Genomic DNA, 72,089 nt, shown 5'->3' on the forward strand with positions numbered 1-72,089 from the left:
TTAGTTTTCAATTGGATTATGCCTCACATGATAATTATTATGTTGAGTTTGCTCCCACTATTATTCATGAGAAGAATTTTGCTTGTGTGGAGAGCAATAAAATTTCTATGCTTGTAGATCATGAAAATAATGCTTTAGGTGCTGGTTATATTGTTGAATTAATTCATGATGCTACTGAAAATTATTATGAGGGAGGAATATATGCTTGTAGGAATTACAATAATACAAAGTTTCCTCTCTATGTGCTTAAAGTTTTAAATTTATGCTTGTTTTGCCTCCCTATGCTAGTTGATTATTGCTCCCATAAATTGTTTGTTCACAAAATACCTATGCATATGAAGAGGGTTAGACTTAAATGTGCTAGTTATATTCTTCATGATGCTCTCTTTATGTTACAATTCTTATCTTTTATGTGAGCATCATTGAAATCATCATGCCTAGCTAGGGGCGTTAAACGATAGCGCTTGTTGGGAGGCAACCCAATTTTATTTTTATTCCTTTATTTTTGCTCCTATTTAGTAATAAATAATTTATCTAGCCTCTGTTTTGGTTGTTTTTTGTGTTTAATTAGTGTTTGTGCCAAGTAGAACCGTTGGGAAGACTTGGGGAAAGTCTTTTTAATCTTGATGTAAAAAACAGAAACTTTAGCATTCACGAGAACTGCTGCCATTTTTATTTGGATAGTGATGTTTAGTTAATTATTTTTTCAGATGATTAATAGATAAATTCCTCAAGTCCAGAAATTTATTTGAGAATTTTATGAGTTCCAGAAGTATACGTTTGATCCAGATTACTACAGACTATTCAGTTTTTGACAGATTCTGTTTTTGATGTGTTGTTTGCTTATTTTGATGAATCTATGAGTAGTATTGGAGGGTATGAACCATAGATGAGTTATAATACAGTAGATATTACACCAATATGAATTTATAATGAGTTCACAACAGTACCTAAGTGGTGTTTTGTTTTCTTTCTCTAACGGAGCTTACGAGTTTTCTGTTAAGTTTTGTGTTGTGAAGTTTTCAAGTTTTGGGTAAAGATTCAATGGACTATGGAATAAGGAGTGGCAAAAGCCTAAGCTTGGGGATTCCCAAGGCACCCCAAGGTAATATTCAAGGACAACCAAAATCCTAAGCTTGGGGATGCCCCAGAAGGCATCCCCTCTTTCGTCCTCATTCATCGGTAACTTTACTTGGAGCTATATTTTTATTTACCACATGATATGTGTTTTGCTTGGAGCATCATTTTATTTTATTTTATTTTGCTTGATATTTGAATAAAATACCAAGATCTGAAATTCTTAAATGTTAGAGAGTCTTCACATAGTTGCATAATTATTCAACTACTCATTGATCTTCACTTATATCCTTCGGAGTAGTTTGTTGTTGCTCTAGTGCTTCACTTATATCTTTTTAGAGCACGGTGGTGGTTTTATTTTATAGAAATAGATGAACTCTCATGCTTCACTTATATTATTTTGAGAGTCCTAAACAGCATGGTAATTTGCTTTGGTTATGAATTTAGTCCTAATATGATAGGCATCCAAGTGGGATATAATAAAAACTTTCATATAAAGTGCATTGAATACTATGAGAAGTTTGATACTTGATGATTGTTTTGAGATATGGAGATGGTAATATTAGAGTAAAGCTAGTGAGTAGTTGTGTGAATTTGAGAAATACTTGTGTTGAAGTTTGTGATTCCCGTAGCATGCACGCAAGGTTGTCAGAATCGCGATTCTGTTATACGATTCTACGACTTTACGATCCAAGCTAACATCTATGATTCTACGATTTTAGTTCTTAGAATCTACGTTTCTATGATCCTGATAGTGAAGATTCTACGATTTGCGATCCTGCCATCGAAGCTCCGATTCAATTCAAAATCACGATTCTGACAACCTTGCACATATGGTGAACCGTTATGTGATGAAGTCGGAGCATGATTTATTTATTTATTGCCTTCCTTATGAGTGGCGGTCGGGGACGAGCGATGGTCTTTTCCTACCAATCTATCCCCCTAGGAGCATGCACGTAATACTTTGTTTCGATAACTAATAAATTTTTGCAATAAGTATGTGAGTTCTTTATGACTAATGTTGAGTCCATGGATTATACGCACTCTCACCCTTCCACCATTGCTAGCCTCTCTAGTACCGTACAACTTTCGTCGGTACCATAAACCCACCATATACCCTCCTCAAAACAGCCACCATACCTACCTATTATGGCATTTCCATAGCCATTCCGAGATATATCTCCATGCAACTTTCCACCATTCCGTTATTATGACAAGCTTCATCATTGTCATATTGCTTTGCATGATCATGTAGTTGACATCGTATTTGTGGCAAAGCAACGTTCATAATTCTTCCATACATGTCACTCTTGAGTCATTGCACATCCCGGTACACCGCTGAAGGCATTCATATAGAGTCATATTTTGTTCTAAGTATCGAGTTGTAATTCTTGAGTTGTAAGTAAATAAAAGTGTGATGATCATCATTATTAGAGCATTGTCACAGTGAGGAAAGGATGATGGAGACTATGATTCCCCCATAAGTCGTGACGAGACTTCGAACAAAAAAAAGAGAAAAAAAGAGGCCATAAAAAAAGAGAAAAGTCCAATAAAAATAAAAAATAAAAAATGAGAGAAAAAGAGAGAAGGGGCAATACTACTATCCTTTTACCACACTTGTGCTTCAAAGTAGCACCATGATCTTCATGATAGAGAGTCTCCTATGTTGTCACTTTCATATACTAGTGGGAATCTTTCATTATATAACTTGGCTTGTATATTCCAATGATGGGATTCCTGAAAATGCCCTAGGTCTTCGTGAGCAAGCGAGTTGGATGCACACACGCTAGTTTCTTTTGTTGAGCTTTCATACATTTATAGCTCTAGTGCATCCGTTGCATGGCAATCCCTACTCACTCACATTGATATCTATTGATGGGCATCTCCATAGCCCGTTGATACACCTAGTTGATGTGAGACTATCTTCTCCTTTTTGTCTTCTCCACAACCACCATTCTATTCCACCTATAGTGCTATGTCCGTGGCTCACGCTCATGTCTTGCATGAAGATTGAAAAAGTTTGAGAACATCAAAAGTATGAAACAATTGCTTGGCTTGGCATCGGAGTTGTGCATGATTTAAATATTTTGTGTGGTGAAGATAGAGCATAGCCAGACTATATGATTTTGTAGGGATAGCTTTCTTTGGCCATGTTATTTTGAGAAGACATGATTACTTGGTTAGTATGCTTGAAGTATTATTATTATTTTTATGTCAATATTAAACTTTTGTCTTGAATCTTATGGATCTGAATATTCTTGCCACAATAAAGAAGAATACATTGATAAATATGTTAGGTAGCATTTCACATCAAAAAATCTGTTTTTACCATTTACCTACTCGAGGACGAGCAGGAATCAAGCTTGGGGATGCTGATACATCTCCAACGTATCTATAATTTTTTATTGTTCCATGCTATTATATTATCAACCTGGGATGTTTTAAATGCATTTATATGCTATTTTATATGATTTTTGGGACTAACCTATTAACCTAGAGCCCAGTGCCAGTTTCTATTTTTTCCTTGTTTTAGAGTATCGCAGAAAAGGAAAATCAAACGAGTCCAATTGAGCTGAAACTTCACGGAACTTATTTTTGGACCAGAAAAATCCCACGGAGTATCTGAGTTGGACCAAGAGAGTCCCGGGCTGCCCACAAGGGTGGGGGGTGCGCCCACCCCCTTGGCGCGCCCCCTGCCTCGTGGATAGCCCGGAGGTCCACCAACGTACTTCTTCCTCACGCATATACCCATATACCCTAAAAACATCGGGGAGCACAATAGATCGGGAGTTCTGCCGCCAGAAGCCTCCGTAGCCACCAAAAACCAATCTAGACCCGTTCCGGCACCCTGCCGGATGGGGAATCCCTCTCTGGTGGCCATCTTCATCATCCCGACACTCTCCATGACGAGGAGGGAGTAGTTCTCCCTCGGGGCTGAGGGTATGTACCAGTAGCTATGTGTTTGATCTCTCTCTCTCTCTCTCGTGTACTTGAGGTGATACGATCTTGATGTATCGCGAGCTTTGCTATTATAGTTCGATCTTATGATGTTTCTCCCCCCTGTACTCTCTTGTAATGGATTGAGTTTTCCCTTTCAAGTTATCTTATCGGATTGAGTCTTTAAGGATTTGAGAACACTTGATGTATGTCTTGTGTGGGATACCCGTGGTGACAATGGGGTATTCTATTGATCCACTTGATGTATGTTTTGGTGATCAACTTGCGGGTTCCGCCCATGAACCTATGCATAGGGGTTGGCACACCTTTTCGCCTTGACTCTCCGGTAGAAACTTTGGGGCACTCTTTGAAGTACTTTGTGTTGGTTTGAATAGATGAATCTGAGATTGTGTGATGCATATCCTATAATCATACCCACGGATATTTGAGGTGACATCGGAGTATCTAGGTGACATTAGGGTCTTGGTTGATTTGTGTCTTAAGGTGTTATTCTAGTACGAACTCGATGATAGATTGAACGGAAAGAATAGCTTCATGTTATCTTACTACGGACTCTTGAATAGATCGATCAGAAAGGATAACTTTGAGGTGAATTCGTACCCTACCATAATCTCTTCGTTTGTTCTCCGCTATTAGTGACTTTGGAGTGACTCTTTGTTGCATGTTGAGGTATATTTATATGATCCAATTATGTTATTAGTGACTTTGGAGTGACTCTTTGAACCCTAGGCCTTGTTTCAACGCATTGCAATACCGTTTACGCTCACTTTTATCATTAGTTACCTTGCTGTTTTTATATTTTCAGATTACAAAAACTTTTTTCTACTATCCATATTGCACTTGTATCACCATCTCTTCGCCGAACTAGTGCACCTATACAATTTACCATTGTATTGGGTGTGTTGGGGACACAAGAGACTCTTTGTTATTTGGTTGTAGGGTTGTTTGAGAGAGACCATCTTCATCCTACGCCTCCTACGGATTGATAAGCCTTAGGTCATTCACTTGAGGGAAATTTTCTACTGTCCTACAAACCTCTGCACTTGGAGGCCCAACAACGTCTACAAGAAGAAGGTTGTGTACTAGACATCAGTAACTAAGCCTCTTGGCCGATGACTTCATCTCCTTGCCTTTGACTGGGCATCCCCGACGCCCTACATGTTTTCGAGGGCGCCGCCGACGTTCCATGCACTCTCTTGCACTTCGTGGACGGCGAGTTGATCGATGTCGCCAAGGCCAAAATCATTCAACTGGGCAATTGCAACCTCCTGTTCCACGGTAATCCGATGCCACCCACCGTGTATAGGGTTCAACTGGTTTGGGTGCTGCGGGGCTGCGATGACTTGTTACCTCCTATCGACCCCCTGGGGCCGACGAAGATGATGTGACGACCCTCAGCGCCTGCATAAGCTGGTCCATGCTTTGGCCAAAGAGTCAGATTCGTTTGGGGCGGGGGACACCACCCCACAGACAACACCGCCAGTCGTGCCGGCGCCAAGTCACGGCAAGACCGCCGCAACGCTACTGGTGTCAGCTGATCCGGACATGCATATGGCACAGGATCCGGACGACGACAACGGTACATTTACCAGGGTCGATAAGTACTTCAACGAACATGGGTACGGTGACGAATTCTTGGGGCCTCCTTCTCAAGAACCCAACCCTGCAAAAGACGATTGTGATCTAGCTGGTACCGCGGAGAAACCCAATTGCAACAGGCGTCGTCTAGCGTTTAGTTCTCAGGAGACACCTCCAGCTGCCGCCTTCACCGAGCCTCAGATAGCCAAGGTGCGAAATATTATCAGCCCCAACACACTCAAGAAGGTGGTCTCTGAGCAGAACTCGATCCCATTACAACAGAAGATGCAGAAGGGACGGAAAAGAAAGAATAACAAGGGTGCGAGCCAGCCGGCACCGAGTACGATCCATGCTCAGGACGGGCCACCTTCACCTAAGGATATCTCGAGGAGGGTGCATGTGGCGGGTAGGCCGATGTGAAGAAAATATGCCCTAGAGGCAATAATAAAGTTATTATTTATTTCCTTATACCATGATAAATGTTTATTATTCATGCTAGAATTGTATTAACCGGAAACATAATACATGTGTGAATACATAGACAAACAGAGTGTCACTAGTATGCCTCTACTTGACTAGCTCGTTGATCGAACATGGTTATATTTCCTAACCATAGACATGAGTTGTCATCTGATTAACAGGATCACATCATTAGGAGAATGATATGATTGACTTGACCCATTCCGTTAGCTTAGCACTTGATCATTTAGTTTGTTGCTATTGCTTTCTTCATAACTTATACATGTTCCTATGACTATGAGATTATGCAACTCCCGTTTACTGGAGGAACACTTTGTGTGCTACCAAACGTCACAACGTAACTGGGTGATTATAAAGGTGCTCTACAGGTGTCTCCGAAGGTATTTGTTGGGTTGGCGTATTTCGAGATTAGGATTTGTCACTCCGATTGTCGGAGAGGTATCTCTGGGCCCTCTCGGTAATACACATCACTCAAGCCTTGCAAGCATTGCAACTAATAAGCTGGTTGAGGGATGATGTATTACGAAACGAGTAAAGAGACTTGCCGGTAACGAGATTGAATTAGGTATTGAGATACCGACAATCGAATCTCGGGCAAGTAAAATACCGATGACAAAGGGAACAACGTATATTGTTATGTGGCTTGACCGATAAAGATCTTCGTAGAATATGTAGGAACCAATATGAGCATCCAGGTTCCGCTATTGGTTATTGACCGGAGACGTGTCTCGGTCATGTCTACATAGTTCTCGAACCCATAGGGTCCGCACGCTTAAAGTTCGGTGACGATCGTAATTAGGGTTTTTGTGTTTTGATGTACCAAAGGTTGTTCGGAGTCCCGGATATGATTGCGGACATTACGAGGAGTCTCGAAATGGTCGAGACATAAAGATTGATATATTGGAAGCCTATATTTGGATACCGGAAACATTCCGGGTGAAATCGGGATTTTACCGGAGTATCGGGGGGTTACTGGAACCCCCCAGGGGGGGGGGGGTTAATGGGCCTACATGGGCCCTAAGGGAGAAGAGGAGGGCCGGCCAGGGCAGGCCGCGCGCCCCCTCCCCTCCTAGTCCGAATAGGACAAGGAAGGGGGGCAGCGCCCCCCTTTCCTCTTTCCCCCTTCCCCTTTCCTTCTCCAACAAGGCAAGAGGGGGGAGTCCTACTCCCGGTGGGAGTAGGACTCCTCCAAGAGCACCCCTAGGGCCGGCCGCACCTCCCCCTCTTCCTCCTTTATATACGGGGGCAAGGGGCACCCCATGACACACAAGTTGATCTTCGTGATCGTTCCTTAGCCGTGTGCGGTGCCCCCTTCCACCATATTCCACCTCGGTCATATCGTAGCGGTGCTTAGGCGAAGCCCTGCATCGGTAGAACATCATCACCGTCATCACGCCGTCGTGCTGACGAAACTCTCCCACAACGCTCGGCTGGATCAGAGCTCGAGGGACGTCACCGAGTTGAACGTGTGCAGAACTCGGATGTGCCGCAGGTTCGGTGCTTGGATCGGTCGGATCGGGAAGACGTACGACTGCTTCCTCTACATTGTGTCAACGCTTCCGTTGCCGGTCTACGAGGGTACGTAGACAACACTCTCCCCTCTCGTTGCTATGCATCACCATGATCTTGCATGTGCGTAGGAATTTTTTTGAAATTACTACGTTCCCCAACAGTGGCATCCGAGCCAGGTTTTATGCGTTGATGTTATGCACGAGTAGAACACAAGTGAGTTATGGGCGATATAAGTCATACTGCTTACCAGCATGTCATACTTTGGTTCGGCGGTATTGTTGGATGAAGCGGCCCAGACTGACATTACGCATACGCTTACGCGAGACTGGTTCTACCGACGTGCTTTGCACACAGGTGGCTGGCGGGTGTCAGTTTCTCCAACTTTAGTTGAACCGAGTGTGGCAACGCCCAGTCCTTGCGAAGGTTAAAACAACACCAATTTGACAAACTATCGTTGTGGTTTTGATGCGTAGGTAAAAACGGTTCTTGCTAAGCCCGCAGCAGCCACGTAAAACTTGCAACAACAAAGTAGAGGACGTCTAACTTGTTTTTGTAGGGCATGTTGTGATGTGATATGGTCAAGACATGATGCTAAATTTTATTGTATGAGATGATCATGTTTTGTAACCGAGTTATCGGCAACTGGCAGGAGCCATATGGTTGTCGCTTTATTGTATGCAATGCAATCGCGATGTAATGCTTTACTTTATCACTAAGTGGCAGCGATAGTAGTGGAAGCATAAGAATGGCGAGACGACAACGATGCTACGATGGAGATCAAGGTGTCGCGCCGGTGACGATGGTGATCATGACGGTACTTCGGAGATGGAGATCACAAGTACAAGATGATGATGGCCATATCATATCAGTTATATTGATTGCATGTGATGTTTATCTTTTATGCATCTTATCTTGCTTTGATTGATGGTAGCATTATAAGATGATCTCTCACTAAATTTCAAGATAAAAGTGTTCTCCCTGAGTATGCACCGTTACCAAAGTTCGTTGTGCCCAGACACCACATGATGATCAGGTGTGATAAGCTCTACGTCCATCTACAACGGATGCAAGCCAGTTTTTGCACACGCAGAATACTCAGGTTAAACTTGACGAGCCTACCATATGCAGATATGGCCTCGAAACACTGAGACCGAAAGGTCGAGCATGAATCATATAGTAGATATGATCAACATATTGATGTTCACCATTGAAAGCTACTCCATTTCACGTGATGATCGGCTATGGTTTAGTTGATTTGGATCACGTGATCACTTAGAAGACTAGAGGGATGTATTTCTAAGTGGGAGTTCTTAAGTAATATGATTAATTGAACTTAAATTTATCATGAACTTAGTACCTGATACTATCTTGCTTGTTTATGTTTGGTTGTAGATAGATGACCCGTGTTGTTGTTCCGTTGAATTTTAATGCGTTCCTTGAGAAAGCAAAGTTGAAAGATGATGGTAGCATACGAACTGGGTCCGTAACTTGAGGATTATCCTCATTGCTACACAGAAGAATTACGTCCGAGAAGCACCGCTGGGTGCCAGGCCTGCTGCTGGAGCAACACTAGATGTTATGAACGTCTGGCAGAGCAAAGCTGATGACTACTCGATAGTTCAGTGTGCCATGCTTTACGGCTTAGAATCGGGACTTCAACGATGTTTCGACCGTCATAGAGCATATGAGATGTTCCAAGAGTTGAAGTTAATATTTCAAGCAAATGCCCGGATTGAGAGATATGAAGTCTCCAATAAAGTTCTATAGCTGCAAGATGGAGGAGAATAGTTCTATCAGTAAACATATACTCAAAATGTCTGGGTATCATAATCACTTGACTCAACTGGGAGTTAATCTTCTTGTTGATAGTGTCATTGACAGAGTTCTTCAATCACTGCCACCAAGCTACAAGAGCTTCGTGATGAACTATAACATGCAAGGGATGGATAAGACGATTCCCGGGCTCTTCGCAATGCTAAAGGCTGCGGAGGTAGAAATCAAGAAGGAGCATCAAGTGTTGATGGTCAACAAGACCGCCAGTTTCAAGAAAAAGGGCAAAGGGAAGAAGGGGAACTTCAAGAAGAACAGCAAGCAAGTTGCTGCTCAGGAGAAGAAACCCAAATCTGGACCTAAGCCTGAAACTGAGTGCTTCTACTGCAAGCAGACTAGACACTGGAAGCAGAACTGCCCCAAGTATTTGGCGGATAAGAAGGATGGCAAGGTGAACAAAGGTATATGTGATATACATGTTATCGATGTGTACCTTACTAGAGCTTGCAGTAGCACCTGGGTATTTGGTACTGGTTCTGTTGCTAATATTTGCAACTCGAAACAGGGACTACGGATTAAGCGAACACTGGCGAAGGACGAGGTGACGATGCGCGTGGGAAATGGTTCCAAAGTCGATGTGATCGCAGTCGGCACGCTACCTCTACATCTACCTTCGGGATTAGTATTAGACCTAAATAATTGTTATTTGGTGCCAGCATTAAGCATGAACATTATATCTGGATCTTGTTTGATGCGAGACGGTTATTCATTTAAATCAGAGAATAATGGTTGTTCTATTTATATGAGTAATATCTTTTATGGTCATGCACCCTTGAAGAGTGGTCTATTTTTGATGAATCTCGATAGTAGTGATACACATATTCATAATGTTGAAGCCAAAAGATGCAGAGTTGATAATGATAGTGCAACTTATTTATGGCACTGCCGTTTAGGTCATATCAGTGTAAAGCGCATGAAGAAACTCCATACTGATGGACTTTTGGAATCACTTGATTATGAATCACTTGGTACTTGCGAACCATGCCTCATGGGCAAGATGACTAAAACACCGTTCTCCGGTACTATGGAGAGAGCAACAGATTTGTTGGAAATCATACATACAGATGTATGTGGTCCGATGAATGTTGATGCTCGTGGCGGATATCATTATTTTCTCACTTTCACAGATGATTTAAGCAGATATGGGTATATCTACTTAATGAAGCATAATTCTGAAACATGTGAAAAGTTCAAAGAATTTCAGAGTGAAGTTGAAAATCATCGTAACAAGAAAATAAAGTTTCTACGATCTGATCGTGGAGGAAAATATTTGAGTTACGAGTTTGGTCTACATTTGAAACAATGCGGAATAGTTTCGCAACTCACGCCACCCAGAACACCACAGCGTAATGGTGTGTCCGAACGTCGTAATCGTACTTTACTAGATATGGTGCGATCTATGATGTCTCTTACTGATTTACTGCTATCGTTTTGGGGTTATGCTTTAGAGATGGCTACATTCACGTTAAATAGGGCACCATCGAAATCCGTTGAAACGACGCCTTATCAACTGTGGTTTGGCAAGAAACCGAAGTTGTTGTTTCTAAAAGTTTGGGGCTGCGATGCTTATGTGAAAAAACTTCAACCTGATAAGCTCGAACCCAAATCGGAGAAATGTGTCTTCATAGGATACCCAAAGGAGACTGTTGGGTACACCTTCTATCACAGATCCGAAGGCAAGACATTCGTTGCTAAGAATGGATCCTTTCTAGAGAAGGAGTTTCTCTCGAAAGAAGTGAGTGGGAGGAAAGTAGAACTTAATGAGGTAACTGTACCTGCTCCCTTATTGGAAAGTAGTACATCACAGAAACCGGTTTCTGTGACACCTATACCAATTAGTGAGGAAGCTAATGATAATGATCATGAAGCTTCAGATCAATTTACTACCGAACCTCGTAGATCAACTAGAGTAAGATCCGCACCAGAGTGGTACGGTAATCCTGTTCTGGAAGTCATGCTACTAGATCATGATGAACCTACGAAAAGAAGCGATGGTGAGCCCAGATTCCGCAAAATGGCTAGAAGCCATGAAATCTAAGATGGGATCCATGTATGAGAACAAAGTGTGGACTTTGGTTTACTTGCCCGTTGATCGGCAAGCAATTGAGAATAAATTGATCTTCAAGAAGAACACTGACGCTGACGGTAATGTTACTGTCTACAAAGCTCGACTTGTTGCGGAAGTATTTCGACAAGTTCAAGGGATTGACTACGATGAGACCTTCTCACCCGTAGTGATGCTTAAGTCTGTCCGAATCATGTTAGCGATTGACGCATTTTATGATTATGAAATTTGGCAGATGGATGTCAAAACTGCATTCCTGAATGGATTTCTGGAAGAAGAGTTGTATATGATGCAACTAGAAGGTTTTGTCAATCCAAAGGGAGCTAACAAAGTGTGCAAGCTCCAGCGATCCATTTATGGACTGGTGCAAGCCTCTTGGAGTTGGAATAAACGCTTTGATAGTGTGATCAAAGCATTTGGTTTTGTACAGACTTTTGGAGAAGCCTGTATTTACAAGAAAGTGAGTGGGAGCTCTGTAGCATTTCAATGAAAGGGATACTTGAATAAGAGTTTTTCAATGAAAGACCTCGGTGAAGCTGCTTACATATTGGGCATTAAGATCTATAGAGATAGATCAAGACGCTTAATTGGACTTTCACAAAGCACATACCTTGACAAAGTTTTGAAGAAGTTCGAAATGGATCAAACAAAGAAAGGGTTCTTGCCTGTGTTACAAGGTGTGAAGTTGAGTAAGACTCAATGTCCGACCACCGCAGAAGATAGAGAGAAAATGAAAAATGTTCCCTATGCTTCAGCCATAGGCTCTATAATGTATGCAATGATGTGTACCAGACCTGATGTGTGCCTTGCCATAAGTCTAGCAGGGAGGTACCAAAGTAATCCAGGAGTGGATCACTGGACAGCGGTCAAGAACATCCTGAAGTACCTGAAAAGGACTAAGGATATGTTTCTCGTATATGGAGGTGACAAAGAGCTCATCGTAAATGGTTACATTGATGCAAGCTTTAACACTGATCCGGACGATTCTAAATTGCAAACCGGATACGTGTTTATACTGAACAGTGGAGCTGTCAGTTGGTGCAGTTCTAAACAAAGCGTTGTGGCGGGATCTACATGTGAAGCAGAGTACATAGCTGCTTCGGAAGCAGCAAATGAAGGAGTCTGGATGAAGGAGTTCATATCCGATCTAGGTGTCATACCTAGTGCATCGGGTCCAATGAAAATCTTTTGCCTTGGCGAAGGAATCCAGATTTCACAAGAGAACAAAGCACATCAAGAGACGTTTCAATTCCATTCGGGATTTAGTCCAAGTGGGAGACATAGAAATTTGCAAGATACATACGGATCTGAATGTTGCAGACCTGCTGACTAAGCCTCTTCCATGAGCAAAACATGATCAGCACCAAGGCTCCATGGGTGCTAGAATCATTACTATGTAATCTAGATTATTGACTCTAGTGCAATTGGGAGACTGAAGGAAATATGCCCTAGAGGCAATAATAAAGTTATTATTTATTTCCTTATACCATGATAAATGTTTATTATTCATGCTAGAATTGTATTAACCGGAAACATAATACATGTGTGAATACATAGACAAACAGAGTGTCACTAGTATGCCTCTACTTGACTAGCTCGTTGATCAAAGATGGTTATGTTTCCTAACCATAGACATGAGTTGTCATTTGATTAACGGGATCACATCATTAGGAGAATGATGTGATTGACTTGACCCATTCCGTTAGCATAGCACTTGATCGTTTAGTTTGTTGCTATTGCTTTCTTCATGACTTATACATGTTCCTATGACTATGAGATTATGCAACTCCCGTTTACCGGAGGAACACTTTGTGTGCCACCAAACATCACAACGTAACTGGGTGATTATAAAGGTGCTCTACAGGTGTCTCCGAAGGTACTTGTTGGGTTGGCGTATTTCGAGATTACGATTTGTCACTAAGATTGTCAGAGAGGTATCTCTGGGCCCTCTCGGTAATGCACATCACTTAAGCCTTGCAAGCATTGCAACTAATGAGTTAGTTGTAGGATGATGCATTACGGAACGAGTAAAGAGACTTGCCAGTAACGAGATTGAACTAGGTATTGAGATATCGACGATCGAATCTCGGGCAAGTAACATACCGATGACAAAGGGAACAACGTATGTTGTTATGCGGTCTGACCGATAAAGATCTTCGTAAAATATGTGGGAGCCAATATGAGCATCCAGGTTCCTCTATTGGTTATTGACTGGAGACGTGTCTCGGTCATGTCTACATTGTTCTCGAACCCGTAGGGTCCGCACGCTTAAGGTTTCGAATTATATCATGATAAATATTTATTAATATTCATGCTAGAATTGTATTAACCGGAAACATAATACATGTGTGAATACATAGACAAACAGAGTGTCACTAGTATGCCTCTACTTGACTAGCTCATTGATCGAAGATGGTTATGTTTCCTAACCATAGACATGAGTTGTCATTTGATTAACGGGATCACATCATTAGGAGAATGATGTGATTGACTTGACCCATTCCGTTAGCATAGCACTTGATTGTTTAGTTTGTTGCTATTGCTTTCTTCATAACTTATACATGTTCCTATGACTATGAGATTATGCAACTCCCGTTTACCGGAGGAACACTTTGTGTGCTACCAAACGTCACAACGTAACTGGGTGATTATAAAGGTGCTCTACAGGTGTCTCCAAAGGTATTTGTTGGGTTGGCGTATTTTGAGATTAGGATTTGTCACTCCGATTGTCGGAGAGGTATCTCTGGGCCCTCTCGGTAATACACATCACTCAAGCCTTGCAAGAATTGCAACTAATAAGCTGGTTGCGGGATGATGTATTACGAAATGAGTAAAGAGACTTGCCGGTAACGAGATTGAACTAGGTATTGAGATACCGACGATCAAATCTCGGGCAAGTAACATACCGATGACAAAGGGAACAACGTATATTGTTATGCGGTTTGATCGATAAAGATCTTTGTAGAATATGTAGGAACCAATATGAGCATCCAGGTTCCGCTATTGATTATTGACCGGAGACGTGTCTCGGTCATGTCTACATAGTTCTCGAACCCGTAGGGTCTGCACGCTTAAAGTTCGATGACGATCGTAATTAGGGTTTTTGTGTTTTGATGTACCGAAGGTTGTTCGGAGTCCCGGATATGATCACAGACATGATGAGGAGTCTCGAAATGGTCGAGACATAAAGATTGATATATTGGAAGCCTATATTTGGATATCGGAAACGTTCCGGGTGAAATCGGGATTTTGCCGGAGTACCGGGGGGTTACCGGACCCCCCGGGGGGTTAATGGGCCTACATGGGCCCTAAGGGAGAAGAGGAGGGCCGGCCAGGGCAGGCCGCGCCCCCTCCCCCCTAGTCCGAATAGGACAAGGAAGGGGGGCGGCGCCTGTTGGAAATATGCCCTAGAGGCAATAATAAATTGGTTATTATTATATTTCCTTGTTCATGATAATCATTTATTATCCATGCTAGAATTGTATTGATAGGAAACTCAGATACATGTGTCGATACATAGACAACACCATATCCCTAGTAAGCCTCTAGTTGACTAGCTCGTTGATCAATATATGGTTACGGTTTCCTAACCATGGACATTGGATGTCGTTGATAACGGGATCACATCATTAGGAGAATGACGTGATGGACAAGACCCAATCCTAAGCCTAGCACAAAGATCGTGTAGTTCGTATGCTAAAGCTTTTCTAATGTCAAGTATCATTTCCTTAGACCATGAGATTGTGAAACTCCCGGATACCGTAGGAGTGCTTTGGGTGTGCCAAACGTCACAACGTAACTGGGTGGCTATAAAGGTACACTACAGGTATCTCCGAAAGTGTCTGTTGGGTTGGCACGAATCGGGACTGGGATTAGTCACTCCGTGTAAACGGAGAGGTATCCCTGGGCCCACTCGGTAGGACATCATCATAATGTGCACAATGTGATCAAGGAGTTGATCACGGGATGATGTGTTACGGAACGAGTAAAGAGACTTGCCGGTAACGAGATTGAACATGGTATCGGATACCGACGATCGAATCTCGGGCAAGTACAATACCGCTGGACAAAGGGAATTGTATACGGGATTGATTGAATCCTCGACATCGTGGTTCATCCGATGAGATCATCGTGGAACATGTGGGAGCCAACTAAGGGTATCAAGATCCCGCTGTTGGTTATTGGCCGGAGAGTTGTCTCGGTCATGTCTGCATGGTTCCCGAACCCGTAGGGTCTACACACTTAAGGTTCGATGACGCTAGGGTTATAGGGAAAGTATGTACGCGGTTACCGAATGTTGTTCGGAGTCCCGGATGAGATCCCGGACGTCACGAGGAGTTCCGGAATGGTCCAGAGGTAAAGATTGATATATAGGAAGTATGGTTTTGGCCACCGGAAGTGTTCCGGGCATCACCGGTAGTGTACCGGGACCACCGGAGGGGTCCGGGGGTCCACCGAGAGGGGCCACCAGCCCCGGAGGCTTGCGTGGGCCATAAGTGGGAAGGGACCCGCCCCTATGTGGGCTGGGGCGCCTCCCACCAAGGCCCAAGGCGTCCTCAAGAGGAGAGGGGGCAAACCCTAGGCGCAGATGGGCCATAAGGCCCACCCTAGGTGCGCCCCCTCTCTCTCCCCCTTGGCCGCCTCCCAGATGGGATCTAGGGGCTGCCTCCACCCCTCGGGAGGGAACCCTAGGTGGGGGCGCAGCCCCTCCCCTCCCCCTATATATACTTGAGGTTTGGGGCTGCCCAACACATGTGATTTGCTCTCCCTGTTGGCGCAGCCCTACCCCTCTCCCTCCTCATCTCTCATAGTGCTTGGCGAAGCCCTGCTGGAGTCCCGCACTCCTCCACCACCACCACGCCATCGTGCTGCTGCTGGATGGAGTCTTCCCCAACCTCTCCTTCTCCCCTTGCTGGATCAAGGTGTAGGAGACGTCACCGGGCTGTACGTGTGTTGAACATGGAGGTGTCGTCCGTTCGGCACTAGGATCATCGGTGATTTGGATCACGACGTGTACGACTCCATCAACCCCGTTCACTTGAACGCTTCCGGTTAGCGATCTACAAGGGTATGTAGATGCACTCTCCTTCCCCTTGTTGCTAGATTACTCCATAGATTGATCTTGGTGATGCATAGAAAATTTTGAATTTCTGCTACATTCCCCAACAATGGTATCAGAGCCAGGTCTATGCGTAGTTTCTATGCACGAGTAGAACACAAAGTAGTTGTGGACGTCGATTTTGTCAATTTACTTGCCGTTACTAGTCTTATCTTGATCCGGCGGCATTGTGGGATGAAGCGGCCCGGACCAACCTTACACGTACGCTTACGTGAGACCGGTTCCACCGACTGACATGCACTAGTTGCATAAGGTGGCTGGCGGGTGTCTGTCTCTCCCACTTTAGTCGGATCGGATTCGATGAACAGGGTCCTTATGAAGGGTAAATAGAAATTGGCAATTCGCGTTGTGGTTTTGGCGTAGGTAAGAAACTTTCTTGCTAGCAACCTATAGCAGCCACGTAAAAACTTGCAACAACAATTAGAGGACGTCTAACTTGTTTTTGCAACAAGTGTTTTGTGATGTGATATGGCCAAAGGATGTGATGAATGATATATGTGATCTATGAGATGATCATGTTCTTTTAATAGGAATCACGACTTGCATGTCGATGAGTATGACAACCGGCAGGAGCCATAGGAGTTGTCTTAATTTATTTATGACCTGCGTGTCAACATAAATGTCATGTAATTACTTTACTTTATTGCTAACCGTTAGCTGTAGTAGTAGAAGTAATAGTTGGCGAGACAACTTCATGAAGACACGATGATGGAGATCATGATGATGGAGATCATGGTGTCATGCCGGTGACGATGATGATCATGGAGCCCCGAAGATGGAGATCAAAAGGAGCAAAATGATATTGGCCATATCATGTCACTTTTTGATTGCATGTGATGTTTATCATGTTTTTTTTGCATCTTATTTGCTTAGAACGGCGGTGGTAAATAAGATGACCCCTCATTAAAATTTCAAGAAAGTGTTCCCCCTAACTGTGCACCATTGCGAAAGTTCGTCGTTTCGAGGCACCACGTGATGATCGGGTGTGATAGATTCTAACGTTCACATACAACGGGTGTAAGACAGATTTACACACGCGAAACACTTAGGTTGCCTTGACGAGCCTAGCATGTATGGACATGGCCTCGGAACACAAGAGACCGAAAGGTCGAGCATGAGTCGTATGGTAGATACGATCAACATGAAGATGTTCACCGATGATGACTAGTCCGTCTCATGTGATGATCGGACACGGCCTAGTTGACTCGGATCATGTAATCACTTAGATGACTAGAGGGATGTCTATCTGAGTGGGAGTTCATAAGATGAACTTAATTATCCTGAACATAGTCGAAAGGTCTTCGCAAATTATGTCATAGCTCGCGCTTCAGTTCTACTGTTTAGATATGATCCTAGAGAAAATTTACTTGAAAGTTGATAGTAGCAATTATGCGAACTAGGTCCGTAAACTGAGAATTGTCCTCATTGCTTCATAGAAGGCTTATGTCCTTAATGCACCGCTCAGTGTGCTGAACCTCGAATGTCGTCTGTGGATGTTGCGAACATCTGACATACACGTTTTGATAACTATGTGATAGTTCAGTTAAACGGTTTAGAGTTGAGGCACCGAAGACGTTTTTGAAACGTCGCGAAACATATGAGATGTTTTGAGGGCTGAAATTGGGATTTCAGGCTCGTGCCCAGGTCAAGAGGTATAAGACCTCTGACGATTTTCTTAGCCTGCAAACTAAGGGAGAAAAACTCAATTGTTGAGCTTGTGCTCAGATTGTCTGAGTACAACAATCATTTGAATTGAGTGGGAGTTGATCTTCCAGATGAGATAGTGATGTTTCTCCGAAGTCATTACCACCAAGCTGCTAGAGCTTCGTGATGAAATATAATATATCAGGGACACATATGATGATCCTTGAGATATTCGCGATGTTTGACACCACAAAAGTAGAAATCAAGAAGGAGCATCAATTGTTGATGGTTGGTGAAACCACTAGTTTCAAGAAGGGCAAGGGCAAGAAGGGATACTTCATGAAACGGCAAATCAGCTGCTGCTCTAGTGAAGAAACCCAAGGTTGAACCCAAACCCGAGACTAAGTGCTTCTGTAATAAGGGGAGCAGCCACAAAAGTAGAATTACCCTAGATACTTGGTAGATGAGAAGGCTGGCAAGGTCGATAGAAGTATATTGGATATACATTGTGTTAATGTGTACTTTACTAGTACTCCTAGTAGCACCATGGTATTAGATACCGGTTCGGTTTCTAAGTGTTAGTAAACTCGAAATAAAAGGCTGCGGAGTAAACGGAGACTAGCTAAAGGTGAGCTGGCGATATGTGTTGGAAGTTTTTCCAAGCTTGATGTGATCAAGCATCGCACGCTCCCTCTACCATCGAGATTGGTGTTTGCGTTGAGCATAGACATGATTGGATTATGTCTATCACAATACGGTTATTCATTTAAGGAGAATAATGGTTACTCTGTTTATTTGAATAATACCTTCAATGGTCTTGCACCTAAAATGAATGGTTTATTGAATCTCGATCGTAGTGATACACATGTTCATGCCAAAAGATATAAGATAGTAATGATAGTACCACCTACTTGTGGCACTGCCACGTAAGTCATATCGGTATAAAACACATGAAGAAGCTCCATGTTGATGGATCTTTGGGCTCACTCGTTTTTGAAAAGTTTGAGACATGCGAACCATGCCTATTGGTGTATATGCATGAAGAAACTCCATGCAAATGGACCATTTGGACTCACTTGATTTTGAATCACTTGAGACATGCAAATCATACCACATGGGCAAGATGACTGAAAGCCTCGTTTTCAGTAAAATGGAACTAGAAAGCAACTTGTTCGAAGTAATACATTTTGATGTGTGCAGTCCAATGAGTGCTGAGGCGTGTAGTGGATATCATTATGTTCTTACTTCACAGATGATTTGATTAGATGTTGAGTATATTTACTTGATGAATCACGAGTCTGAATTATTGAAAGGTTCAAGTAATTTCAGGGTGAAGTTGAAAGATCATCGTGACAAGAGGATAAAATATCTATGATATGATCATAGAGATGAATATCTGAATTACGAGTTTGGCACAGAATTAAGACATTGTGGAAATTGTTTCACAACTAATACAGCCTGGAACACCATAGTGTGATGGTGTGTCCGAACATCATAACTGCACCCTATTGGATATGATGCATACCATGATGTCTCTTATCGAATTACCACGATAGTTTATGGGTTAGGCATTAGAGACAACCACATTCACTTTAAATAGGGCACCACGTAATTCCGATGAGATGACACTGTATGAACTATGGTTTAGAGAAACCTAAGCTGTCATTTCTTAAAAGTTTGGGGCTGCGATGCTTATGTGAAAAGTTTTAGGCTGATAAGCTCGAACCCAAAGCGGATAAATGCATCTTCATAGGACACCCAAAACAGTTGGGTATACCTCCTGTCTCAGATCCGAAAGCAATAAGGGATTGTTTCTAGAATCGGGTCGTTTCTCGAGGAAAAGTTTCTCTCGAAAGAATTGAGTGGGAGCATGGTGGAGACTTGATGATGTTATTGAACCGTCTCTTCAACTAGTGTGTGGCAGGGCACAGGGAATTGTTCCTGTGGCACCTACACCAATTGAAGTGGAAGCTTATGATAGTGATCATGAAACTTCAGATCAAGTCACTACCAAACCTCGTGGGATGACAAGGATGCGTACTACTTCAGAGTGGTACGTAATCCTGTCTTGGAAGTCATGTTGCTAGACAACAATGAACCTACGAGCTATGGAGAAGCGATGGTGGGCCTGGATTCCAAAATGGCTCGAGGCCATATAATCCGAGAGAGGATCCATATATGAAAACAAAGTGTAGAATTTGGAAGAACTACTTGATGGTCATAAGGCTGTTAGGTACATATGGATTTTAAAAGGAAGACGGACAATGATGGTAAGTATAACCATTAAGAAAGCTCGACTTGTCGTTAAGATGTTTTCCGACAAGTTCAAGGAGTTGACTACGATGAGACTTTCTCACTCGTAGCGATGCTAAGAGTTTGTTGGAATTATATTAGCGATTACCACATTATTTATGAAATCTTGCAGATAGGATGTCAAAACATTGTTTCCTCGGTGATTTTCTTGAGGAAAGGTTGTATGTGATACAACCGGAAGGTTTTGTCAATCCTGAAAGATGCTAACAAGTATGCAAAGCTCCAGCAATCCTTCTAAGGACTAGAGTAAGCATCTCGGAGTTGGAATGTATGCTTTGATGAGATGATCAAAGATTTTGGGTGTATACAAAGTTTATGAGAAACTTGTATTTCCAAAGAATGGAGTGGGAGCACTATAGAATTTCTGATGAGTATATGTTGTTGACATATTGTTGATCAGAAATGATGTAGAATTTCTGGAAAGCATATAGGGTTATTTGGAAAGTGTTTTTCAATGGAAAACCTGAATTAAGCTACTTGAACATTGAGCATCAAGATCTATAAGGATAGATAAAAACCGCTTAATGGTACTTTCAAATGAGCACATACCTTGACATGATCTTGAAGGTGTTCAAGATGGATCAGTCAAATAAGGAGTTCTTGCCTGAGTTGTAAGGTATGAAGTTAAGACTTAAAGCTCGACCACGGCAGAAGAAAGAGGAAGGACGAAGGTCGTCCCCTATGCTTTTGCCATAGGCTCTATACGGTATGCCATGCTAAGTACCGCACCTGATGTGTGCCTTGCCACATATCTGGCAAGAGGGTACAAAGGTGATCTAGGAGTAGATCACCAGATAGTGGTCTGAATTATCCTTAGAGGAATAAGGATATGTTTCTCGGTTATGGAGGTGATAAAGAGTTCGACGTAAAGAGTTACGTCGATGCAAGCTTAACACCTATCCGGATAGCTCTGAGTAGAGATACCAGATACGTATAATGGAGCAACAATTTAGAATAGCTCCAAGTAGAACAGTTATTTGAAATGGCTCCAAATGTAGCGTAGTAGTTGCATCTACAAGATGACATAGAAATTTGTGAAGTACATACGGATCTGAATGTTGCAGACCCATTGACTGAAACCTCTCTCACAAGCATAAGCTGATCAAACCCAGAACTCTTTGGGTGTTAGTCACATGGGGATGTGACCTTGAGTGTTAATCACATATCAATGTGAACTGGATTATTGACTCTAGTGCAAGTGGGAGACTGTTGGAAATATGCCCTAGAGGCAATAATAAATTGGTTATTATTATATTTCCTTGTTCATGATAATCGTTTATTATCCATGCTAGAATTGTATTGATAGGAAACTCAGATACATGTGTGGATACATAGACAACACCATGTCCCTAGTAAGCCTCTAGTTGACTAGCTCATTGATCAATAGATGGTTACGGTTTCCTGACCATGGACATTGGATGTCGTTGATAACGGGATCACATCATTAGGAGAATGATGTGATGGACAAGACCCAATCCTAAGCCTAGCACAAAGATCGTGTAGTTCGTATGCTAAAGCTTTTCTAATGTCAAGTGTCATTTCCTTAGACCATGAGATTGTGCAACTCCCAGATACCGTAGGAGTGCTTTGGGTGTGCCAAACGTCACAACGTAAATGGGTGGCTATAAAGGTACACTACAGGTATCTCCGAAAGTGTCTGTTGGGTTGGCACGAATCGAGACTGGGATTTGTCACTCCGTGTAAACGGAGAGGTATCTCTAGGCCCACTCAGTAGGACATCATCATAAAGTGCACAATGTGATCAAGGAGTTGATCATGGGATGATGTGTTACGGAACGAGTAAAGAGACTTGCCGGTAACGAGATTGAACAAGGTATCGGATACCGACGATCGAATCTCGGGCAAGTACAATACTGCTGGACAAAGGGAATTGTATACGGGATTGATTGAATCCTCGACATCGTGGTTCATCCGATGAGATCATCGTGGAACATGTGGGAGCCAACATGGGTATCCAGATCCCGCTCTTGGTTATTGGCCGGAGAGTTGTCTCGGTCATGTCTGCATGGTTCCCGAAGCCGTAGGGTCTACACACTTAAGGTTCGATGACGCTAGGGTTATAGGGAAAGTATGTACGCGGTTACCGAATGTTGTTCGGAGTCACGAGGAGTTCCGGAATGGTCCGAAGGTAAAGATTGATATATATGAAGTATGGTTTTGGCCACCGGAAGTGTTCCGGGCATCACCGGTAGTGTACCGGGACCATCGGAGGGGTCCGGGGGTCCACCGAGAGGGGCCACCAGCCCCGGAGGCTTGCGTGGGCCATAAGTGGGAAGGGACCAGCCCCTATGTGGGCTGGGGCGCCTCCCACCAAGGCCCAAGGCGTCCTTAAGAGGAGAGGGGGCAAACCCTAGGCGCAGATGGGCCATAAGGCCCACCCAAGGTGCGCCCCCCTCTCTCTCCCCCTTGGCCGCCTCCCAGATGGGATCTGGGGGCTGCCGCCACCCCTAGGGAGGGAACCCTAGGTGGGGCCGCAGCCCCTCCCCTCCCCCTATATATACTTGAGGTTTGGGGCTGCCCAACACATGTGATTTGCTCTCCCTGTTGGCGCAGCCCTACCCCTCTCCCTCCTCGTCTCTCGTAGTGCTTGGCGAAGCCCTGCTGGAGTCCCGCACTCCTCCACCACCACCACGCCATCGTGCTGCTGCTGGATGGAGTCTTCCCCAACCTCTCCTTCTCCCCTTGCTGGATCAAGGCATAGGAGACGTCACCGGGCTGTACGTGTGTTGAACATGAAGGTGTCGTCCGTTCGGCACTAGGATCATCGGTGATTTGGATCACGACGTGTACGACTCCATCAACCCCGTTCACTTGAACGCTTCCGCTTAGAGATCTACAAGGGTATGTAGATGCACTCTCCTTCCCCTCGTTGCTAGATTACTCCATAGATTGATCTTGGTGATGCGTTGAAAATTTTGGATTTCTGCTACGTTCCCCAACAGCGCCCCCCTTTCCTCTTTCCCCCTTCCCCTTTCCTTCTCCAACAAGGCAAGAGGGGGGAGTCCTACTCCCGGTGGGAGTAAGACTCCTCTAGGCGCACCCCTAGGGCCGGCCGCACCTTCCCCTCTCCCTCCTTTATATACGGGGGCAAGGGGGCACCCCATGACACACAAGTTGATCTTCGTGATCGTTCCTTAGCCGTGTGCGGTGCCCCCTTCCACCATATTCCACCTTGGTCATATCGTAGAGGTGCTTAGGCGAAGCCCTGCGTCGGTAGAATATCATCACTGTCATCACGCCGTCGTGCTGACGAAACTCTCCCCCAACGCTCGGCTGGATCGGAGCTCGAGGGACGTCACTGAGTTGAACGTGTGCATAACTCGGAGGTGCCGTACGTTCGGTGCTTGGATCGGTCGGATCGGGAAGACGTACGACTACTTCCTCTACGTTGTGTCAACGCTTCCGTTGCCGGTCTACGAGGGTACGTAGACAACACTCTCCCCTCTCGTTGCTATGCATCACCATGATCCTGCGTGTGCGTAGGATTTTTTTTTGAAATTACTACATTCCCCAACACGATGCTATTGACTAATCTTCTCAATGCTGCAACCGGTGCTATGCGGAGTCTGCATGATAGTGTTCTTTCTTTGGAGAAGCGGCGTCTCTCCGAGAATGATGTGGCATACCCGGTTTTCGTGGCCAAGGTGCCAGAGGGCAAGGGCTTTGTCAATAGCACCATCGGGGGTATGATCGTCCTGCGGTTTGATGACATCTTCGCTATGTTTAACCTTCATCCGCTGCACTACACCTTCATTCGGCTATTTTTGCTCAGTATGGAGAAGCGGATCATTAGAGACAAGACCCCGGACATCGTGATAGTCGACCCCTTCTACATGTGTGCCAAGATCTTGGGCAGCGCTGGGGACCGGCAAGTCACGAGTTCATACCTTGAAGGCGTCATTCCGGCGAATCCAGATAAGGATAACTTCCTCGTGCCTTACTTTCCCAAGTAAGTCATCCCCTCACCGCCCCGTAACATATGATTTCTTAGATTTCGATCGTTCTATTTTTTTCTAACATTCCATGTTTTGTGCAGTGACACACGTTGCACACTCATCCTCTTAAGTCCGAACTATTCCATGACCACGTATTTCGACTCGGACCGTTAGTCAAAGAAAGACTACACAAATATCAAGAAAGTTCTTGATGATGTTCTCCCCGGCTACGCCAAATCTGGAGGCACCTTCAGGAGGCCAATTTTTAGGTACGACAAGCATGTGTTCACCCACGTAACGATGTTTCCCTGCGTCAAGCAGCCGCCTGGCGGTCAGAAGGATGCCTACTACGCCCTCCGTCACATGCGGGCGATCGTACGGGACCATAATCACCTTCTGCTACCAAATAGTCTCAAAGATTGGGCCGCGCGCTTGTCGGCAATCCAGGACGCGGACCTCAGACAAGAATTCTTTCGCATCTAGTCGGAGTCTGCGGAAATCATCCATCAAGATGTCCTTCGTACCTCGGGGCAGTTCTGCCTCAAATATCAACCGTCCAACAGTGAAATAGAAACAACGCTACAAATGCAGGCTGACAACGATCGCGATTTCATGACCATCACGAAAGACGGCGGCTTCATCCACGCTCCGGTCTCTGAGTTGAGTCGAAGGTAGTGATGCTATGTAGTTCTGAAATATCGATTAGCTCGTGTTGTAATTAAAATTTAATGAACTTGTATGTCTTTTTAGTTTGGACAGTCGTTCAACTTATATGTAATCGATGCTATTTATTAGTAGGACCATGAATCATGCTATTAATGTGTTGCTTTTCTCTTCCGATCCTTTTGTTGCATACTTATATATTGCTTATATATTGTCTTTGAATTGCTACTAACGTTTTGTTTGTCTAGTGCATAGAGATGTCGTCGTATGTCGTGTACAAGGGTAAGGTTCTCGGAGTCTACGACGACTGGGAGGAGTGTCGGAGACAGGTTCACCGTTTCAGCGGTAACAGTTACAAAGGGTACACCACTAGGGCGGAGGCGGAAGCTAGATACGTGCGCTATCTAGCGGGAGAGAGGAGGGAGCGGAGGAGGAACCGGATGAAGACCAGTTTCATCGCGATGATGCTCATCGTGACCGCAGCTCTCTTCTATGTGATGGTAGTTTAGATTATCGATATCGACTTTGTAATGTGATGACAAACTCGCTACTCGCGGTCTCAAGACTTGTAATGTTCTAACTTTGTTCGGTATTTTTAATTCAAAGACTAATATGATGAATTCTATTCGGAGACTGATCTTTTATTGTATTCGATAAATCTGCTGTTTATATGTTGTGTTGTTTATATTCTCTGTTGTAATGTATTTTGTAACCTGTGCAAATATCAGAAAAGCAAAAAAAATCCTAATATTCATAGTAGTGGCGCACCTTGTTGAGCATTAGTAGCGCACCAAGGCTAAATACTAGTGGCGCATTACGGGGCATAGTAATGGCGCACTTGGGGGCATACGTGAAGGTAAATATGCCCCCCTAGAAGGCATAGTAATGGCACACTATTGGACATAGTAATGGCGCACTGCCAGGTGCACCACTATTATCTGGCATACTAATGTCGCACCAGAGGTGCGCCATTAGTATTTGTTACTAGTGGCGTGGTAATAGTGATGCACCTATAGTGCGCCATTAATGGCCAAAATAGGTGCCTCCTACTGGTTCAATAAAACTTGTTCCTAACTAAGAGAAATACTATCTGCTACTATACTGTTTCATCCTCCCTCTTCGGGGAAATCCAACAACTCCGTCGTGGTCGGATGGGGGAATAGCCAAACCGCCGCTCCACAGGAGCACCGGTAAGCGCCGCCCTCAAGCCTGTCGACCTCGCCGCAAGCGTCGCTGCCGAGATGGAACCGGATCTGAGGTCTACTTATTCTTATCCCTGAAGCCATCACCATCAAACAATGCCGGACGAAGAGCACTCTCTTAACCGGCTAACCCTACTACCCTATACATCAGACAAGATCCCTAAGTTCCCCTCTCCTCCCGCCACCGCCTGAGCACCCAGCGGAGGAGAAGGGAACCCCAGGTTCACCGCGAAACGGACGTAAGTTCGTCTAAACCTATTAGCATGTGATCTACTTTTCAAGATCTCGACGCAAGAAATGCAATGGTGCAGAAGTTCGGAGGTGAAATTTAATCAATAGTTGAATGTAAAGTTTGATAGATATTCTTCGTTGGTGCAACATATAGTGCAAATGGCACATACTAGTTCTTTGATGATAATATAAAGTTCCAAGTCCCACACACATCAAATTATGCCCTTTGCTTATTCATGTGAAGTACGTACTTGTCAACCGTGCATGCATGCAGCAGACATGCACGGCCAGTACACAACAGTCGCCATATGCATACAAGAAGCGTTTTATTGGTTTTACTTCTTGCACACGACACCCTTGCCGTCCATGCCACTGGCACAGGTGACAGCAGAGAGCTCAGATAGCACCGCGGCACCGTCGTTTCCATGGCTGACTCCATAGCGCGCCACGCTGCAGTCGGCGGCGAACAGGCTGGAGGTGGTGAAGGTGGCATCTCCTCCCATGGTGGGCATGGAGGCCCTCACGTCGAAATGGTTGACGTAGTCGGAGCGGTACGTCTGTCCGACCACACCGTGGACGTCGTCGGTGAGCGCGTCGAACTTGAACGCCAGCTCGAGGTGCGCGAGGCAGTCGTCGGCGGTGACGCCGTAACGGTGCACCCTCGAATCCTCCTCGGTGATGGGCACGGCGTTGGCCCTGACGCTGAACTTTCCGTGGAGGGCGACGAGCACGCCATTGGCCCCCTTGGTGCGGGTCACAGACAGCTCGGGGACGCGGCTGGAGGTCCACTTGGCGCCTTCGACCAGGTCGGCGGGGAGGTACACGGGCTCGCCGTCCAGGATGATCTCTAGATGCTCGACAGCGTCGTCCCAGGTGCCGGTCTTCCTGGCGCCGAGGTAGAGGCGGTGGCCGTCGAAGAGCACGGCGATGGCCTGGATCCAGGTGAAGTCCCGGGACATGCCGCTGTGGCCGCTCTTGCCGATGAAGTGTGCGTTGATGTGAAGGTCACGGTCGGAGACGACGCAGAAGTCGGCGTCCCTGCGTCCGTGGAAGTAGAAGGCGTTGCCGTCACCGCCTATGAACCGCGGGTCGCCGCACGCCCCCGGGGTGTTGCACACTGCACGAACGCATGAGCCAGAACCATTATTAGCCAACAAAATCAAGCGTTACTATAGTTGTACCTGCAGAGTTAAGACATGGAGTGCTCACCGCAGACGGGTTTGCATGATTTGCAGTCGGCGTAGCAGGACTGGGGGCAGTTGGCGGGGCAGTCCATCCTCTGGTTAGAGCAGTAGGGGTTCACCCTGGGACTCTCACTGCACTTGACGCTTATCGGATTCGGCTTCGGCTTCGGGCCATTGGCATTGGGTGGCCGTGGCTTGGATTGAGCGGTGGCGGCCCCCGCGGCGGCGAGAAGGACGACAGCCGCTAAAGCCAGCACGACTCCCAGACGCCTCGCCATTGCGAACGCCATCACGCTGTCACTAGTTACTATCACGGTGCTTTTGTTGCTGATCGATTATTGATGGAAGTTGAATGGGTACGTTTGTATGCATGGCTCCTTGGCAATTTATAGGGCGATCGATCGATCGAGTTGACACCAATCTATCTTACTTGGTAAATGTCGCTTGTCAACGCCGCTCGCTTGAAGCGGAAAAGACTTCACTTTGCGTGCATAGGTACATACGTAGCTCCTGTCTTATATACATGCAATGTAGGTATATAAGTACAGTACACTCTGTGTACTAGCGTAGCAGGTTTTCAGGGCAACATTGCCAGGATGCAACTTAATCTTCAAGGAAAGATGCCAAAACATGTGCTTAGCAGCCTGCTAAAGGAAGCGATCCGCAGCGTTTCGCCGTCCTTGATTACAATATACATATCTCGTACCCTTTTACTCTCTTCTTGTCCTATTCATTTTGTTGCACCATTCTGGGACGAAGTCAAATTTCGAGAATCTGGAAAAGCTGCCGTTGATCAAGAGGAGAGCTCTTGTTTATGCACCTAGCGATGACTATAACCACTGAAGTAGTCGAAAGAGCGTCATCATCATCGCCTCTCTCTTACCAGAGCCGAACAAACATTGTTCTATTAGACAGTCAGAAAGTCATTGTGCTAAGGTCCCACGGGCCGGACTAGCGCGCCAGAACACAACCATCGTCAATGAACAAAGCGTAGATCAAAAGATCAAACTTCTAAACACAGAAAGGAAGACTAGATCAACACGGATCCACAAAAGACCAACACCAATCAAACCCATGAGATCTGATGGAGACACATCTCCACACAATCCAACCAAGACGTTTAACCAAACAAAAACAAGAGCAGAGAGTCCCTCCTGTCGATGGGGAGCCAGGGTCCTCCACACCTCCCCGGCCCAAAGTCATCGAGTGCTGGGGGGGGGGGGGCGACAAAAGGAGGAAAAAATCTAACAGCATGGGAGTCACCTAATGACTACGTATTAATTAGCATAATCATTCCGTCCAATTATTGAGAGGTAAATGCAAACCTATGATTTGTTGCACTTCTATTATGTCTTAGTAGATCTCTTTCCGTCCTATGGTGATTGGTATTTTTTTTAAAGATTGATTTGAATTGTATGTTAAGAACTTATGATATGTTGCTATCCTTGGTGCCCAATATATGAGCGCGCTTGTATGTGGACCATACTTTAGAGTTAGTAGTGTGTTGAGATAACTATCCATAGGGCAGCCAGAGTGAAAAATATTAACGAGTCTAAGTATAGGAGTTGATGCATATGGTTGGGTTTTACCCTAATAAATTATTAGTTGTTGTGGATATTGGCTAAGGGCATCTCGAATGCTGACCCGCAAACCGTACACCGCATCCGTCCGCAGACAGAAAGGGATTAGAACCCGGACATGGATGCGGGAGCCTGCCATCCAATGATTTGCACTATATTTTTGCCAATTATAAGGGGAATTTCAAATTCAAATACGCCTAATTCATAGTGCGCGCCAGATCACACCAGTGTTGGGACGCATCATCGGCCGATCACAACCAAAAATAGGCAAGAATGCTTAGTTTTTACATGCTCGACCATATAAAAATAACATCAGTCTAGCAGTCCACGCAAAAGATTGGACTTCCTCCCCTGCCGGACTGGCAATACGAGGCTCCACACTCATTCTGTTGTCGCTGTTGTGTAGGCCGCCTCCGCCTCCAAGTCCTCTTGCTCCGCCCTCTCCAGCTCATCCTTCTGCCGCTGTAACATCTTGAAACGGGCGGCTTGCATGGTCATTCTCGCTACAAATGATCCACACAACAATGCATGTCTGACTACAAATGATCTACACAACAATGCATACATTTCCGACTACAGATGATCTACACAACAATGCATTTCCGACTACAAATGATCTACACAATAATGCATACATATCCGGCTACAAATGATCAATAAAAGTATGCATATCCGGCTAGAAAAGATCTACACAACAATGCACACATATCCGACTACAATAGGTCTACACAACAGTGCATATACATATGTGGCTAGAAATGATAAAAAAACTAAGCATATCCGGCTACAAATGATTTACAAAACAATGCATACTGAAAACACATGTTTACTCCCAGAGGGGGTGAATGGAAGATTTTAAGAAATTTGTCAAACTCTGATGAATTTGACGAAGATCAGAGTGAGGAAATAGAAACACAAGGAAACTATTTCATCAAAGTAGCAGAAAGCATGCATACCAGATACATATATGTGAAGAACATGCAATCATACAGGCACACAAGCATGAAGAAGATGAACTGAAGAAATGGAAGAAAGCATGATGAAAGTCTTTAGTTCAAATTCGTCAGAAGGTAGATCACAAATACTTCAGCGGCGGAATAATGTGAAGGTAAGGGTGAGGAATTGAAAACCAGGTAGGCTTGGTGATGACACAACAATTTGGTAGACCTGTTCCAGTTGCTGTATCAACCGTACGTCTTGTTGAGGTGGCCGAGATGAACTCAGAGGACACTTAGTCCTCACTCCTATTGAGCCAAGGTCACTTAGACCTCGCCCAATCACTCGTGGTAATTATTCAAGATAAACTTCCAAAACCTTCATAGACTTGTTCACCGGCGCACCACAATGACTCTTGGGTGCTCAGAACATCACGCCTAACCATATGGGCGAATGCCAGTCTTCAAAGGTACCAGACGTCGGATCACACACATCAATCTCTTAAGTGATGCTCAATCACTTTGGCTCTGGTTGGGTGTTTCCTCACTTAGGATTCTCTCAAGGTCGTCAAAGGATGGGTTGCTCTCAAATGACAAGTGTCAAGTTCTCTCTGGAACAGCCAACCAACAAGTGGTTGTGGGGGCGGCTATTTATAGCCTGGGGCAACCCGACATGAATTGTCATAAATGCCCTTCTCACACATGACCATTGTCCGGATAAGGATCCACTCAACAGCTGGCACACGGCGCAGCAATGGTCGGAAAATTGAACTCTCAATTTCGTCGGGGCACTCAATTTCCTCACGATAGGCAGATCGCACTGGTGAATCATAACTCCTTAGCCTGACCAAATTTGTGAGCGACTAGATGAACTTCGTCACTACCGCCAGCAAATTCGTCAGCTGTACCGGAGATTTCCAGATACTTCACTCAAAGTGGCTTGTATGTATAGGTTTGAGCATCACTTTGGAAATGTGAACTATGATTCACCTATACCCCCTTTAACAGTACGGTTTTTCCTATGACTCAAAATAAGAAGAAAGAAACTACGAAAACAAAAGTCTTCAAGCTTCAAAGTCTTCACATCAATTTCTTCAATTGTCATACCAATTTCATCTCCAAGTTCTTCACTTGAAGAAATACATTTTTAGGGGTCATCTTTCATGGGTTAAACCAAATCTTCAGGGACTATAACTCATGTGTACACTCGCAAACACATTAGTCCCTCAACCCATTTGTCTCCAATCCTGCAAAACCATTAACGGGGCACTTGATGCACCTACCATCTCCCCTTGTTTGGTGATTGATGACAATTTGGTTAGGTTTTCAACGGGAGTAAATAATGGAAGTGTAAGTACTGAGTATGAAGAAATTGGTTATAATATATTGAGGTACTCCCCCTTGCTGAAAACCACTTGTCATTTCCTTCTGCTCATCGTTGGATTCGACACTTTTACTTATCGAAATGACTACGATAGATCCCCTATACTTGTGGGTCATGAAGGAAATATGCCCTAGAGGCAATAATAAAGTGTTATTTATATTTCCTTATACTAATAGGAAAAGGGCTATAGATGATATGGACATTAATGGTGCACCGTGTATGTGGTGCGCCACTGCTATATAGCAGTGGCGCATCTGGTGTATGGTGCGCCATTAGTAGTTTTGAAAAATAAATAAAAAAATTGTTAGTAATGGCGCACCAGTGGATAGTGCGCCATTACTAGTGTGCCATTACTAACAATTTTTTTAATTTTTTTTCAAAACTACTAATGGCGCACCACACATCAGGTGCGCCATTAGTAACCCTGGTGCTAAATGCACCCCCCTGGACCGCCTTTTCTATTTTTTAAAAAATAAAATAAAATGATGGAAATGTCAAAAAATAAAAGAAAATAAGTTTTTCATGTGATATGTGGTCTAGTTGTTGGGAAAATTTACAAATATGAATTTCGACTTTATTTGCAAAATCTCTGTGGAATTTAGTAAAATGGGCATAAGTTTTGCATACGAACTCGGATTAAAAAGTTTTTTATATGAAAAATCATCTACTCGAAAAGTTACATACGAATTGAACCGGGGGGGGGGGGGGGGAACTTTGTTCAACATCTTCAAAATCGCCAAAAACCTAACAGAACGAAAGATACGTGGCTTTTAAGATCTAGAGGGGGGGAATGGAAAAAAATTCAAACTTACTAGTGGCGCACCATTTGCTAGGTGCGCCACTAGTAACAGAAAAAAATTGGTTTCAATTTTTTTTTCTTTTTTGGATTTTATTTTCAAAATATGATACGTAATATGACCGGGAAGTTTGAAATATTTTTTCAAAATTTCATCACACTCATGAACATGAACAAAGTCCTAGACATCAACAATGTTTAATGGGATTGATAAGATAGATATATCAACAAGTACCTGTGAAGTGAGCTGGTGTTGGAGTTGGATAGAACTGCGAAGTTAAGTGTGCTTGGGCTGGAGTAGTGTGAGGATGGGTGACCTTTCAGGAAGTTTGGCCACAGAGTGCGATTTGACTTGACATTAAGCATATTGGCCCGAGATTAAGCCATAGTGACTCGAGATTAAGAAAAAAATTGAAAAAAAATTTGAATTTTTTTTGAAAAAAATTGTTAGTAATGGCGCACTTCTATGTGGTGCGCCATTACTAAGTCAAATAGTAATGGCGCACCATGGAATATACTGAAAATTCTAATGGCGCACTTCTATGTGGTGCGCCATTACTAAGTCAGATAGTAATGGCGCACTGTGGAATATACTGAAAATTCTAATGGCGTGATCATAGTGGCGCACCTGTAGTGCGTCATTAGTAGCCAAAACAGTTGTGCCACTAGCAGGCATTTTCCTAGTAGTGAATTATATCATGATAAATATTTATTAATATTCATGCTAGAATTGTATTAACCGGAAACTTAGTACATGTGTGAATAAATAGACAAACAGAGTGTCACTAGTATGCCTCTACTTGACTAGCTCGTTAATCAAAGATGGTTAAGTTTCCTAACCATAGACATGAGTTGTCATTTGATGAATGGGATCACATAATTAGAGAATGATGTGATTGACATGACCCATCCGTTAGCTTAGCACTATGATCGTTTAGTTTATTGCTATTGCTTTCTTCATGAGTTATACATGTTCCTATGACTATGAGATTATGCAACTCCTGAATACTGGAGGAACACTTAGTGTGCTATCAAACTTCACAACGTAATTGGGTGATTATATAGATGCTCTATGTCTCTGATGGTGTGTGTTGAGTTGGCATAGATCGAGATTAGGATTTGTCACTCCGATTGTCGGAGAGGTATCTGTGGGTCCTCTCGGTAATGCAGATCAATATAAGCCTTGCAAGCAATGTAACTAATGGGTTAGTTACGGGATGATGCATTACAGAACGAGTAAAGAGACTTGCCGGTAATGAGATTGAACTAGGTATAGTGATACCGACGATCGAATCTCGGGCAACTAACATACCGATGACAAAGGGAACAACGTAAGTTGTTATGCGGTTTGATCGATAAAGATCTTCGTAGAATATGTGGGAGAAAATATGAGCATCCAGGTTCCGCTATTGGTTATTTACCGAAGATGAGTCTCGGTCATGTCTACATAGTTCTCAAACCCGTAGGGTCCGCACGCTACATGCGATGATGATCGGTATTATGAGTTTATGTGTTTTGATGTACCGGAGGTAGCTCGGAGTTCTGTGATGAGATCACAGACATGACAAGGAGTCTCGAAATGGTCGAGACATAAAGATTGATATATTGGAAGACTATATTCGGACACAGGAATGGTTTCGAGGTGTATCGGGTATTTTGCGGAGTACCTAGGGGTTATCGGAACCCCCCGGGAGGTTATTGGGCCTCATGGGCCTATTTGTGGAAGAGAGGAGGCAGGCCAAGGTAGGGCATGCGCCCCCCTAGCCCAAACCGAATTGTACTAGGGGGGCGGCCCCTTTACTTCTCTCCTCCCTCACCTTCCCCCTTCTCCTTGTTGGAATAGAAAAGAGGGGATGAATCCTACTTGGAGTAGGATTGCCCCCCCCCATGGCGCACCTCCTCCCCCTGGCCGGCTTCCTCCTCCCTCCCCCCTTTATATACGTGGGAGGGGGCACCCCAAAGACACACCAAAGTTTCTCTTAGCCGTGTGCGGTGCCCCCCTCCATAGAAACACACCCCGGTCATATCGTTGCATTGCTTAGGCGAAGCCCTGTGCCGGTAAGTTCATCATCACCGTCACCACGCCGTCGTGCTGACAAAACTCTCCCTCGGCCTTAGCTGGATCAAGAGTTCGAGGGACGTCACCGAGCTTTATGTGTGAAGATCGCGTAGGTGTCGTGCGTTCGGTACTTGATCCATTGGATCGCAAAGACGTTCGACTACATCAACCGCGTTACTTGACGCTTCCGCTTTTGGTCTATGAGGGTACGTAGACACACTACCCCCTCACGTTGCTATGCATCTCCTAGATAGATCTTGCGTGATCATAGGATTATTTTTGAAATACTGTGTTCCCCAACAGTGGCATCCAAGCCAGGTCTATGCGTAGATGTTATATGCACAAGTAGAACACAAAGATTTGTGGGCGATAATAGTCATACTGCTTACCAGCATGTCATACTTTGATTCGGAGGTATTGTTGGATCGCAAAGACGTTCGACTACATCAACCGCGTTACTTGACGCTTCCGCTTTCGGTCTATGAGGGTACGTAGACACACTACCCCCTCACGTTGCTATGCATCTCCTAGATAGATCTTGCGTGATCATAGGATTATTTTTGAAATACTGTGTTCCCCAACAGTGGCATCCAAGCCAGGTCTATGCGTAGATGTTATATGCACGAGTAGAACACAAAGATTTGTGGGCGATAATAGTCATACTGCTTACCAGCATGTCATACTTTGATTCGGCGGTATTGTTGGATGAAGCGGCCCAGACCAACATTACATAACCACATTCATGAGACTAGTTCTACCACCGTGCTTCGCACACAGGTGGTTAGTGGGTGTCTGTTTCTCCTACTTTAGTTGAATAGAGTGTTACTATGCCCGGTCCTTGTTGAAGGTTAAAACTATTGGGGAACGTAGTAATTTAAAAAAATTCCTATGCACACGCAAGATCATGGTGATGCATAGAAACGAGAGAGGAGAGTGTTGTCTACGTACCCTCGTAGATCGAAAACGGAAGCGTTAGCACAACGCGGTTGATGTAGTCGTACGTCTTCACGGCCCGACCGATCAAGCACCGAAACTACGGCACCTCCGAGTTCTAGCACATGTTCAGCTCGATGATGATCCCCGGACTCCGATCCAGCAGAATGTTGGGGAAGAGTTCCGTCAGCACGACGGCCTGGTGACGATCTTGATGTTCTACCATCGCGGGGCTTCGCCTAAGCACCGCTACAATATTATCGAGGATTATGGTGGAAGGGGGCACCGCACACGGCTAAGAGATCAATGATCAATTGTTGTCTCTTTGGGGTGCCCCCTGCACCTGTATATAAAGGAGCAAGGGAGGAGGAGGCCGGCCCTAGGAGGGGGCGCGCCAAGTGTGGAGTCCTACTAGGACTCCCTAGTCCTAGTAGGATTCCACCTCCCATATGGAATAGGAAAAGAGGAAGGGAAAAGGAGAAGGAAGGAAGGGGGCGCCCCCGTTCCCTAGTCCAATTCAGACCAGACCAAGGGGAGGGGTGCGGCCACCCTTGAGGCCCTTTTCCTTCTTTCCCGTATGGCCCAATAAGGCCCAATACGTATTCCTGTAACTCTCCGGTACTCCGAAAAATACCTGAATCACTCGAAACCTTTCCGATGTCCGAATATAGTCGTCCAATATATCGATCTTTATGTCTTGACCATTTTGAGACTCCTCGTCATGTCCCCGATGTCATCTGGGACTCCAAACTCCTTCGGTACATCAAAACTCATAAACTCATAATATAACTGTCATCGAAACCTTAAGCGTGCGGACCCTACGGGTTCGAGAACAATGTAGACATGACCGAGACACGTCTCCAGTCAATAACCAATAGCGGAACCTGGATGCTCATATTGGCTCCCACATATTTTACGAAGATCTTTATCGGTCAGACCGCATAACAACATACATTGTTCCCTTTGTCATCGGTATGTTACTTGCCCGAGAGGGCCCAGAGATACCTCTCCGACAATCTTAGTGACAAATCCTAATCTCGAAATACGCCAACCCAACAAGTACCTTCGGAGACACCTGTAGAGCACCTTTATAATCACCCAGTTACTTTGTGACGTTTGGTGGAACACAAAGTGTTCCTCCGGTAAACGGGAGTTGCATAATCTCATAGTCATAGGAACATGTATAAGTCATGAAGAAAGCAATAGCAACAAACTAAACGATCAAGTGCTATGCTAACGGAATGGGTCAAGTCAATCACATCATTCTCCTAATGATGTGATCCCGTTAATCAAATGACAACTCATGTCTATGGTTAGGAAACATAACCATCTTTGATCAACGAGCTAGTCAAGTAGAGGCATACTAGTGACACTCTGTTTGTCTATGTATTCACACATGTATTATGTTTCCGGTTAATACAATTCTAGCATGAATAATAAACATTTATCATGATATAATGAAATAAATAATAACTTTATTATTGCCTCTAGGGCATATTTCCTTCAGTCTCCCACTTGCACTAGAGTCAATAATCTAGTTCACATCGCCATGTGATTTAACATCAATAGTTCACATCACCATGTGATTAACACCCATAGTGCACATCAACATGTGACCAACACCCAAAGGGTTTACTAGAGTTAATAATCTAGTTCATGTCGCTATGTGATTAACACCCAAAGAGTACTGAGGTGTGATCATGTTTTGCTTGTGAGAGAAGTTTAGTCAATGGGTCTGCCACATTCAGATCCATAAGTATTTTGCAAATTTCTATGTCAACAATGCTCTGCATGGAGCTACTCTAGCTAATTGCTCTCACTTTCAATATGTATCCAGATTGAGACTTAGAGTCATCTGGATCAGTGTGAAAACTTGCATCGACGTAACCCTTTACGACAACCTTTTGTCACCTCCATAATCGAGAAACATATCCTTATTCCACTAAGGATAATTTTGACCAATATCCAGTGATCTACTCCTAGATCACTATTGTACTCCTTTGCCAAACTCAGGGCAGGGTATACAATAGGTCTGGTACACAGCATGGCATACTTTATAGAACCTATGGTTGAGGCATAGGGAATGACTTTCATTCTCTCTCTATCTTCTGCCGTGGTCGGGTTTTGAGTCTTACTCAACTTCACACCTTGTAACACAGGCAAGAACTCCTTTTTGACTGTTCCATTTTGAACTACTTCTAAATCTTGTCAAGGTATGTACTCATTGAAAAAAACTTATCAAGTGTATTGATCTATCTCTATAGATCTTGATGATCAATATGTAAGCAGCTTCACCGAGGTCTTTCTTTGAAAAACTCCTTTCAAACATTCCATTATGCTTTGCAGAATAATTCTACATTATCTCCGATCAACAATATGTCTTTCACATATACTTATCAGAAATGATGTAGTGCTCCCACTCACTTTCTTGTAAATACAGGCTTCACCACAAGTCTATATAAAACAATATGCTCTGATCAACTTATCAAAGCGTATATTCCAACTCCGAGATTCTTGCACCAGTCCATAGATGGATCGCTGGAGCTTGCATATTTTGTTAGTACCTTTAGGATTGACAAAACCTTCTGGTTGCATCATATACAACTCTTCTTTAATAAATCCATTAAGGAATGCAGTTTTGTTTATCCTTTTGCCAGATTTCATAAAATGCGGCAATTGCTAACATGATTCGGACAGACTTAAGCATAGATATGAGTGAGAAAGTCTCATCATAGTCAACACCTTGAACTTGTTGAAAACCTTTTTGCGACAATTCTAGCTTTGTAGATAGTGACACTACTACCAGCGTTCATCTTCCTCTTGAAGATCCATTTAATCTCAATGGCTCGCCGATCATTGGGCAAGTCAATCAAAGTCCATACTTTGTTCTCATACATGGATCTCATCTCAGATTTCATGGCCTCAAGCTATTTCGTGGAATCTGGGCTCATCATCGCTTCCTCATAGTTCATAGGCTCGTCATGGTCAAGTAACATGACCTCCAGAACAGGATTACCGTACCACTCTGGTGCGGATCTCACTCTGGTTTACCTACGAGGTTCGGTAGTAACTTGATCTGAAGTTACATGATCATCATCATTAGCTTCCTCACTAATCGGTGTAGTAGTCACAGGAACAGATTTCTGTGATGAACTACTTTCCAATAAGGGAGTAGGTACAATTACCTCATCAAGTTCTACTTTCCTCCCACTCACTTCTTTCGAGAGAAACTACTTTTCTAGAAAGGATCCATTCAAAGCAACGAATATATTGCCTTCGGATCTGTGATAGAAGGTGTAGCCAACATTTTCTTTTGGGTATCCTATGAAGACGCACTTCTCCGATTTGGGTTAGAGCTTATCAGGTTGAAACTTTTTCACATAAGCATTGCAACCTCAAACTTTATGAAACGACAGCTTAGGTTTCTTGCCAAACCATAGTTCATACGGTGTCGTCTCAACCGGTTTAGATGGTGCCCTATTTAACGTGAATGCAGCTGTCTCTAATGCATAACCCCAAAATGATAGTGGTAGATCGGTAAGAGACATCATAGATCGCACCATATCTAATAAAGTACGGTTATGACGTTCGGACACACCATTATGTTGTGGTGTTCCAGGTGGCGTGAGTAGTGAAACTATTTCACATTGTTTTTAACTGAAGGCCAAACTCGTAACTCAAATATTTTACTTCTGCGATCATATCATAGAAACTTTTATTTTTGTTACGATGATTCTCCACTTCACTCTGAAATTCTTTGAACTTTTCAAATGTTTCAGACTTGTGTTTCATCAAGTAGATATACTCATATCTGCTCAAATCATCTGTGAAGATCAGAAAATAATGATACCTACCACGAGCCTCAATATTCATCGGACCACATACATGAGTATGTATGATTTCCGACAAATCTGTTGCTCGCTCCATTGTTCCGGAGAACGGAGTCTTAGTCATCTTGCCCATGAGGCATGGTTCGCAAGCATCAACTGATTCATAATCAAGTGATTCCAAAAGCCCATCAACATGGATTTTCTTCACGCGCTTTACACCAATATGACCTAAACGGCAGTGCCACAAATAAATTGCACCATCATTATTAACTTTGCATCTTTTGGTTTCAATATTATGAAGATGTGTATCACTACGATCGAGATCCAACAAACCATTTTCATTGGGTGTGTAACCATATAAGGTTTTATTCATGTAAACAGAACAAAAATTTATTCTCTTACTTAAATGAATAACCGTATTGCAATAAACATGATCAAATCATATTCATGCTCAACGCAAACACCAAATAACACTTATTTAGGTTCAACACTAATCCCAGAAGTATAGGGAGTGTGAGATGATGATCATATGAATCTTGGAACCACTTCCAACACACATCGTCACTTCACCCTTAACTAGTTTATGTTCATTCTGCAACTCCCGTTTCGAGTTACTACTCTTAGCAACTGAACCAGTATCAAATACCGAGGGGTTGCTACGAACACTAGTAAAATACACACCAATAATATGTATATCAAATATACCTTTGTTCACTTTGCCATCCTTCTTATCCGCGAAATACTTGGGGCAGTTCGGCTTCCAGTGGCCAGTCCCTTTGCAGTAGAAGCACTTAGTCTCAGGCTTAGGACCAGACTTGGGCTTCTTCACTTGAGCAGCAACTTGCTTGCCGTTCTTCTTGAAGTTCCCCTTCTTCCCTTTGCCCTTTTCTTGAAACTAGTGGTCTTGTCTACCATCAACACTTGATATTTTTCTTGATTTCTACCTTCGTCGATTTCAGCATTACGAAGAGCTTGGGAATCGTTTCCGTTATCCCTTGCATATCATAGTTCATCACGACGTTCTACTAACTTGGTGATGGTGACTAGAGAATTTTGTCAATCACTATTTTATCTGGAAGATTAACTCCCACTTGATTCAAGCGATTGTAGTACCCATACAATCTGAGCACATGCTCACTGCTTGAGCTATTCTCCTCCATCTTTTAGCTATAGAACTTGTTGGAGACTTCATATCTCTCAACTTGGGTATTTGCTTGAAATATTAACTTCAACTCCTGGAACATCTCATATGGTCCATGACGTTCAAAATGTCTTTGAAGTCCCGATTCTAAGCCGTTTAAGCATGGTGCACTGAACTATCAGGTAGTCATCATATTGAGCTAGCCAAATGTTCATAACATCTGCATCTGCTCCTGTAATAGGTTTGTCACCTAGCGGTGTATCAAAGACATAATTCTTCTGTGCAGCAATGAGGATAAACCTCAGATCACGGATCCAATCTGCATCATTGCTACTAACATCTTTCAACTTAGTTTTCTCTAGGAACATATCAAAAATAAAACAGGGGAGCTAAACGCGAGCTATTGATCTACAACATAGATATGCTAATACAACCAGGACTAAGTTCATGATAAATTAAAGTTCAATTAATCATATTACTTAAGAACTCCCACTTAGATAGACATCCCTCTAATCCTCTAAGTGATCACGTGATCCAAATCAACTAAACCATGTCCGATCATCATGTGAGATGGAGTAGTTTCAATGGTGAACATCACTATGTTGATCATATCTACTATATGATTCACGCTCGACCTTTCGGTCTCCGTGTTCCGAGGCCATATCTGTTATATGCTAGGCTCGTCAAGTTTAACCTGAGTATTCCGCGTGTGCAACTATTTTGCACCCGTTGTATTTGAACATAGAGCCTATCACACCCGATCATCACGTGGTGTCTCAACACGAAGAACTTTCGCAATGGTGCATACTCAGGGAGAACACTTATACTTTGATAATTTAGTGAGGGATCATCTTATAATGCTACCGTCAATCAAAGCAAGATAAGATGCATAAAAGATAAACATCACATGCAATCAATATAAGTGATATGATATGGCCATCATCATCTTGTACTTGTGATCTTCATCTCCGAAGTACCGTCATGATCACCATCGTCACTGGCATGACACCTTGATCTCCATCGTAGCATCGTTGTCGTCTCGCCATTCTTATGCTTCCACAACTATCGCTACCGCTTAGTGATAAAGTAAAGCATTACAGCGCGATTACATTGCATACAATAAAGCGACAACCATATGGCTCCCGCAAGTTGTCGACAACTCGGTTACAAAACATTATCATCTCATACAATAAAATTTAGCATCATGTCTTGACCATATCACATCACAACATGCCCTGCATAAAGAAGTTAGACGTCCTCTACTTTGTTGTTGCAAGTTTTACGTGGCTGCTACGGGCTTAGCAAGAACCGTTCTTACCTATGCATCAAAACCACAATGATATCAAGTTGGTGTTGTTTTAACCTTCGCAAGGACCAGGCGTAGCCACACTCGGTTCAACTAAAGTTGGAGAAACTGACACCCGCCAGCCACCTGTGTGCAAAGCACGTCGGTAGAACCAGTCTCGCGTAAGCGTACGCGTAATGTCGGTCTGGGCCGCTTCATCCAACAATACCGCCGAACCAAAGTATGACATGCTGGTAAGCAGTATGACTTATATCGCCCACAACTCACTTGTGTTCTACTCGTGCATAACATCAACGCATAAAACCTAGGCTCGGATGCCACTATTGGGGAACATAGTAATTTCAAAAAAATTCCTACGCACACGCAAGATCATGGTGATGCATAGCAATGAGAGAGGAGAGTGTTGTCTACGTATCCTCGTAGACCGAAAGCGGAAGCGTTAGCACAACGCAGTTGATGTAGTCGTACGTCTTCACGGCCCGACCGACCAAGCACCGAAACTACGGCACCTCCGAGTTCTAGCACACGTTCAGCTCGATGACGATCCCCGGACTCCGATCCAGCAGAATGTTGGGGAAGAGTTCCGTCAGCACGACGACCTGGTGACGATCTTGATGTTTTACCGTCGCAGGGCTTCGCCTAAGCACCGCTACAATATTATCGAGGATTATGGTGGAAGGGGGCACCGCACACGGCTAAGAGATCAATGATCAATTGTTGTCTCTTTGGGGTGCCCCCTGCACCTGTATATAAAGGAGAAAGGGAGGAGGAGGCCGGCCCTAGGAGGGGGCGCGCCAAGTGTGGAGTCCTACTAGGACTCCCTAGTCCTAGTAGGATTCCACCTCCCATATGGAATAGGAAAAGAGGAAGGGAAAAGGAGAAGGAAGGAAGGGGGCGCCCCCCTTCCCTAGTCCAATTTAGACCAGACCAAGGGGAGGGGTGCGGCCACCCTTGAGGCCCTTTTCCTTCTTTCCCGTATGGCCCAATAAGGCCCAATACATATTCCCGTAACTCTCCGGTACTCCAAAAAATACCCGAATCACTCGGAACCTTTCCGATGTCCAAATATAGTCGTCCAATATATTGATCTTTACGTCTCGGCCATTTCGAGACTCCTCGTCATGTACCCGATCTCATCCGGGACTCCGAACTCCTTCGGTACATATAAACTCATAAACTCATAATATAACTGTCATCGAAACCTTAAGCGTGCGGACCCTACGGGTTCGAGAACAATGTAGAAATGACCAAGACACGTCTCCGGTCAATAACCAATAGCAGAACCTGGATGCTCATATTGGCTCCCACATATTCTATGAAGATCTTTATCGGTCAGACCGCATAACAACATACGTTGTTCCCTTTGTCATCGGTATGTTACTTGCCCGAGATTCGATCGTCGATATCTCAATACCTAGTTCAATCTCATTACCGGCAAGTCTCTTTACTTGTTCCGTAATACATCATCCTACAACTAACTCATTAGTTGCAATGCTTGCAAGGCTTAAGTGATGTGCATTACCGAGAGGGCCCAGAGATACCTCTCCGACAATCGGAGTGACAAATCCTAATCTCGAAGTACGCCAACCCAACAAGTACCTTCGGAGACACCTGTAGAGCACCTTTATAATCACCCAGTTACTTTGTGACGTTTGGTGGAACACAAAGTGTTCCTCCGGTAAACGGGAGTTGCATAATCTCATAGTCATAGGAACATGTATAAGTCATGAAGAAAGCAATAGCAACAAACTAAACGATCAAGTGCTATGCTAACGGAATGGGTCAAGTCAATCACATCATTCTCCTAATGATGTGATCCCGTTAATCAAATGACAACTCATGTCTATGGTTAGGAAACATAACCATCTTTGATCAACGAGCTAGTCAAGTAGAGGCATACTAGTGACACTCTGTTTGTCTATGTATTCACACATGTATTATGTTTCCGGTTAATACAATTCTAGCATGAATAATAAACATTTATCATGATATAAGGAAATAAATAATAACTTTATTATTGCCTCTAGGGCATATTTCCTTCAAAAACAGCACACTTGACGAAAAATCGTTGTGGTTTTTGATGCGTAGGTAAGAACGGTTCTTGCTAAGCCCATAGCAGCCACGTAGAATTTGCAACAATAAAGTAGAGGACATCCAACTTGTTTTTGCAGGGCTAGTTGTGATGTGATATGGTCAAGACATGATGATATATAAATTGTTGTATGAGATTATCATGTTTTGTAATAGTTATCGGCAACTGGCAGGATCCATATGTTTGTCGCTTTATTGTATGAAATGCAATCGCCATGTAATTGCTTTACTTTATCACTAAGCAGTAGCGATAGTCATAGAAGCAATAGTTGGCGAGACGACAACGATACTATGATGGAGATCAAGGTGTCAAGCCGGTGACGATGGTGATCATGACGGTGCTTTGGAGATGGAGATCAAAGGCACAAGATGATGATGGCCATATCATATCACTTATTTGATTGCATGTGATGTTTATCCTTTATGCATCTTATTTTGCTTAGTATGGCGCTAGCATTATAAGATGATCTCTCACTAAATTTCAAGGTACAAGTGTTCTTCCTGAGTATGCACCATTGCGACAGTTCATCGTGCCGAGACACCACATGATGATCGGGTGTGGTAAGCTCTACGTTCACATACAACGGGTGCAAGCCAGTTTTGCACACGCAGAATACTCGGGTTAAACTTGACGAGCCTAGCATATGCAGATATGGCCTATGAACACTAAGACCGAAAGGTCGAGCGTGAATCATATGGTAGATATGATCAACATAGTGATGTTCACCATTGAAAACTACTCCATCTCACGTGATGATCGGACATGGTTTAATTTATATGGATCACGTGATCACTTAGATGATTAGAGGGATGTCTATCTAAGTGGGAGTTCTTAAGTAATATGATTAATTGAACTTTAATTTCATGAACTTAGTACCTGATAGTATTTATCATGTCTATGATGTTTTAGATAAATGGCCCATGCTATTGCTCCATTGAATTTTAATGCATTCCTAGAGAAATCTAAGTTGAAAGATGATGGTAGCAACTGAAAGGATCGAGAAGAGGTGTCTAGAGGGGGGTGATTAGACACTAAGTGCCAAAAGTTGCATTTTTTAATATTCTCAAGTTTAAGTGGAGTTTAAGCACAAGTTTAACAAACACAATACATATCAAGCAAGCATGCAATGAGTATATGAGCAGCGGAAAGTAAAGCATGCAACTTGCAAGAATGTAAAGAGAAGGGTTTGGAGTATTCAAACGCAATTGGAGAAACGGATGTTTTTGTCGTGGTTCCGATAGGTGGTGCTATCATACATCCACGTTGATGGAGACTTCAACCCACGGAGGGTAACGGTTGCGCGAGTCCACGGAGGGCTCTACCCACGAAGGGTCCACGAAGAAGCAACCTTGTCTATTCCATCACGGCCGTCGCCCACGAAGGACTTGCCTCACTAGCGGTAGATCTTCACGAAGTAGGCGATCTCCTTGCCCTTACAAACTCCTTGGTTCAACTCCACAATCTTGTCGGAGGCTCCCAAGTGACACCTAGCCAATCTAGGAGACACCACTCTCCAAGAAGTAACAAATGGTGTGTTGATGATGAACTCCTTGCTCTTGTGCTTCAAATGATAGTCTCCCCAACACTCAACTCTCTCTCACAGGATTTGGATTTGGTGGAAAGAAGATTTGAGTGGAAAGCAACTTGGGGAAGGCTAGAGATCAAGATTCATATGGTTGGAATGGAATATCTTGACCTCAACACAAGTGTAGGTGGTTCTCTCTCAGAAAATGTGTATTGGAAGTGTAGGTATGTTCTGATGGCTCTCTCCACGAATGAAGAGTGGGTGGAGGGGTATATATAGCCTCCACACAAAATCTAACCGTCACACTCAATTTACCAATCTCGGTGAGACCGAAGGGAAAAACTCGGTCGGACCGATTTAGTAAACCTAGTGACTGTTAGGGTTTTCGGCGGGACCAACTAGTTCAACTCGGTGGAACCGATGTGCTAGGGTTAGGGTAAAACCAAAACTCGGTTTGACCGATTACTCAAACTCGGTGGGATCGATTTGGGTAATAAGCGAAACAGAGAGTTGGCCAAGCAAACTCGGTGGGGCCGATTGCATATCTCGGTGGGACCGAAAATATTGCAACAGGTAACAGAGAGTTTGCAAGCCCATCTCGGTGAGACCGAGATCCCATCGGTGAGACCGAACTGACTAGGGTTTCTGGCAGTGGCTATGTTAACTGAACTCGGTGGCTCCGGATAGAAAGAATCGGTGGGGCCGAGTTTGACTTTTGGTTTAGGTCATATGTGGATGTGGGAAGGTAGTTGAGGGTTTTGGAGCATATCAGTAAGCACTTTGAGCAAGCAAGCCATTAAGCAACACCTCATCCCCTCTTGATAGTATTGGCTTTTCCTATAGACTCAATGTGATCTTGGATCACTAAAATAGAAAATGTAGAGTCTTGATCTTGAAGCTTGAGCCAATCCTTTGTCCTTAGCATATTGAAGGGGTTCCACATCCTCTAGTCCATGCCACTCCATTGTTGAACTTATCTGAAACATACTAGCTAAAAGTGTTAGTCCAACAAGAGATATGTTGACATTAATTACCAAAACCACCCAGGGAGCACTTGTGCTTTTAGCAACTATACAGACTGGGTCCGTAACTTGAGGATTATCCTCATTGCTGCAAAGAAGAATTACGTCCTGGAAGCACCGCTAGGTGCCAACCCCACTGCAGGAGCAACCCCAGATGTTATGAACGTCTGGCAGAGCAAAGCTGATGACTACTCGATAGTTCAGTGTGCCATGCTTTACGGCTTAGAACCGGGACTTCAATGATGTTTTGAACGTCATGGATCATATGAGATGTTCCAGGAGTTGAAGTTAATATTTCAAGCAAATTCCCGGATTGAGAGATATGAAGTCTCCAATAAGTTCTACAGCTGCAAAAATGGAGGAGAATAGTTCTGTTAGTGAACATATACTCAGAATGTCTGGGGTACCACAATCACTTGACTCAGCTGGGAGTTAATCTTTCGGTTGATAGTGTCATTGACAGAGTTCTTCAATCACTGCCACCAAGCTACAAAAGCTTCATGATGAACTATAATATGCAAGGGATGGATAAGACAATTCCTGAGCTCTTCGCGCTGCTAAAGGCTGCGGAGGTAGAAATCAAGAAGGAGCATCAAGTGTTGATGGTTAACAAGATCACTAGTTTCAAGAAAAAGGGAAAAGGGAAGAAGGGGAACTTCAAGAAGAACGGCAAGCAAGTTGCTGCTCAAGTGAAGAAGCCCATGTCTGGACCTAATCCTGAGACTGAGTGCTTCTACTACAAAGGGACTGGTCACTGGTAGCGGAACTGCCCCAAGTATTTGGCAATTAAGAAGGATGGCAAAGTGAAAGGTATATTTGATATACATGTTATTGATGTGTACCTTACTAATGCTCGCAGTAGCGCCTAGGTATTCGATACTGGTTTTGTTGCTAATATTGGCAACTCGAAACATGGGCTATGGATTAAGCGAAGATTGGCTAAGGGCGAGGTGACGATGCGTGTGGGAAATGGTTCCAAAGTCGATGTGATCGCCGTTGACATGCTACCTCTACATCTACCTTCGGGATTAGTATTAGACCTTAATAATTATGATTTGGTGCCAGCGTTAAGCATGAACATTATATCTGGATCTTGTTTGATGCGAGACGATTATTTATTTAAATCGGAGAATAATGGTTGTTCTATTTATATGAGTAATATCTTTTATGGTCATGCACCCTTGATGAGTGGTCTATTTTTATTGAATCTCGATAGTAGTGATACACATATTCATAGTATTGAAGCCAAAAGGTATAAGTATAATGATGATAGTGCAACTTATTTGTGGCACTACCGTTTAGGTCATATTGGTGTAAAGTGCATGAAGAAACTCCATGCTGATGGGCTTTTGGAATCACTTGATACTTGCGAACCATGCCTCATGGGCAAGATGACTAAGACTCCGTTCTCAGGAACAATGGAACGAGCAACAGACTTATTGGAAATAATACATACTGATGTATGCGTTCCGATGAGTGTTGATGCTCATGGCAGGTATCGTTATTTTCTGACCTTCACAGATAATTTGAGCAGATATGTGTATATCTACTTGATGAAACATAAGTCTGAAACATTTGAAAAGTTCAAAGAATTTCAGAGTGAAGTAGAAAATCATCGTAACAAGAAAATTAAGTTTCTACGATCTGATCGTGGAGGTGAATATTTGAGTTATGAGTTTGGTCTTCATTTGAAACAATGCGGAATAGTTTCGCAACTCACGCCACTTGGAACACCACATCGTGATGGTGTGTCCGGACGTCGTAACCGGACTTTATTAGATATGGTGCGATCTATGATGTCTATTACTGATTTACCGCTATCGTTTTGGGGTTATGCTTTAGAGACGGTTGCATTCACGTTAAATAGGGCACCATCAAAATTCGTTGAGACGACACCATATGAACTGTGGTTTGGCAAGAAACCCAAGTTGTCGTTTCTTAAAGTTTGGGGCTACGATGCTTATGTGAAAAGGCTTCAACCTGATAAGCTCAAACCCAAATCGGAGAAATGTGTCTTCATAGGATACCTAAAGGAAACTGTGGGTACACCTTCTATCACAGATCCGAAGGCAAGATATTTGTTGCTAAGAATGGATCCTTTCTATAGAAGGAGTTTCTCTCGAAAGAAGTGAGAGGGAGGAAAGTAGAACTTGATGAGGTAACTATACCTTCTCCCTTATTGGAAAGTATTTCATCACAGAAATCCATTCCAGTGATTCCTACACCAATTAGTGAGGAAGCTAATGATGATCATGAAACTTTTGATCAAGTTACTACCGAACCTCGTAGGTCAACCAGAGTAAGATCCGCACCAGAGTGGTACGATAATCCTGTTCTATAAGTCATGTTACTTGACCATGACGAACCTACGAACTATGAGGAAGCGATGATGAGCCTAGATTCCACAAAATGGCTTGAAGCCATGAAATCTGAGATGGGATCCATGTATGACAACAAAGTGTGGACTTTGGTTGACTTGCCCGACGATTGGCAAGCCATAGAGAATAAATGGATCTTAAAGAAGAAGACTGATGCCGACGGTAATGTTACTGTCTACAAAGCTCGACTTGTTGCAAAAGGTTTCCGACAAGTTCAAGGAGTTGACTATGATGAGACCTTCTCACCCGTAGCGATGCTTAAGTCCATCCGAATCATGTTAGCAATTGCTGCATTTTATGATTATGAAATTTGGCAAATAGATGTCAAAACTGCATTCCTTAATGGATATCTTAAAGAAGAGTTGTATATGATGCGACCGGAAGGTTTTGTCGATCCAAATGGTGCTAACAAAGTGTGCATGCTCCAGCGATCCATTTATGGAGTAGTGCAAGCATCGGAGTTGGAATATACGCTTTGATAGTGTGATCAAAGCATATGGTTTTATAGAAACTTTTGGAGAAGCCTGTATTTACAATAAAGTGAGTGGGAGCTCTGTAGCATTTCTAATATTATATTTGGATGACATATTGTTGATCGAAAATGATACTGAATTTGTGAATATCATAAAAGGATACTTGAACAAGAATTTTTTCAATGAAAGACCTCGGTGAAGCTGCTCATATATTGGGCATCAAGATCTATAGAGATAGATCAAGACGCTTAATAGGACTTTCACAAAACACGTACCTTGATAAAGTTCTGAAGAAGTTCAAAATGGATCAAGCAAAGAAAGGGTTCTTGCCTGTGTTACAAGGTGTGAAGTTGAGTCAGACTCAATGCCCGACCACTGCAGAAGATAGAGAGAAAATGAAAGTCATTCCCTATGCCTCAGCCATAGGTTCTATCATATATGCAATGCTGTGTAGCAGACCTGATGTGTGCCTTGCTATTAGTTTAGCAGGGAGGTACCAAAGTATTCCAAGAGTGGATCACTGGACAGCGGTCAAGAACATCCTAGGATACCAAAAAAGTACTGAGGATATTTTTCTTGTTTATGGAGGGGACAAAGAGCTCGTCATAAACAGTTACGTCGATGCAAGCTTTGACACTGATCCGGATGACTCTAAGTCACAAACCAGATACGTATTTTTATTGAATGGTGGAGCTGCCAGTTGGTGCAGTTCTAAGAAGAGCGTCGTGGCGGGATCTACGTGTGAAGCGGAATACATAGCTGCTTCAGAAGCAGCAAATGAAGGAGTCTGGATGAAGGAGTTCATATCCTATCTAGGTATAATACCTAGTGCACCGGGTCCAATGAAAATCTTTTGTGACAATACTGGTGCAATTGCCTTGGCAAAGGAATACAGATTTCACAAGAGAACCAAGCACATCAAGAGACGCTTCAATTCCATTCGCAATCAAGTCAAGGAGGGAGTTATAGAGATTTTCAAGATACATACGGATCTGAATGTTGCAGACCAATTGACTAAGCCTCTCTCACGAGAAAAACATGATCAACACCAAGACTCCATGGGTGTTAGAATCATTAGTGTGTAATCTAGATTATTGACTCTACTGCAAGTGGGAGACTGAAATGAAATATGCCCTAGAGGCAATAATAAAGTTGTTATTTATATTTCCTTATATCATGATAAATGTTTATTATTCATGCTAGAATTGTATTAACCGGAAACTTAGTACATGTGTGTATAAATAGACAAACAGAGTGTCACTAGTATGCCTCTACTTGACATGAGTTGCCATTTGATGAATGGGATCACATCATTAGAGAATGATGTGATTGACATGACCCATCCGTTAGCTTAGCACTATGATCATTTAGTTTATTGCTATTGATTTCTTCCTAACTTATACATGTTCCTATGACTATGAGATTATGCAACTCCCGAATACTGGAGGAACACTTAGTGTGCTATCAAACGTCACAACGTAACTTGGTTATAAAGATGCTCTACAGGTGTCTGCGATGGTGTTTGTAGAGTTGGCATAGATCGAGATTAGGATTTGTCACTCAGATTGTCGGATAGGTATCTCTGGGCCCTCTCGATGCACATCACTATAAGCCTTGCAAGCAATGTAACTAATGAGTTAGTTACGGGATGATGCATTACGGAATGAGTAAAGAGACTTGCCGATAACGAGATTGAACTAGGTATAGTGATACCAACGATCGAATCTCGGGCAAGTAACATACTGATGACAAAGGGAACAATGTAAGTTGTTATGCGGTTTGACCGATAAATATTTTCGTAAAATATGTGGGAGCCAATATGAGCATCCAGGTTCCTCTATTGGTTATTGACCGCAGATGAGTCTTGGTCATGTCTACATCATTCTCGAACTCATAGTGTCCGCACTCTTAACGTTCAATGACGATCGGTATTATAAGTTTATGTGTTTTGATGTACCGAAGGTAGTTCGGAGTCCCGGATGAGATCATGGACATGATGAGGAGTCTCGAAATGGTTGAGACATAAAGATTGATATATTGGAAGACTATATTCTGACACCGGAAAGGTTCCGATGTGTATCGGGTATTTTCCGGAGTACCGAGGGGTTACCGGAACCCCTCGGGGGGTTTATTGGGCCTCATGGGCCAATTGGTGGAAAAGAGGAGGCAGGCCAAGGTAGGGAGCACGCCCCCTAGCCCAAACCGAATTGGACTAGGGGGGCGGCCCCCTTTCCTTCTCTCCTCCCTCACCTTCCCCCTTCTCCTTGTTGGAATAGGAAAGGGGGGGCCGAATCCTACTTGGAGTAGGATTGCCCCCCATGGCACGCCTCCTTCCCCTGGACGGCCTTCTCCTCCCTCCCTCCTTTATATACGTGGGAGGGCGGCACCCCAAAGACACATCAAAGTTTCTCTTAGCCGTGTGCGGTGCCCCCCTCCACAGAAACACACCTCAGTCATATCGTTGTAGTGCTTAGGCGAAGCCCTGCATCGGTAACTTCATCATCACCGTCACCACACCGTCGTGCTGACGAAACACTCCCTCGGCCTCAACTGGATAAAGTGTTCGAGGGACCTCACCGAGCTGTACGTGTGCAGATCACAAATGTGTCGTGCGTTCGGTACTTGATCGGTTGGATCACGAAGACGTTCGACTACATCAACCGCGTTACTTAACGCTTCCGCTTTCAGTCTACGAGGGTACGTAGACACACACTCCCCTCACGTTGCTATGCATCTCCTAGATAGATCTTGTGTGATCGTAGGAATTTTTTGAAATATTGCGTTCCCCAACAGGTCATCAGGTCCCAAAGTGATGGATATACAAGGGAGATATAATAAAAACTTTCATATAGATCATTGGATATGATAAACTTGATTCCTTGCAATAGTTTTACGATATGGAGATAGTAATATGTGAGTCATGTTGGTGAGTAATTATGCTTTAGTAATAAAATTGGTGTTAAGGTTTGTGATTCCGTATGCATGAACATAAAGTCAATAGTTATGCAACGAAGTTATGTCCTTCTCAACTTATTTGCTAGCTTGACTTGTACTAAGTGGGAATGCTGCTTATGCATCCTAATCCTTAAACCCAAAGTTATGCCAAATGAGTCCATACCTACCTATATACGGTACTTCCATGTCGTTCTAAGTAAATTAGCATGTGCCAACTCTAATTTTTCAAAATGAATTTCCGTTTTGTGTGCCCATGCCGCTCATGAAGCAGCATGGGGTGGCCAATATTTTCCATGCTAGGTATTTTATTCTCACAATTAGTGTTTATTCACTTGTCATTGCACGAGAGTGTGGCATGTAATAGGGATGCCCAGGCCCCAAATGAGAAATAATAATATGATGATAATAATAAATTCCCTGTTGGTATGGAAGGCACCCGTGGATACGGCTAGCCATATATTGTGAAAGAATGGTGGAAAGTAAATAAACTTTATTTTCTGTTTGGGACCACCTATGATTTGTCTAGCATGGAAGATATTGAAAATTCTCGGTCGTTTTCATTGACAAGAAAAGCATGCCTCTGAAAGTAATTTTATCTCTAAATTTAAGATTTGAGCTCTAGCACCTCTGCAAATCTCTGCTTCCCTCTGCGAAGGGCCTATCTATTTACTTCTATGCAATTTATTTTTTATTTGAGTCTCCATCTTCTCTTATAAAGCACCAACTAGGGAGCACTATTGTCATACTTGTGTATTGGATGTACCTAATGTTTGAGTGTGTTTCATGAATGGATCAACGAATGAGCATAATGGGCTAGGGATAGCTTTCTTTAGCGTTTATATTTTGAAAGACATGGTTGCTTGTTGATATGCTTGAGTATTGATGTTTTCATGTCAAATTATAGACTATTGCTTTGAATCATCCAAGTCCAAATATCCAAGCTACAAAGAAAAGAATATATGATGAATATGTTAGGTAGCATTCCACATCAAAAATTCTGTCTTTATCATTTACCTACTCGAGGACGAGCAGGAATTAAGCTTGGGGATGCTTGATACGTCTCCAATGTATCTATAATTTTTGATTGTTCCATGCTCTTATATTATTAATGTTGGATGTTTTATATACACTTTCAAGAAAAAATATATCATTTTTTGGGACTAACCTATTAACTTAGTGCCCAGTGCAAGTTGTTGTTTTTTGCTTGTTTTGGTTTTGTAGAATATCCGTACCAAACAAAGTCCAAATGCCACGAGACTTTTTGGTGATTTTTCTTTTGGACATAAGAGACCCTAGAAGCTTCGGGAGGGGACGAGAAGATGGAGCAGTGGCCCAGAAGGCACCAGGGCATGCCTAGAGAGTAGGGCGCGCCTTGGTGGATTGTGGGATCCACGAGGCTTCATTTGACCTAACTTCGCCTCTATAAATTCTCTAAAATCATGAAACCAACAGAGGAGTCCACGAAATGCTTTTTCCACTGCCGCAATTTCCAGAACCAAGAGATCCCATATGGAGGCCTTTTTCGGCACTCTATCAGAGGGGGAATCAATCACAGAGGGGTTCTTCATCATCCTTGCTGCCCCTCCGATGATGCGTGAGTAGTTTACCACAGACATACAGATCCATAGTTAGTAGCTAGATGGCTTCTTCTCTCTTTTTGATCTTCAATACAATATTCTCCTTGGTGTTCTTTGAGATCTATTTGATGTAATGACTTTTTGCGATGTGTTTGTTGGGATCCGATGAATTGTGATTTTATGATCGAATCTACCCATGAATTACTTGAGTTTTCTCTGAACTCTTTTATGCATGATTACTATAGCTTCGTATTTCTTCTCCGATTTATTGGTTTGGTTTGGCCAACTAGATTGATTTATCTTGCCATGGGACGAGGTGCTTTGTAATGGGTTTGACCTTGCGGTGCTCAATCCCAGTGACAGAAAGGGACATGAGACGTATGTACCGTTTCTATTAAGGGTAAAAAGATGGATTTATTCATATGTGAGTTTATCTTGTCTACATCATGTCATTTTGCTTAAGGCATTACTCCTTTTTTCCATGAACTTAATAAACTAGATGCATGCTGGATAGCGGTCAATGTGTGGAGTAATAGTGGTAGATGCAGAATCATTTCGGTCTACTTGTTTCGGACGTGATGCCTATGTATGATCATTGCCTTGGATATCGTCAAAATTATTTTTCTTTTCTATTAATTTCCCAATAGTAATTTTTTACCCATCGTATGTTGTTTATCTTGCTGCAATTTTTCTTTTATTTATTTTATTTTGTATTTTTGTCCGATCTATCTATCAAAAACTATATAATTTAATCTTGTTCAAAGCCGTTGAGGGATTGACAACCCTCTACGCGTTGGGTTGCAAGAATTTGGTGTTTGTGTGCAGGGGATGTTTACATAGTGTTACTAGGTTCTCCTACTTGATTGATAACGTTGGTTTCATAACTGAGGGAAATACTTATCTCTACGGTACTGCATCATCCTCTCCTCTTTGAGGAAATCCCAACGTAGCTCACAAGTGTCAAGGGCACTAATCCGAGAGTGGTTAATGGGCAAAGAATTAAGCATTATATTTCAGGTACACCTATTAATGTTGAAACTAATATTGTCCAAACTATGACACCGGAGGAACACACAAGAGAGACCTTTTGGAACACTCCAGAACCCTAAAAAAATAGTAGGTATATGATACGGTAAGTAAACCGACTCCAAAAATGTCAGAAAAAATATTTATATCAGTTTTGGAATATTATAAAAAAATATAAAATAAGAAACAACCGAGAGGACCCACGAGGAGGTCACAAGGCAACAGGGCACACCCTACCCCCTAGGCGTGCCAGGTTTCCTTGTGGCCCTCTCGTGTGCCATCCTGACTCCATTTTCTTCTGGAATACTTGTTTCGCGAGATAAAACTTCTTTACATATACTCGTGGATGTTTTGACCACCATATGGCAAGTTTCTCTTATGTTCTTGTTTCGTGTTGTTTTTCCAGTAGATCTGACAGCATGTCGTCTCAAGACTCGGATGGAGAGAGCTATGTTTCTCACTATGTTGCAAACCCAAGGATCTATGGAGATATGGATCCATATGGGTGGTCTGCAAAAGAAGAGATGGATGTTGATCTAAAGAGGATAGAACCCTCAAGCGAGGAAGAAGAAGAAACTCCCGTACCGCAGCCAGGAGATATGCATGTGGAGTTCAAGAAGACAAGTTTGCCAAATAAGGTTAAGCCTTCCATTATTCGATTTACCCCTTATCATCATGCGTAGGGTGATGATGCCTCATCTTTCACAACCAAATTGCACTCCCGTGAGGATGGATTTGTCACCAACAAACTCCTCAAGGAGAAGTTGGATCTTAAGAAGGAACTCGGTGAGCTTAAGGAGGAGATTCACACTCTAAGGGGAATTTTAAATCCAAGGAAATCACCACTACAGCTACATCACCACCATCACCAAAGAAAGACACTTGAGTACACGGGTATGGGCACCACCCTTGGCTTGTGCCAAGCTTGGGGGAGGTGCCTCTGTATCGTATCACCATCACTTTTATCATCCTTATCTATCTTAGTTCAATCTTTAGTTATTATGTGAAATAGAAGAATAAAAGTTTAGTATGATCTAGTTTCAAGTGCTTGTTTCGTGATCTATCTATCTATGTAATCGAGTTCGAGAGTTATATAATAAAGAGTAGTTTGAGTTTGCTTCTTTACTTTTATGTTTCAATCTTAGCAATGAAATAATGAAAAGATCATATGCTAATCCCATGGAAAGTAATGACTTTACATAAAGAAAAGTATATTTGATAAAATTTGTTGGAAGTTAATAAACATAGTATTGGTCAATGGTGCAATTCATGAAAGGTTAGTAAAGGAAGAGATGATTCACATATAAATATACTATCTTGGACATCTTTTATGATTGTGAGCACCCATTAAAAAAATTATGTCAACTAGTTGATGTTGGACAAGGAAGACAACGTAATGAGTTATTTTTGCTTATATTCACATAGAAGTTATATTGTCATGGATCCTCCAACATGTGGTGCTTGCTTAATATCTTTTGCTAGCCAAAAATCCGCACCAAGTAGATATACTACTTGTGCCTCCAAAACCCTTGAACCCAGTTTCATGCCATGAGAGTCCACTATATCTACCTATGGATTGAATAAGATCCTTCAAGTAAGTTGTCAACGGTGCATAAAGCAATAAAAATTGCTCCTAAATATGTATGATCTTTTATTGTAAGGGAAAATAAGCTTTATACGATCTTGTGATGGTAAAGAAATAAAAGCAACAAACTGCATAATAAATTTTTCTATCACAAGGGGCAATATAAAGTGACGCTCCTTTACATTAAGAGCTTGCACATCCAAAAATGAAAGCGCATGAAAACCTCTGCTTCCCTCTGCGAAGGGCCTATCTTTTACTTTTCTGTATTTACTTTTTATGCAAGAGTCAATAGTGCTTTTCTCTATTCCTTTTTCATTTTTTTTATTTTTGCAAGCATCATGTGGTGAGAAAAGATCTAGGCACTTATATCCAGTTGGATGTGAGTAATCATGAGTTATTATTGTTGACCTTGCCCTTGAGGTAAATGAGTTGGGAGGCGAAACTATAAGCCCCTATCTTTATATGTGTTTGACTGAAACTTGTGCTCCATATATATATATATGCCTTGAGTGGTAGAAATCATAGAACACTAAGTGATAGTTGAGTATGTGGACTTGCTAAGAAAAGCTCTTACATGAGATTCTTCCCGAGAATATGATGAATTGTGATTGTTTCATTGACTAAGAACAAAGTTTGTTAGTTTTCAAGAAAGTTTATGCTTTATACTTAAACATTGTGATGAATTGTTACTTGATCATGAGAAGTTTTATGATGATATATTGCTGCTTTGTTAATGATCATGATGCTACTATGTCCGTATTTTGTCTTTATCGACACCTCTCTCTCTGAACATGTGGTCATGATTATCGATTTCGGCTTTCGCTTGAGGACATGCAAGGTCTAAGCTTGGGGGAGTTGATATGTACATTTTGCATCATGTGTTTCCTACTGATATTTATTATGTTTTTGATCACTATATCACTTTGTGATGCAATTCTAATGCCTTTCCTCTCTTAATTTACAAGATTTACATGAAGAGGGAGGTTGCAGGCAGCTGGAATTCTAGACCTGGAAAAGCTACATCAGAGATACCTATTCCACAGAGCTCCAAATGGCTTGAAATTTCATGGAATATATAAAAAATACTGGAGGGAAGAAGTACCAGAGGGGCCCCACCAGTTGGCCAGAAGGCAACAAGGCGCGGCCACCCCCTGGGTGCGCCCTAATGCCTTGTGGGGCCCACGACTTGCCTCCGACCCCCATCTTTTGCTATATGAGGGGTTTTGACCTAGAAAAAATAGGGAGAGAACTTTTGGGACGAAGCGCCGCCGTCTCGAGGCGGAACCTGGGCAGGAACACTTTTGCTCTCCGACGGAGCAATTCTGTCAGGGATACTTCCCCCCGGGAGGGGGAAATTGAAGCCATCGACATCACCAACAATCCTCTCATCGTGGGAGGACCAACCTTCATCAACATATTCACCAGCACCATCTCATCTAAAACTCTAGTTCATCTCTTGTATTCAATCTTTGTCTCAAAACCTCAGATTGGTACCTGTGGGTTGCTAGTAGTGTTGATTACATCTTGTAGTTGATGCTAGTTGGTTTATTTGGTGGAAGGTTATATGTTCAGATCCTTAATGATATTAAATACCCCTTTGATCTTGAACATGAATATGATTTGTGAGTAGTTACTTTTGTTCTTGAGGACATGGGAGAGGTCTTGTTATAAGTAATCATGTGAATTTGGCATTCATTCGATATTTTGATGATATGTATATTGTTGCTTCCTTTAGTGGTGTCATGTGAATGTTGAATACATGACACTTCACCATATTTGGGCCTAAGGGAAGGCACCGTGGATTAATAAGTAGATGATGTATGTTGTCTCTCCTCTAGTGGTGTTATGTGAACGTCGACTACATAACACTTCACCATTATTTGGGCCTAGAGGAAGGCATTGGGAAGTAATAAGTAGATGATGGGTTGCTAGAGTGGTAGAAGCTTAAACCCTAGTTTATGCGTTATTCCATAAGGGGCTGATTTGGGTCCATATATTTCATGGTATGGTTAGAATTTTCCTAATTCTTCTTTCGTAGTTCCGGATTCTTGCAAGAGGGGGTAATCATAAGTGGGAGGCTTGTTCAAGTAAGAACAACACCCAACCACCGGTCCACCCACATATCAAATTATCAAAGTAGCGAACGCAGATCAAATAAACATGATGAAAATAACTAGATGAATTCTCATGTGTCCATGAGAACGCTTTGCTTATTTTAAGAGACTATTCCAGCATGTCCTTTGCTATAAAAGGATTGGGCTAACTTGCCGCACCTTTGCTACTATTGTTACTTGCTACTTTTTATGAATTACCTTGCTATCAAACTATCTATTACTGGTAATTTCAGTGCTTATCGAGAATACCTTGCTAAAAATTGCTTGTCATTTCCTTTTGTTCCTTGTTCGGTTCGAAACTCTTACTTATCAAAAGGACTACAATTGATTTCCTATACTTGTTGGTCATTAGGGAGCGCCACCCTGACTTGTGGGCCCCTCGTAGCTCTGCTTGTCCTAATTCTTGGACTATAAATTCTCATATATTCAGAAACCCTCGAAGCGAGACCCAAAACAGTTCTTCCGCCGCCGCAAGCCTCTATTCCGAATCGATTCCATCTAGAGCCCTATTCTAGCACTCTGCCAGAGGGGGAATCATTGGGGAGGTCGTCTTCATCAACCTTGCTGCCTCCATGTTGATGTGTGAGTAGTTCCTTCATGATCTACTAGTCTGACAATGGCCTTCTATCTCTCTTTTTATTTTAAATACAATGATCTTCTCTAAGATCAATCCGATGTAATCTTTAGCAGTGTGTTTGCTGGGATCCAATGAATTTAGGGTTTATGACCAGATTATTCATTCAACTTATATGAGTCTCTTGAGATTTATTTGCTGCGTAATTGTATAGCTTTGTATTTCTCTCTGATCTATTCATCTACTTTGACCGAGCTAGATATATTTATCTTCAATGAGAGAGGTGCTTTGTGGTAGGTTCAATCTTGAGGAGATCTTGCCCTATGACAGGAGAGGCAAAGGCACGTATTGTATTGTTGCTAGTGAGGATAAAACAACGGGGTTTCGTCATATTGCTTGATCTTATTTTGTCTGCGTTATGTCATCTTTCTTAAAGCATTCACTACTAGGGAAACAGCTATAGCTAATATGGGCATTAATGGCGCACCATGTATGTGGTGCGCCACTGCTATATAGCAGTGGCGCCCCAGATACAGGTACACCATTAACGTCGACATTACTAATGGCGCACCTGGTGTGTGGTGCGCCATTACTATTTTTGAAAGAAAAAGATATAAAAAATTGTTAGCAGTGGTGCACCAGTGGATAGTGCGCCATTACTAGTTTTAACTAGTAATGGCGCACTATCCACTGGTGCGCCACTACTAACATGTTTTTCTTTCAAAACTAGTAACGACGCACCACACACCAGGTGTGCCATTAGTAACCGCCATTAGTAACCCTGGTTACTAATGGTGCATTCTTACGTGGTGCGCCATTGGTAACCTGGGATCAACTAGATATTTTGGACAGCCACCTACCACACTCACTTTCCATCTTCATTCTCTCCACCTCTACCAAGCTTGGTCTTGGCTGCCTCCTCCTCCTCACCTCATTTGCACCATAGATTCACCCAAATTAAGTGGTTAAATTTCCTTTTTTTGATAGGTAAGTAAGGGGAAAGCTTTCTTTATGTTCCAGATCTACTTTTTTCTTCCTCCAACAACATACACCCTTTTTATGGCCTAGATCTACGTATGTTTGTGGTGTTGCATATGTTTGTGTTTGCAGATAGCAGTATTTGAAATGCGATAGTTGCCAATATTTTGCCGGAATGTTGATTCATTTCCGTTTCGGCGAGAATTTGGCACTATGCATTCTTTTTGGTCCTATTTTTAGGCAAAGTCATGCCAAATTTTTTTTGTTCTAAAATATCATTTTGCTCTACCCCGCAGGCGACCATGGTCCGCACGATGATCGAAGGCATCGTGAATAGGTTTTTGAGCTCCGCGAAGGCCGAGATGCTTCAAAAGAATGAGACAGAGATAAGATGTCCGTGTTGAAGATGCAAGCTGAAGAGCCTTATGGACCCGGATTTCGTACAGGTGCGGGACCACCTGCTCTTGCGTGGTTTCATGGATGGCTATCAGTGGCAAGGTGATGAAGATGAGTATGAAGTCGTCCATGGGGGCCAGGCAAGAAATGAGGAAGGGCAGCAAGACAACCGCGGCGAGGGCGGGCGAGAAGACGAAGAATCTCCAGGACATGATCACGAAGTAGATGCAATACACAGTCATCATGTAGAAGATGCTGGACATGATGATGAGGAAGATCAAGACGAAGGGCATGATCATGAAGATGAAGATGCCGGAGAAGACGATGATGGACCATCGATGGGCTGGGTGCAGGACCCTCATATTCAAGATCTACTTCTCAAGCAGACGGGTAACACAAGAGCTGCCGCCCGAGAGAAAGCCAAGCTGGATCAACTGGAGATAGACGTGGTTACTCCATTGTATGAAGGATGCAGGACCGAGGATACCCGCCTGAAAGTAACGCTCATGGCTCTGGAGATGAAGGTAAAACACAAAATGACCGACGCATGCTTCGACGAGAACATGTCATTCTGGCACGAACGTCTTCCCAAGGGGAACAAGTGCCCGACCAGTTTCGAGGAGGCGAAGAAAATCGTGTGTCCTCTGGATTTACCGCACGTGAAATACCATATGTGCATGAACGATTGCATCATTTATCGGGACGAGCACGCGGAGTCAACCATATGTCCGATGTGCGGCGTCACTCGATACAAGAAGAGGAAGAAAGCTCCTCAAAAAGTGGTGTGTTACTTTCCGATCACTCCTCGTCTGTAGCGGTATTTCACAGACCCTAAGGTAGCAAAGCTCCTGCGTTGGCACGCGGATAGGGAGAGAAGAAGCGAGAAGATGACGGAAATGATCCGGAGATAATAAAAAGACAAGATGTTGAGTCACCCTAAGGATGCGAGCCAGTGGCAAGCGTTGAACTTCGAACACCCAGAATTTGGGGACGATCAAGGAACATTGTGCTGGGCGCGAGCGTCGATGGAGTCAATCCGTTTGGCAGCCAGAGAAGCACACATAGCACCTAGCCTATGTTTGTGTGGATGTACAACCTTCCCCCTGGTTGTGCATGAAGAGGAAGTACATTCACATGAGTATATTAATTGAAGGGAAACAACCAGGGAACGACATCAATGTGTATCTGGGGCTGCTGAAAGAGGAGCTAGACACGCTGTGGAAAACGCCAGCCAATACGTGGGACGCCGTAGAGAAAGAATATTTCCCTATGAGAGTCGCACTGCTCACGACGGTGCACCACTATCTCGGTTACGGATATGTCGCGGGGCAGGTGGTCCACGGATTTTGTGCATGCGTCAGATGCATGGATGACACAAGGTATCGCCGGCTAGATAGAGATCCCGGGTCTCCGAAAACCGTGTTCATGGGACATCGAAGGTGGCGTCGTGATGATGACTCATGGAGAAAACGCAAGGATCTGTTCGATGGTGAAACCGAACCCCGTAGACGCCCGCGTACGAGGAACAGCGAGGAAATAGACAAGCTGTTGAAAAATAGGAAAGATTTCCCACCGCTAGGGAAGAAGCGAAAGGTGCCAGAGCCAGGAAAGAAGCGAAAGGCACCAGAGCCGCTGCTGAAGGTATGAAAAACGAGGTCTGTTTTCTGGGACTTGCCGTACTGGAAGATCCTCTGTGTGCCTCATAGCCTTGATGTCATGCATATCACGAAGAATGTGTGCGAGAGTCTGCTTGGTACCCTGCTCAACATGCCAGAGAGGACCAAAGATGGGCCGAAAGCAAGGGCAGACTTGAAATCAATGGGCACCAGGGAGGAGCTTCACGCTAATGATGATGATTATGATGATGAGGAGGAAAAGGACACGGAAAGTCGTCGCAAAGGTAAAAAGGCCAAGAAGATCGGAAATGACCGCCCTCCCGCGTGCTTCACTCTAAGTCGGGAGGAGATCGAGTAGTTTTTCACCTGCCACGTAGGAGTAAAACTTCCTTACGGTTACGCGGGGAAGATAATTAGATATCTAGACTCAGCGAAGCAGAAGTTCAGCGGGATGAAGCCTCACGACTGTCATGTGCTGATGACGCAGATACTTCCAGTTGCAATCCGTGGGATCATGGATGCGCACATCCGTGAAATGCTATTTGGCCTATGCAACTTTTTCTACGCCATCTCTTGGAAGTCGGTTGGCGTGAGGCAACTCAGAAGGCTACAGGAAGAGATCATGGTGATACTATGCGAGCTTGAAATGTACTTCCTGCCCGCATTCTTCAACGTTATGGTGCATCTGCTGGTCCATATCGTGGAGGATATCATCCAACTTGGGCCGACGTTCCTGCACAGCATGATGCCGTTCGAAAGGATGAATGGTGTCATCAAAGGATACGTTCGCAACATGTCACGTCCAGAGGGAAGCATAGCCAAGGGCTTTCTGACCGAAGAGTGCATCTCCTACTACACGAATTATCTAGGCATCGAGAACCCTGTTGGTCTGCCCATCAACAGGCACCTCGGCAGGCTCGCTGGATGGGGTCACCGCGAGGGTCGCCGTGAAATGCATGTTGACTTCGAGGGTCAACTCGCTGACTTTGAAAGAGCAAACCTAGTCACGCTACAACACATAGACGTGGTCGATCCTTGGGTGGTAGAGCACAAAACCTTTATTGAGAAGAAGTACGATGACCGAGGCCAACAGAGGACGGACGGAGATATAATCAAAGAGCACAACTCATGTTTCACGTGTTGGTTCAAGGAGAAGCTTCTGTCATACCCTTTACATGAGGATTCTTCCATGGAAGAAAAACTCATATTCGCCTTGTCACAGGGAGTCGAGCACAACCTAATGACCTATGTGGCGTACGGTATCAACGGCTACACATTCTACACCGAGGACAAGGACATGAAGAGTGATGGTTATGAGAACTTCGGGGTAACGATGGAATCCTACACCGGTAACGACAAGGACATATACTATGGAAGGATCAAGGAGATCTGGGAGCTGAGCTACGCTGGAGAGAAGGTCCCGATGTTCCGTGTCAGATGGGCCAAGAGCGTCCTAAAAGAAGACCGGTATTTCACCACCATGGTTATACCCGAACCCAAATCCAAGACCGCGGGCGCAAACATCACCGTGAAAAATGAGCCATGGGTACTGGCTTCCCAAGTGGACCAATGCTTCTTCATTACCGACCCGTCAAAGCCCAGTCGTGTTGTCGTGAGGAGAGGCAAAAGGAAGATCATCGGAATGGATGGAGTCGCCAATGAGCAAGACTTCGACAAGTACAGCGACCCGAAGATGGAACATGACAACGACGATGAAGTACCATACACCACAAGAAGAAGCAGGACCACCCTATCTAAAGGACGTCCGTTCAAGAGAAGAACTCCATTTGCGAAAAAGAAGGGCAAGAAGATTGTGAAAAGATAGCTAAGATCGAATCACGACGTGTTGGCCGCGTGTGTGTGTGTGTCAGTGGCAAGCTCAATTATTACATGCAACTAAATTATTACATGTATCACTTGATTTCAACCATGTCATCTATCTAATTCTAAATCTTTGCACAATGGTTTAAATTGTAGTCTTCATTTCTCGATTGTATTTCGACATATGGAAATGGCATTTCTTCTGTTCTAGTCCTCTATCCAGTAACATCTTTTGTTCAAAACAGTGGGGATTAATGTTTTCTTCTGGTATTTTAATTGTTTTTATTTATGTTTATTCTGGTAAAATAAAAAAGTTAGTAATGGCGCACCATGAGAAGGTGTGTCATTTCTATCAAGGTATTTATGGCACACCCCTAGAAGGTGCGCCATTGGTATACCAATATTTTGAATTCATGAATATTTTTAAATTTCATGGGCACTTTTTGAATTCATGAATATTTTTCATATTTGATGATATTTTTTCATATTCATAAATGTTTTACCAATTCACAAATGTTTTGCAACACAAGTATTTGAAAATTAGTAATAACTACTTATATCATAACATTTTAAAATTTATGGTCATTTTCTAAAAAATTATTACATGCAACTAAAAATCCAAAAAAAGTTAGTAATGGCGCACCAGGGGAAGGTGCGCCATTGGTATAGCTATGTTTATGGTGCACCCCTAAAAGGTGCGCCATTGCTAACCCTCCCCCCACTCCACTTGCTCCCCTCTCCCTCTGGCCTCTCTCCCTCCCTCGCCAGATCCATCGATTCTAACCCGACGACCCCCGCAGGAGCACGCCGACGTCCGCCCGCGCCCGCTCCACCACCGCCGCCCTGCCTCCTCGGGCTCCACCGCCGTCGCCCTGCCTCCTCAAGCCGGGCAGCCACACGCGCCCAGCCTCCACGGCCCCGCCTTCGGCACCGCAGTGCCTCCCTCCCCATCCCTGGAGCAGCCGCCCCTGCCCAGCAACGCCGCCGCCCGGAGCTACGCCGGCGACCGGTCCATAGGCAGGTAGCCACCACCCCTCCTTCCTCATCCCTCCCCCTCCCTCCTTCCTATTGCATCCTCTGCCCGCTCAAAATTCCCCCCTGATTTCTGCACTGGATGAGCACATGCCCTGCTGCTGCCCGCCCTCGCACCGCGTGCACCGTCCCCCGCCTTTGCTCTCGCCCTGCCCATCACGCTCGGCCTACCGCTGGCTGAGCCCCGACCCCGCGCGCGTGACCCTGCTGCCGCTGCTCTGTCATGGTTGCACGCCTGCGTGTCATGAGTGTCGCACCCACCGTCGCCCTGGTCGCACCCCTGCATCGAAGCGCGTGTGCACGGACGTGCCTGCCGCTGCTAGTGCTGCTGCTCACCGCCTACGCCACCGCGCTGCTCTGCTTCTCTACGTGTTGCTGTCGCTGCTGCTCCTCTCCCCTCGCCCCTACTGTTGCTACTCCACTTCCTCAAATCTTGCTGCTGCTTCTCTGAATCCTTCTTGCTGCCGCTCTCTACTGCTTCTTCTCCATCTCCTTGCACCCCTGTTGTTCCTCTTCAGAGTCAGAACCTCAACTTCTTGCTGCTGCTATCTCTCTCAATCTATTCTCTAAATTTCAGTGAACATTGAGAAGTGTATTTGATGTAAGGTTCAGATTTGACTAGCACATGAAATTGTTGTATGTTTAGTCTTGTATGATATAGTGCATTTATATGTGTGATGTCTTTCTCCCTCTTTATTCTTTAAGTTTGCTGTGTAATATTTAGTACTATGTGATGTTCAGTTTTGATAAATGTGAGTGACTGCTATTTTTTCAGTTTAGTACTATGGTACTGATGGTCGCTTGTTGTTGGGTTTCTACAGCTGCTGAAGAAGTCCGGGTGGAAGAAAGCCGGCATTTGTGAGGTAAAAATAAGCAATTTTCTCTTTTGTTTTAGCATGATATAGGAAGAACAATGTCTAATCCATTATAGTACTAGATAGCCAGGCAAATATACAGTACTTATCATCTTAGCTTCAGTTAATAACGATTGGCAGAATATCTTGTTTCTGCCAAGAAAGGAGTACTATGCATGAGGACCATGACTTCATGAGTAGGAGACTAGGACTACATTTTCCTTTTATAAAAGAAAGGAGTACATTATCCTTCTTATTTGTCACTACATTTGTTTTTGCTTATTTGCCACCGATGACAAAAATGCCTTCTACCTAGATTAGCAAGCCAAAATATTTGTGAGGTGTAAATAAGCAATTTTCTCCTTTTATTTTAGCTAGATAAGAACCATAGCTAATGCACTCTAGATATACTTATCATCTTAGCTTCAGTTAACAGAGATTGGTAGAATATCTTGTTTTAAATATAGCCTATGCATGTCTTGTTTTCTGGTTATGGATATTGTATAGTACTGCATATCTTGTTTTTGTAATATAATGCTTACCAAAGGTTTCAATATTTTGCTGTTACCATTGTTCTTTGAGCATAATTCTTTTTCATTTCCTACTATCATTTACACTGTGAATCATTGACCTGTGGATGGCATGCCATGCTTGGCAGTAGCAGAAGTGACATGGAGTAGTGTAGTGGCATGGCCATTGACCTGTGGCTGGCATTTAGACAGCACACACACATATATACAGAGGCACATTATGGTGCTGCTTTGTTTCTGTGATCACATTGTGGTGCCTGGCACATTTGCCCCATCACTTCGTTACCCCTTTCTCCTGAAATGTTGATTAATTTCCATTTCGGTTGAGATTGGGGCACTCCTAGGTCAAGAAAATTAGCAAAGGTCATGCCCAATTTTCTTGACCTAGAAGGTGCCCGATTCTCAACTGAAACAAAAATTAATTAACCAAAACAAATCTCTGGTCAAAATGATGGGCTAATCATGATTAAATGATGGGAGAGGGATGCATGGTAGTGGCACCCATTGGAGGATATACAAAGCTATAAAAAGATTATACAATAGTAGTGATCTAGTGCTTTAGTGGTTGGATTAGTTTAGTATTTTTTTCACACACTCAGACACCCTTGCTTGCCATGTGTGTGAGAGAGATATTGAGAGGAGACAAGAAGAAGGGGGTTAGGAAGAATTATTTGACCATGGGCATGGATAGGTAGCAACTAGGAAAGGTAGAATTTGCAAAAAGGGGAGGTGGAGATTAAACCCATAAAAGTGAGGTAGTACAATGGAGGGACCCAAAGGGTGCTTCCCACTAACAAGGAATTTCACTCCACTCACATTTAACTAATGGCTAATAATTAGTGGCAGGGTGATCTTAAGCACCTAGCTCCTGTTTGTTGGGACCTAACAATGCTCAGATATTTATCTTTCTGAAAGAAAAAACATTCTTATTTCAACTTGACTTCACACAAGAAACGAATCCCTTAACTGAAGAGTTAAGGGATTGCTTGGCTTGCTTGGCTTAACTGAAGAGTTAAGGGATTAGCTTTAGGCTTTCTTAGCTTAACTGAAGAGTTGATATGATCAGAAAAGTCTAGTTTCTCCTTATGGGAGGCCTAATCTTCCAAGATATTTGAATGACAATAGACTGAAACATGGTGCCAAAAAGTGCCTGTTGCCACTTGAGCACATGCACTTTGAAGATTGTAGTATGATTGCTAAAGGCAGTTCAAATTAGTATAGTTTTCTTCATTCAAACAATTAGTGCTATCTACGTCCCTTTCTCCTTAGCAAAAGTGTCACTGTTTTCTTCAGCAAAAAAAGGAGAGATACCAGAAACATTCAGTCATACCAAACATATATGTTTTGAAGCCAAACCTAACCTGCCTGAGCAGTTTCAGTTTGGCCATGCACATACAGCTGCCATGTTCATACCTTGCCTTAGTTTTCATACACTCTGCTAGGCCAAACGCATCAATCAGTTTGGAGTAAGACGTGTGTCATTGTGTGTGGCCTTGGTTGCAAGGAAGCTACTGTCTTAGCTAGCTTAGCTTGTGCACAAATCCACTGCCACTGCCCTGATTAAATTATCTTGGATGATAACAATAACTATTTGTCGGTATCTATCTATATCTGTATCATATCAGTCGCTTGCACTTGGTAAAGGTGGATGCATGGCATGGCAATGCTAGCTAGATCAATTGCTTACTTACTAATTAATCAAATGATACGGCCGGGGTATCTTTAGGGGAACCCAGTGAGCTAGTATACTCCACATGACTGGCCAGTATTCAAACAAGTTAATTACACCACCATACGACTGACTAGTCGATTAATTAAGCTACTAATCCCAGTGTTACAAGCTAGAAAATTAGCCTACAAAGATGAGGTCCCATGCTGGCTGTACCACTGCATCATCCAACAGTGCCTTCAAGATCCATGGCAATATCACAAACATCATAGGCAATTTGACCAAACTCACATCATTGTATCTTTGCACCAACCAACTTTCTGGACGCATCTCTCAAGAACTAGGTTACCTTGAGAACGTGGACTTGGACCTTAGCAACAACACACTAACAGGTTCCATCCCAAAACACCTAGGCAATATCACAATCATCTCTAAATTGTTCCTTGACAATAACCAACTTTTTGGCGACATTCCTTGAGAATTAGGTTATTTGGTCAACTTAGAGATCTTGTTCCTTGACAATAACCAACTTTTTGACCAAACTTTTTTCCTGTTTAGAGCGAACAGGGCTCACAACAATGAGGCCGGTGGTTCGGGCAAGGAATTCTGGGAGCTGTCCCAGGAGATGGAGGAAGAACCTCACCGCTATGAGGATGCTACGGAAGACACTGATCCCGACTACACAACCCCTAGTGGCATCGGGGATGACACCACTGATGGTGCCGCCAAGGATGCCACAACTGATGATGGCAGTGCACGCACAGATGGCAGCCAACCGAAGAGGCAATGGAAGGACCGGCGCCCGAACATGCTCGGCACCGTCAAGGAGGAATTTACTGAATTGTCCTCCAGTGGGCATCCAATGGCGCCCAAAGAATTAGTCAGTGGGTACGCGGGACAACTCAGGTGCATTCTCTGGAGCACCGTCTCGATCAACACGGAGAATCTAAGGCATCATGACCGAGGGAATTTGCGAAACCTCCTCTTCACGAAGCTGCACGAACGATACAAGTTCCCCAGTGACTTCGCAAACACACGCCTCTCAGGGAATAAAGTGAACAGTGTCGCCCTCACGAAGATGAGCATGGCCGTGGCTACTTGGAGAGCCGCGATGAAGAGATGGATTCTAAGAGGCGATAGTTATGAGAAGATCAAGGAGACAAATCCTTCGATCAGCGGAGCTGACTACCTGGAGTTCAAGATCAAGTGCGAGAGCAACGCAACTGCGGAATCAAGTCAGTGGGGGAAAGATATGAGGGACTTGAACTTAGGGGTCCACAAACTCGGTCCCGGAGGACAAGGAGGACGCGGAGGAAGGCCTACCGCCCCTCTTCGATAAATATCGTGACAAGCAGACCAGGAACTATGTCAGGGCCCGGTACAAGGTGGACCCAGTAACAAAGGAGCTTACCACGGATCCGACGACCAAGGCGCTTGAGCTTGTTCTGGTAAGGAATACACCCCCCATGTAATTAGCTCCATATGGTTGCATTCTAATTAATGAAGCCAAATTTCTAAATGGTTCATGTTCCTTCCACAGGAAACTAAAAGCAGTAGCGCGGGGTCGTCTCAGAGCTCCCCTTGGAACACCACTTTAAATAGGGCGTTGAACGTAATGAAACACAAGAATAAGTCATCGTCAGCTGGTCGTGTGGCTGGCAAAGGCTTGTCCACGAAATGGTCGGAATACTAGAACGCTGGGCGAAAGGAGAGAAAGACCAGCTCAGAAAGCCAGGAGCGCGAGGTTCAAGAACTCAAGGCACAAGTGGCGCGGATTCCGGAGATAGTCCAAGAGCAAGTGCAAGACCAACTGGGAGCGACGATCACCGCCATTATGCCTACCTTGCTTGAGGGGCTGCAGGCGTGGATTGCGGGCGGCCAACAGGGGCCGCCCCCGATTCCCAGCATCGCGGGCAGCAACATTGGTGTCTCCGGCGGAGGCAGCATTGGTGTCTCCGGCGTCGGCACCGGCATTGGAGCTTAATGCACCCGGGTGTGGGAAGAATACGCCGGTCGGCACCTCGGCAGCAACCGGCCCCTCCGTCACTTGCAAACCCGCCGTTGGCTGTGCCTCAACATTAGCCGAGCTCGATGCCATCACGGTAACTGATATGTCTCCAACGTATCTATAATTTTTGATTATTCCATGCTATTATATTATCAACCTGGGATGTTTTATATGCATTTATATGCTATTTTATATGATTTTTAGGACTAACATATTAACCTAGAGCCCAGTGCCAATTTTTTCCTTGTTTTAGAGTATCACACAAAAGGAAAATCAAACGGAGTCCAATTGACCTGAAACTTCACGGAACTTATTTTTGGACCAGAAGAAGCCCATAGAGTATCGGAGTTGGACCAGGAGAGTCCCGGGCTGCCCACGAGGGTGGGGGTGCGCCCCCGAGCCTCGTGGACAGCCCGAAGGTCCACCGACGTACTTCTTCCTCCCATATATACCCATATACCCTAAAAACATCGGGGAGCACAATAGATCGGGAGTTCCGCTGCCAGAAGCCTCCGTAGCCACCAAAAACCAATCTAGACCTGTTCCGGCACCCTGCCAGAGGGGGAATCCCTCTCCGGTGGCCATCTTCATCATCCCGGCGCTCTCCATGACGATGAGGGAGTAGTTCTCCCTCGGGGCTGAGGGTATGTACCCGTAGCTATGTGTTTGATCTCTCTCTCTCTCTCTCTTGTGTTCTTGAGGTGATACGATCTTGATGTATCGCGAGCTTTGCTATTATAGTTCAATCTTATGATGTTTCTCCCCCCTCTACTCTCTTGTAATGGATTGAGTTTTCCCTTTGAAGTTATCTTATCAGATTGAGTCTTTAAGGATTTGAGAACACTTGATGTATGTCTTGCGTGGGATACCCATGGTGACAATGGGGTATTCTATTGATCCACTTGGTGTATGTTTTGGTGATCAACTTGCAGGTTCCGCCCATGAACCTATGCATAGGGGTTGGCACACGTTTTCATCTTGACTCTCCGGTAGAAACTTTGGGGCACTCTTTGAAGTACTTTGTGTTGGTTTGAATAGATGAATTTGAGATTATGTGATGCATATCGTATAATCATACCCACGGATACTTGAGGTGACATTGGAGTATCTAGGTGACATTAGGGTTTTGGTTGATTTGTGTCTTAAGGTATTATTCTAGTACGAACTCTATGATAGATTGAACGGAAAGAGTAGCTTCATGTTATTTTACTACGGACTCTTGAATGGATCGATCAGAAAGGATAACTTTGAGGTGGTTTCGTACCCTACCATAATCTCTTCGTTTGTTCTCCGCTATTAGTGACTTTGGAGTGACTCTTTGTTGCATGTTGAGGGATAGTTATATGATCCAATTATGTTATTATTGTTGAGAGGACTCGCACTAGTGAAAGTATGAACCCTAGGCCTTGTTTCAACGCATTGCAATACCGTTTACGCTCACTTTTATCATTAGTTACCTTATTGTTTTATATTTTCAGATTACAAAAACTATTATCTACTGTCCATATTGCACTTGTATCACCATCTCTTCTCCGAACTAGTGGACCTATACAATTTACCATTGTATTGGGTGTGTTGGGGACACAAGAGACTCTTTGTTATTTGGTTGCAGGATTGTTTGAGAGAGACCATCTTCATCCTATGCCTCCTACGGATTGATAAACCTTAGGTCATCCACTTGAGGGAAATTTGCTACTGTCCTACAAACCTTTGCACTTGGAGGCCCAAGAACGTCTACAAGAAGAAGGTTGTGTAGTATACATCAAGCTCTTTTCTGGCACCGTTACTGGGGAGGTGAGTGCCTGAAGGTATATCTTTAGATCTTGCAATCGAATCTTTTTGTTTCTTGTTTTATCACTAGTTTAGTTTATAAAAGAAAACTACAAAAAAATGGAATTAGGGTTACCTCATATGCTTCATCTTTTTAATGTCTTTCGTGAAAATAAGGATTCCGATAATTGTGCCAAAGTGTTAGAAGAAGAATGCATTAGAATGTTTGGCACTAAATCTTTGTATGATGAGCATGATTGCAATGTTGTTAGTACGAATTCCTTGAATATCCATGATGCTAATGATATGCAAAGCCAC

General features: G+C 43.6%; 1 protein-coding gene across 1 annotated transcript; it reads right to left on the bottom strand.

Annotated features, from left to right (window-relative positions):
- Positions 1-26,762: 26,762 nt before the first annotated feature.
- Positions 26,763-28,154, bottom strand: LOC123185957 (uncharacterized). Its single transcript, XM_044597761.1, has 2 exons — positions 27,838-28,154; positions 26,763-27,745 (listed from the first exon to the last, which is right to left on the bottom strand). Exons 1-2 carry the CDS (start codon positions 28,100-28,102, stop codon positions 26,964-26,966), a joined length of 1,047 nt encoding a protein of 348 aa, XP_044453696.1. The 5' UTR covers positions 28,103-28,154; the 3' UTR covers positions 26,763-26,963.
- Positions 28,155-72,089: the final 43,935 nt, after the last annotated feature.

This window comes from Triticum aestivum, chromosome 2A (assembly GCF_018294505.1).
Source record: "Triticum aestivum cultivar Chinese Spring chromosome 2A, IWGSC CS RefSeq v2.1, whole genome shotgun sequence".
Lineage (NCBI taxonomy): Eukaryota > Viridiplantae > Streptophyta > Magnoliopsida > Poales > Poaceae > Triticum > Triticum aestivum.

Coding starts and splice junctions, on each gene's coding strand:
- LOC123185957 (XM_044597761.1), bottom strand. CDS start 28,102: ATGGCGTTCGCAATGGCGAGGCGTCTGGGAGTCGTGCTGGCTTTAGCG. Junction 27,746..27,837: donor ATCATGCAAACCCGTCTGCG/GTGAGCACTCCA, acceptor GCGTTCGTGCAG/TGTGCAACACCCCGGGGGCG.